Source organism: Pseudopipra pipra, chromosome 5 (assembly GCF_036250125.1).
Source record: "Pseudopipra pipra isolate bDixPip1 chromosome 5, bDixPip1.hap1, whole genome shotgun sequence".
In the NCBI taxonomy this organism is placed as follows: domain Eukaryota; kingdom Metazoa; phylum Chordata; class Aves; order Passeriformes; family Pipridae; genus Pseudopipra; species Pseudopipra pipra.
In genome coordinates, this window is record NC_087553.1 from 7,299,883 (window position 1) to 7,371,971 (window position 72,089).

At 43.9% G+C, this 72,089-nt stretch overlaps 1 protein-coding gene and 2 long non-coding RNA genes across 5 annotated transcripts; 1 reads left to right on the top strand and 2 right to left on the bottom strand.

Moving 5' to 3' along the window:
* Nucleotides 1–25,172: 25,172 nt before the first annotated feature.
* On the bottom strand, nt 25,173–32,226 carry LOC135414049 (uncharacterized). Of its 3 annotated transcripts, none has more exons than XR_010430551.1 (3): nt 32,074–32,226; nt 31,820–31,893; nt 25,173–26,347 (listed from the first exon to the last, which is right to left on the bottom strand). It is a non-coding gene; the product is annotated as an uncharacterized LOC135414049 (long non-coding RNA). The 3 variants fall into 3 exon arrangements; XR_010430550.1 differs by lacking the exon at nt 32,074–32,226 and having other exon boundaries at nt 25,173–25,333; nt 26,272–26,347; nt 31,820–32,004; XR_010430549.1 differs by lacking the exon at nt 32,074–32,226 and having other exon boundaries at nt 31,820–32,004.
* On the top strand, nt 32,149–34,401 carry LOC135414048 (uncharacterized). The gene is made up of 3 exons (XR_010430548.1): nt 32,149–32,502; nt 33,045–33,130; nt 34,182–34,401. It is a non-coding gene; the product is annotated as an uncharacterized LOC135414048 (long non-coding RNA).
* A 12,901-nt stretch (nt 34,402–47,302) lies between these two features.
* On the bottom strand, nt 47,303–55,434 carry KCNA1 (potassium voltage-gated channel subfamily A member 1). The gene has a single exon (XM_064654302.1). The coding sequence runs from the start codon at nt 55,392–55,394 to the stop codon at nt 53,919–53,921; it is 1,476 nt and encodes a 491-aa protein (XP_064510372.1). The 5' UTR covers nt 55,395–55,434; the 3' UTR covers nt 47,303–53,918.
* Between the last annotated feature and the right edge of the window lie 16,655 nt (nt 55,435–72,089).

Sequence of the window (72,089 nt, forward strand, 5' to 3'; positions counted from 1 at the left end):
TGATTTCTTGGTCTGAGGAGGAGACAGAAGACTCCACATAAGCGAGTTGCACACTCCCCACCACTGGCAAAGGAACGAGGAGCTCAGGGGGTCCACAACAGCATTTGACAAAAGAGCTGGAGAAAGCCACCCCTGCTGTGAGTGCAGGCACCGTTCCTGCGGCAGGAAATGGAACACTAGGGCAGACTTTTAGGGGCACAAGGATTAGCTGGGACAGATAGAAACGACAGTAGCAGAAAATTATATACAAGACTTTCATTGCAAATTTGATTCTCCTGTTAGTGATGCATGTCCTTTTCATTTGCGAGGCTGGTGCTGTCACCAAGGTCAACACAGGTGTGCTGTGAGCTGCAGGAGATTGGCAGGAAGCTGAGCATATCTGAACATCCCCCGGGTTTCTCATGGCTTCTGCAAAGGCACACAGGGCTTCACTGGCTTGTCACAAGCCCCACTAAATAAATGTTATCCATTTAGGGTAGGGAAGACATCTCCATTTATCTGATCTGTCTGTGTCCATCCATCCCCCATTCCCAACCAAGAGAAGCTCTGTGTGCTAACACAGAGGGTTTGCTACAATTTTAGAAACGGTAAGAACATCACTCCCCAGGTTCTCCTCTCCTAAGAACACCCCAGTAGCCAAGATTATTTGGCTTTCTTCCTTATAGTCCAGTTTTCACACTAAATGGCAGAGCTGGTCCGGCCAGAGCAGCACCCTGTCTCCATCAGTGCTGTGCCAAAAGCTATGCAGGCAGCTGTGGAAGAAAGAGGTGCCAGAAGAGAATACTGGTAAAATACCACTTCTGAGACGAGCCAGTTCTCTGAAATGTAAGAATATTGCTACTGCACTGTCTGCCAGCAGCACGGCACTGCAGAAATCCTCCTCTCTGTAGGCACTCTCCAGAATGGGTGGGCTTCACCATCTGTCTCCTGTGCACTGCAGAGAGCACAACAACTCACTCTGCACATGCTCTGGCACGCACCAGCTGATAGTAACGTCTCCAGCTCTGGTTCAGAGTGGGCAGATGCAAGCAAATAAGATTTATCAATTCATCATGGTGTTGCTTTTAGATTCGCGTTGGTTATAACTCCACTGAATTTCACAGAGCTAAGCTGGAGTAATACCCTACTGGATCTGCTGTTCCTTCCCCTACCCACACTCCCCACTCCAAGTACAGCTTTCACCCTGTGGACAGGTGGGTTTAGGAAGCAAACTCTTTTTAAGAATGAAGCACTGGCAGAGGAGAAAGCTTGATGAAAGTTCCTTTCTCAGTGACGTCACCTATGAAATGCACTGGGGAACCAGAGCATCAAAGACCAGTGATAACACTTAGCACCTAGATGGTGATTTTTATTCCCAGAACTCATTTCATCTCATAGCAGAGGGCAGGGAAATGTCACCTGTAGTTATCGAGTGGACCAAGGATGGCAAACAACAGGATCCACGTTCCCTATCTCCCAGACAGGCTATTCCATTGCCTTATAGACACTTTCTGAAGTAATTTTTTCTGAAAACCAACATTCAGCCAGGTAAAGGCAGACTGGCCACTAGGTCGTGTTCTCTCCATCAGACCCATCCCAATGTAATGTGAGTGGAGGATGTCAAAGATGTCAGATTTACAGATGCTGCCAACTCCTCTCTTAGCAACCCTGACAGTTGCCAGGAAACATGGACTCGCTGTTACTACGGTGACACCCGGCACCAAAGCCACACACCACACAACACCCACCTGCAAGAGAAGGGGAGAAATGCTCACCCTGACTCTCCCATCATTTCAGAGCTGAGGAAGTTGGTGAGGAAGGTCTCCACTCAAGTCACAGAAATTCCAACAGTGTCAACCAGGACCAGTGTTCCTACCACATCTGGTGTAAAGTTGGCTTTGAACACCAGATCAATAGGCTTGGTATTGCACTGCTTCCTGCCACTACCCACAAGGCGTCGGCCCCAAGGCTGCCAGAGCTCAAAGAGCATTTAGACAACATCCTTAGTCACATGGTGGGATTCCTGGTGTGTCCTGTCCAGGGCCAGGAGTTGGACTCAATGATCCTCGTGAGTACCTTCCAACTCAGGGGATTCTGTGGTTTTAGAACTGAAAGAACAAACACCCTGCATGAGCAGAGGCAGACAGAGGTCCTGCTTCAGGATCATGCAGGGCATTGTCTGCCTACCCCGGCAGCTGCAGTTTTCCTCTGTGCCACCACATCAGCACAGAAAACAGGATTCCAGCCCCTTGCAAAGATGGAAAGGGGGTTTCCTGCAGCTCCTCTGTGTTCACAACCCTCGATACTGCAAACCTGTGGCCTCATGTAGAACAGATGCTGGATTCCAGCTCTGACTTTGCAAATATACTAACTCTGTCTTTTCCTGCCTCAGGAGAAGCCAAGTGTCAGTCCAGATGGAGACTTTTGGAAGAATGAACTACCTGTGCCTGCTAATGGGAGCCTTGACACCAACACAGATTTCTGTCCCCTCTTAATAAAAGCTGAGTTTCCCTTCCTATATAGGAAAGGGAATATGAATAATAAGAAAAAAGCTCTTAGATGTTTATCTTGTGGCCTAAAACTGGTTGACTGCACCTCACACTCCAAAAACAAAGTAGGTGGAATTAAAGATGGATGGGAAGACAAACCCACTGACGTGTTCACTCTTCCCCATCACCAGCCTGTGTGGAGATAAGAGAAGATGAGCACAGTGTTCTGGCTAAATGGATGGTGCACAGTCCTTCCCTCCTGCAGAGGGAACAACATGAGATACTTTGCTGTCACTCCAGACAAAACAGCACAGTTCCCCATCACATCCCACCCACTGGGTGAGGTCAAAAACTGCGAAAGACTTCAGACCTGCCACTTTGCCACACATCATAGCCAAGAGGATTATTTCAGCAAAGGCTGATCATCTTGTTCCAAAAGTACAGATTACTGCAACATGAGCCATGGGGAAAAAAAAAAAAAAGGAGAAAACATGAAAACCAGCTGACAACAAACCAAACCAAAACGTTTTTCTCAGAATGGGTAATGATAGAAAAAACCATACTTTTCTTCTTTTTTTTGACCAGTTCAAAAGCTGATTAGAAATGTTTCACTCAAAACTTTTAACTGAAAATACAGGCTTAATATTTTCTGTAAAATCTAAGCACGAAGGAGCCATTTGATCTCTTTTTCTAATCTCTTCTTGTTCCATGGACTTTAATTTCATCCATTCACTTCTTCACTAAGCACAGTGAGACATATTCAGCTAAAACTTCTACTTCCTGAAAGCCATCCAGTTTTGAAAACACCAAGAGGTGGTGATGCTTCCCTAGATCATTTCCTCCAGGGTATAACCACCAGATTCAAAACAGGCCCTAATTTTCTGTTCTCTTACACACAAAGGACAAATCATTTACAGGGCATCTCCAAACATGCACCTATGGCCATCCAGTACATTATATAAAAATTGTTAGCACATTTCAGAGACAGCCATCACTGGGACCATTTGTTATTTATCCAGCCTTGGAAGGGTACCAGTTCCCAGCTGCAGCTGAGATCACCAGAGACATTCCTATCTGACCAAAGAGCAATGGAAATCCTACCTGGGCTTTTTGACTGTGGGAATTATGCCAGTTGACCTCACTTGGTGCTTCCAACAACCCTATTTCTGTAACCACACAGCCATCCTCTGCCCTGGGGCAGTTGGCCAGAAAGCTGATGAATAGTCTGGAATTACAGTAAATTTGGATATGAGGTATGACTTGTGTTAGGAATTGGGAGTGTGTTCCTATGGCTGAAATAAGCAGACTCATATATAAAGGCCAAACCATCAGGTTTGCAAAGAACAATATTCCAGATGGTTACCAGAGAAATCAAAGTCTTAGATTTTCAAGAGGAACAAGGAACAAAGGTCTAGCTTAAATTCAAAGAGAATGAATTTTCTGCTCCTCCTTGGTAAGTCCCAACCTGACCAGACAAACCCAATATTTAACTTGAAACTTCAAATACCACCCAGGGAGAAGTCGAACTGGCATTTATGTGATGATTTGAGATTTCTCTGATATTTAAGGCAGACTCAGTAAGGAATAAATCTCTTAGTGAGAAAAATTCTTGAACAGATTCCCTGTGATTCACTGTGTTCCTTGCTCCATCTGTTTCCTTTAATATCCAATGTAGCTACACATTAACCTCACATTTTAAGAATGAATTATGAAGGCTGTAGCCAGCTTTATACTCTGCAGTGAAAAGGCTCCATAAGGCTAAGCTAAAACAAGTTAACACTTCTAAGTGGTGTCTTTCAGTGTAAACCTGTCAAACCCTCCCAGCAGTACAACCCTGGAACACTAACCTGTTTTAATATGCAATAAGCTGTGGTGTTTGCTTCTGCTGCGTTGCGATTTCTTTATTTTTCTTTATTTTTCTTTATTTTCCCCAACCCTTATTTTCTATTTGTGAGCTAAAGCCAGCATCTCTCAGACACTGGAAGGGTTTCTGTGAAAGCAGTGGTCACCCTTCCCTGGTTTGGGCTGGCCAGCGCAAGTCGGGTCTGACGAACTGTAGGGAAGAAGAGGGGTCACTGAGGTGTTTTGCAGCACAGCACAACTCTCAGGAGATGTTACATCAGGGGCAGAGACTTGCAGGAGGCATTTTTTCAATGCTCTCCTCTGCTATGCGAGAGGGAATTGCTTCTAGCACAGCCCTGACCATTCAGACCACGCTGTCTCCTCCTGCTTCTTCACCTCACACAAGCCTAGAAACTCCCTGCACTCCCAGCTTGCCTGGGAGGTAATTCTGTGACATTTAGGGATTTTGTACACCAAAAAAATCTTGCTGTTAAGTAGTTAAACCACGAATAATTTAGCAGTTCAATCCTTAATCTTCAGAGGAAATATCCTGTTCATGATACCCTATGGTTCTCTCCAACCCTGTAACACAGCACAATGGAAAATCATATAAGGATCTTTATTTTCAGGAAGATGGATTGGCAGTGAGAGAGGTAACAGATGGCCCACAAGAAAGATGGAGAGAGACTATTTACCAGGGCATGTAGTTACAGGACAAGGGGGAATGGCTTCAAACTGACAGAGAGTAGGGTTAGATTGGATATTGGGAAGAAATTCTTCCCTGGGAGGGTGGGGAGGCCCTGGCAGGGATTGCCCAGAGAAGCTGTGGCTGCCCCATCCCTGGAAGTGTTGAAGGCCAGGTTGGAAGGGGCTTGGAGCAACCTGGGATAGTGGAAGATGTCCCTGCCCTGGCAGGGAGATTGAAACTAGATTATCTTAAAGTCCATTGTATGATTCCATGAGCCTGTGGTCAAATTGTGCTCACCCTTGCCTATGTCCAAATTACATTTGGAATAAATTGAATTTCACTAGGCAAAGCTCCAGTTGTCTATCAGTAAGCAAAACACAACTTGTGCCATTGGGTCTTCCATACAAAAAGACCCCCTCTTTGTCACAGATATTTGTGATGCAGTTAATCACAGTGAGATTCATCTATCTTAACTCCAGGAATTTGATATGGCCACCCAGGCCTCTAGAGTTAATGAACAGAACTAGAAACTTCTAGGATGCACCTCATAATGTCCATCACAATATGGACAGCTCCATTACACCAGACAACTTCTGCTCCTTGTTTCTGGATATCATGGGAGGTAAGATATCTTGCTCAAAATTCTGTTTAGGTCTTTGCTACAGATATCTACAGTTTAATGAAGTAAATCCTGCTCTGGTTGCCTCCGAGATTGTGAAGGAGTAGCTTTGTATCTATGGAGTTATAATTAAATGTTTAATGTAATGTGGGCTGATATCCCTGACTCCTTGGAGATTTAGGAATTTAAGGTTCTAACCAGGGCATTTCATATATTCCCAGTCCAATGCCCATCTCCAGAAAAAATTCGAATTACCAGGATCCGTGGCTTCATAATGATTTGTGTGGGAGAAAGTGTTTCTACGTACTCAGTTTAGATTAATGTCACTATTAGGCTGCTATTGCTTTATCCTAAATCTTGTCATACAATGCAATTATTATTGTTTTGGCAGCATCTTCCCTGAAACTTGAACCAGCAAAGTACCCAGCCTTGAGCAGAGCCTGATATCTGGCTGCCATCTCGTCACAGCTGCTGGATATTGATTATCAGCTCATTAGCCAATTGACATCCCCCCAGTTTCATTGTTTTGTTAAGGAGTTTATCATAAGATCTGTCAGACAATCCCAAAAGACTTCATTAGCATAGCACTAATAATTGAAGACTTCAGATGAGTAATAAAATACAAGACATAAATTTCTTATCACTCATTCTTCCTACTCCCCTCCTGGTGTGACAAAGCACAGTAGAAGATGATGCCTCACAAATCTGTTTCCCTTCTTCACCTCAGAGACTGTATCTGGTTGTATCTAACTCTGATAAAGAAAACATTGCCAGAAAAAGGGCTAGAAATTAGAATTGTTTGCTGGTACTCTGAAAGTCAATCCAAACCAGTCCTTCTGTAGTCTTGGAAGGTATCAATCAGAAAATCTAACATCCTTGCAGAGCTATTGTGCAAGTGCATCTCCTTTGTCTCCAGTGAGCTACTGACTCATCGTTAAGAGGATTTTCCTGATCAGGATGGCACCAATTGGCTTATAAATTGTCTTTGTTCTCTCCTTAAAAAAAACCAAAAAGGCATAGGATTTGAGATGTATCTCATTAGTTTTGAGATATTCAAAACACAACTGGACCAGTGCTGACCACACTGGCCTGGCTTTGAAGTTAGACCTTCTTGAAATACATGGTTGGCCAAGATGACCCCCACAAATTCCTTTTAAAGTAAATTTTACTGTGAGTCATTATGGCTGAGAGTCATTTCATAAGTTTACAAGTAGGCAAATGTGAAATTCTGCATCTGCTGCAGACTAACTCCACAGATTGACAACAGACAGCTTTTAAAGGAAAGTGTCCTGGTGGAAAAAATGCCAGCAGTGCATCCTTGTAGTCATGAAGGTTAACTACATAGCAACCAAGGAAGTAGAGAGCAGGTCAAGGAATTGCCTCTCTCCCTCTGTTCACCACATCAGAACTACTGTGTTCTTTTTAGGGGTTCCCTGGTGATAAAATAGCTGACACTGTTAATGCCTACGGGCAGCTGGTGATTGGTTGCACGTGTGTTGTGACTGGGCCAGTGAACACCAGAAACTGAGTAAACTCAAGCACAACTCTGATGCTTGCTGGCTCAAACCAGTAAGGGATGATCATAAGGGATGTGCCCTGGCAGCCAGGAGGGCAAACCCTGTCCTGGGGGGTATCAGGCCCAGCATCACTGGCCGGGCCAGGGAGGGGATTGTCCCACTCTACGCTGACCTGGGGCAGCCTCACCTGCAATATTGGGGCAGGTTTGGGTGACACAATATAAAACATAAAGCTCTTAGAGAGCATCCAAAAGAGAATACAAAGATGGTGAAGGGCCTTGAGGGGAAGTCGTGTGAGGAGTGGCTTAGGGCACTTGGTGTGTTCAGCTGGAGAAGAGAAGACTGAGCAGAGACCTCACAGCATCTGTAGCTTCTTTAGGAGGGGAAGAGAAGGGGCAGGCACTGATCTCTGCTCTGTGGTGACCAGTGACAGGACCCAAGGGAATGGCTGGAGCTGTGTCAGGGAAGGTTTAGGTTGGATCTCAGGAAAAGGTTCTTCCCCCAGAGGGTGGTTGGGCACTGACCAGGCTCCCCAGGGCAGTGGGCACAGCACCAAGCCTGACAGAGCTCAAGGAGCATTTGGACAATGCTCTCAAGCCCATGATAGTGTTCTTGGGGTGCCCTGTACAGGGCCAGGAGTTGGATTTCATTGATCCTGTGGGTCCCTCTCCACTCAGGATATTCAATGATTCTATAACTTTAGATAGCACATGAACTAAACAAAAGTGGCCTGATCCCAAATTCTCCCATTAATAAAGAGACATGAGACAGAACCTCCAATTAGGAGGCCATTCATGTGTTGTTGTACTGTACATACACTACTTGGATTGGAAAACCCAGGGACCTAACATCCAGAAAGAAGGTGTGCCACCAAAAATAAGGTTTTTCCAAAAAGAAACAGGAATCTCGGAAAGAACAAGATGAAGGCCTTGATTGGACAAAAAATCCTACAAGTGGAGGAAAATTCCAGAGATGCAGATTGCTGAGTGGAGACTAATGCTGGGTGATGTTCAAGACTTTGACCAGCAGCCTCTGAGACTGACATGCACAAGGAGCTGCACAACAGGAATCAACCTTACTGGATCAGCAGTGACATCCTGCTGGAAATCAGAGGTGAGACCTAAGCGTTGTAGCATTGGCTGCAGGGAACAAGGGAGTGACTGAGGGTGTGAAACAATCAAGAAGAGCAAGAGCTCTAATGTCACTGATTATTAAATAAAACCCAGCTGAGGGAGCTTGGTTTGCAGAAGAGAAGGACTGATGGATCTGCAGGGAGGGGGCAGAGAATGGACCAGGCTCTGCTCGGGGGTGCTCAGCAATGGCACAAGAGGCCACGGGCAGGAACTGATGCCCAGGAAGTTCCAGCTGGACATGAGGAAGAACTTCTTTGCTGTGCAGTGACCGAGCACTGAACAGATTGCCCAGAGAAGGTGTGGAGTCTCTCTCATAGGGGATATTCCAGAGCTGCCTGGACACAATCCTGTGCCATGTGCTCTGGGATGACTCTGCTGGAGCAGGGAGGTGGCAGCAGATGACCCACTGTGGTCTCTTCCAACCTGACCCATTCTGGGATTATGTGGTTGCTGCTTGTCACTGGCTGTTGGCAGATGAGAGCTTAGAGGGAGACAGACTCTCCTCAGAAGTGCCCAGCAACAGTCACCAATGCCGAAAAGCCAAATTTTACTTAAATGTAAAGAAAAAAATCTTCCTCTGAGGATGGTTCAGCACTGAATCAGGTTGCCCAGAGAGCGATGGATGAAGTATTCAAAGTTCAACTGGACAAGGCCCTGAGCAACCCAGTCTAGCTCTGAGCTGGATCTCTGAAACTTACCCTACTTTGACAGGTGGTTGCACCAGGTGGCCTCTGAAGGTGCCTTCCAACCCAAGTTACTCTATGATTCCATAGTACCCTAAATGTACAACTGTCACATAATATTACAAAAACTGTAAAATATCAATAACAAAATGAGACACAAACCCTGTGAGACCCGACATGTTATCAACAGGCTTAAAACAGAAACTACACTGTACAGGAATGTCCATTCTTTAGGTCAGTACAACACCCTGGAGCAAAGCATGAGTGTCAGACCTCAGTTCACACAAGATACTTCTCCCCATCTTCTCCCCAGTCCCACCTCAGCAGGGCACACTTGTCATGTGTACTACACAGAGCTGATGTACACTTGGCATGTTTGCAACCTCCTTATCCCTGAGAGGGGATGGTCAAATTAAGTTTGAACCCTTCAGGGTTGGGGACGACCATCTTCCAGATCTACAAAACACAAATTTTACTTGTTTAAGTCAATATTGAATGAAAAAAACCCACTTTTTTTTAGCTTTGTGAAACAACCTCAGCCAGATGTGATTCAGTTTAGTTTATAAATCAACAAACTTGAATCTGCCCACTCAGAACACAAACTTTTGAAATCTTCTTTCCAGGATTTCCCTTTTATTTCTTTTGGCAAAACAGAATAAAATGAGCCATGCACTTTGGAGCAGCCTTGAGCTAGAAGGGTTGAAATAATTTCCAGGACTCTCAGGGTACAAATGAAGTACCAGCAAGCTCTTTTTCTCTGAAGAAAGACAAAATCAGACTACAAGCTTCCCTACACAGTGAAGGACAAAGGCATGAAGACTTAAGATGCAGCATGCAAAGCAAAAAGAAAAATTAAAAAAAAAAGACCAAAACAGCAAAACCCAAAAACCCCTTCTATTGTACATCATTGACAATATTTTAATGCTAACAGAGATGTGCCTGCTCATGCCAAGGGTGAATCCAGCCCTAAATTTCCTTCAATGGATAGTCCTTTCTATCTATCTATCACTAATTGTTATGTGGGTAAATATGGATCAAGTTGTTCTCCCAAATGAGTTTAATCTGGTAGCAGTTGTTCAGACTACAGGTATTATCAGAGGCTCTTAAATGTCTCCTTTCCAACACACGAAAATTTAATTTCAGAAAATGAAGTTTTCTGAAATACAGACAAGTGCAGATTTGATTCTTTCCCTTGGATTAAAACTCTTTTTTTTTTTAATGGCTACATCCAAATGTGCTGGAAGTCATAGGTATTTCCATATTTAAAAGCCCCATCTATAAACATCAAATAATTTAAACAAGATTCAGCATATAAATACACCCCTCACCAGTAAAAGGGGAGGGTTTCAAAAGCAGGGCAGTTCTTTGCCCAACTCCTCTTGAAAGTGAAACATGTTTCTTAGATGAATTGTTGCTTCTTTGGAAAACTTCTGATTAAACAGTAATAGAGAAAAAAAAAAGAATTATTCAAATTTCTGATAACTTTATGTCAATAGATAAATCCTAGAGTCCCCAGAGCACTGCTGGCATAAATTCCCATGATGACTTTGGTCTCAGGAGAACTGTACTCCCCTGCTTAAACTCTGCTTAACTAATTAACCAGGTTGTGTATCAGCAGCACAGATCAAATTACTCCTTGTGGTGCTAAACCTGATGCCTGGACAAGGCTGAGATAAGAACAAGCAAACCTTTTCATACAATCACAGAATCATTTAGGCTGGAAAAGACCTCCAAGATCATCGAGTCCAACCTGTGACTGATCACCACCTTGTCAACTAAACCATGGCAATGAGTGCCACATCCTGTCTTTCCTTAAACACCTCCAGAGATGGGGACTCCACCACCTCCCTAGGCAGCACATTCCAATTCTTAACCACCCTTTCAGCCAAGAAATTCCTCCTGAAATAATTACTTTCTTCCAGAAAGAATTTCTTTCCCAGAAAGAACACAGAAAGGAACTGTATCCTTTCTACAGGAACTAACACCTGTAATTAATGAGCCCAAAATCTTCTCTGGATAAAAGCACATTTTGAATGTCATCATGCTTTCAACTCAATATCAAGAAGGTGAACATCCCCCAAACAGGAAAGGTTTTCCAGAAATGACTTAGCATTGCCAGTGTGTACATCATTCAATTCCAGTTCAGCCCTGGTCGTATCAGTCACTCAGAATCAGTGACTACAGACATGGAAAGTCATGTATGCAGTAATCCCACGCTTTCTCATCATATGAGCCTATTACAAAAAGACTAATTACATGCTTTTGAAAGGGCCTGGTGCTGGAAAGACTCACTGATGTCTTCTGCTCCGCTTCTTAAGAGCTACTTGTAAGAGTTTTTTCCCCACAGTAAATGCAATTGCCTGATTGAGATGACTAGCTCATGCTTGTGCAGTAAATAACATAGGACTGAACTGGTAAAACATTTACTTTTTTTTAATCATTTATAGGAAAATGAACAAGAAATAAACTGTCTTTGCAGACATCCTTACTCCTACTAAAACAAGTGGCACCTTGGTTTATTATTTCTGTTTGAATCCCATCCATTGAAGACCAAAATGCTTTACAGGTAAGTGTCAGCTCAGGATATAGGGCTGGAACCAAGGTCAACGTACTTTGAGATCCTCAAAGGCACCCAGCTCTCAATCAATTAGCTCCAAGCAATCTTTTAGCAATCATCACAGGCTTGAAGCACCTGAGAGACTTTGGAGTCTTCATATAGAATTTGGACAGTTTGAAATCCAAACCATTTCATCTTTAACTGGATTTTAGCCTCTTACATGCTTAAAGTACTTTCGAAGACCAATTTTACTGATGGAACTGACACCTTTAAATTGTGCCCTTCCAATACCTGAAGGAAGCCCACAAGAAAGATGGAGAGAAACTACAAGGGCCCGAGTGACAGGACAAGGAGGGATGGCTTCAAACTGAGAGTAGGTTTAGATAAGATTTTCATAAGTCAAAGTCCTGGCTTCTTGACTCCTGTATGTGTTTATCCTGAGAACAGGATGGTCATGCACATGACATTTATCTCCCTTTATTTCTTCCCATCTAGCTGGCCTGTCATTCAGGGGTGTGATTAGTTTATCAAGAGAACAAAGGGCAGTCCAATCTGTCTGAAGAGAGGTGATGGAAAATGTAATCTTTGCTGACATGAGCAGCAGGACAAGGGTCACATATTGGTAGAAGTGATGAAAGCTCCTGCAGGTCTATTCAGTCGGCTGTTGCTATGAGAGTGAAGAGATTTGCTGGACCAGAAGCAGGGAGAGGACACAAATGCTGTTTTGTTCCATATCACTTACAGATTCTGGTCACTTGTGTAAGCTAATACTGTCCCAACTTCTTTTAGGCTCATTACAGCCCTTCTTCTGTTACAGCTTGGCAGCACAGTTCTGCCTCTCTTTCAACATGGAGAACACACTGCCTTCTGCCCTGACAGGCTTGTGGTTGTAAAGGACAGATTTTAATCTTTGAACCTGCACCGGTCGTACCACCAGCTCCACGGAGGTAACTCAGGTTTCCTGTCTCTGTGGAAGAGAAAACCAACCATCTTTCACACAGGTACAAGCCTCTACTCTCAGGAGTGCTCATCCTTTCCACGCCAGCACAGTCTGAGTCTCCCTTTGTGCTGCTGAGAAAGTATTTTGGCACCACTGTCTCCACAGGGCCTGTGCTGGGTCACCTCCAGCCATGTCCTACAGTGCTGGGTAATGGGTAGATTGGGAAGGGAAGAAGAACTTAATTCTTTCTATCCAGATGAAATAAAAATATTGTAACCGTATAAAACAGTTGAGCTCCTGATACTGGGCCTCTGCCTCATTAAGGTTATCCAGTTAAGGACCCTTTCACTTCAAAGGGAATATTAAATAAAGGAGGAATAATAAAACAAGAACGTGCAGAGGCACCATCCAGGTGCACAGCATAAAAAGGCAGCAGGAAGGACCAGAAGTCCTTAGCCACTAATTGATGGTCCATCAAAGAATTCAGGCACAGCTTTGGAGAGGGACAGTCTGGAATTTGTAACTGCTGAGAAGGAGGAAACAAGAGGAACAGGACAACTCAGGGTGTTTGAAGTGGGCCTGTGGGACTGAATTTAAGGAATATTTAGTGGATCAAGGCAAAACAAAGGTAGAGGAAAAAATGGGCAGGAAAGGGTATAAAGAGGGGCCAGTCACATGTAAACCCTCACTGGTCAGTGTATTTGTCTGATCAAGCCTACACTCAACCACTACAGTCTGTCCTATATTCTTATTAAAACCTTTTTACTGTCTTTCTGTGTAATGTCACACAGTCTGTCCCATGTGTGTGTAAGTTGTCAGGACGAGGTGCCAGCTACTGGGGACACTGGCACAAATCTTTCCACGATTTATCATACCCCACTGCACTCAATGCTCTGAGGGGTCAAGGAAAATAAAACCTTGGAGGAAGAACAGCAAGCTTGTCATTGTGAACTATGTAAAAGCTACTCCAGGTAAATACAGTACTGATTTCACACACCCCTGCTTTGATCCAGAGTCCTTAAAATAAAATAAATCTGTGAATAATATATATAACTAATTGGTGTTTACTTTCTTTTTTATATGCATATACTTAACAATACCACATCAAGAAGCAAAATGAGCCACATTTCTACGTGTAATTTATTCAAAAGGTAAGTAGGGTGAAATATTTGTTTGTTCTCTAACCTCAAACTGATTTTTTCCCCAGATAAAATCTCAAATATTCCATTTTGGCAAATTGCCCCTCAAAAATTTTATTTTCCCTCACATGACAGTTTCTGAGGCACCTCTCAACAAGTTTAGATGCTTAAATACAAAATGTTTCAAGTTGTAAGGACCATATTTAAGGATAAAATAGGTGACCTTTTGGTTTAAACCCTAGGCAGTAAGTAGGTGATGTTTTCTGTAAGAACTCTCCAATCAGATGGATTGTACATATATTTTTATAGAGATATAACTATATACACAGTGTTAAAGAATTAAAAAAAAATTAAAAAAAATCAAAAAAACCTGATGATAATATAAATTCAAGGTAATATCACATTCTAATTTTTTTCTGAGTCCTTTTTCCCAGGCAAAGGACCTCTCCTGAGCGGTACTATGGCACCAGTGAGAAAGGCAACAAGTTTCTCCTGTGAACACATTCCAGCAGAAGTGGTTTAGCTGCAGACACACAGATGGAAGCCATCTATTCCTGAGGCTCTATTCAGAGATTCCTGATTTGAATACCTTTTAGTTGAGAAAGAGAAAAAATATACATGCACGGATATGGCTTTATCCAATACAGTAAAGTCTTGATTTTGTATGGGAAGCAGATGAGGAAGCAATTTCCACAAAGGGTTTAAACACAGAGGCTTTAACAGGTTCCCCAGTTCTCTTTGGTGTTCTGCAATTCTGGCCAGATAAACAGGTGCAAAAGTTCCTGAAAACCAGGGTCAGTAAGATGATCCAAGATCGTACTTTAGTATTTCTCGGTACATCCAGAAGCATCTGGATACTAAAAGCACCAAGACAGCAGGGAAGGGACTTCTGGAAGGATCTGGTGCAATCATCTTCTCCAAATAGGGCCAGCTCAAAAGCTGGATTAGATTGCTCTGCCTGTCCAGTTGAGTTTTGAATGCCTGCAAGGATGTATATTCTATCACCTTGGGGGACCTCTTACACAACACTGAAGACAAAAATACTCATCACAGGGAACAGTCATGCTGATGGATTACTTATATTTCATCCATGTGTTCAGTCTGGATTTTCTCATTGCCATCTAAGTCTACCCCAGCCTTGTTTTGGTGTTGTTTTTTTTTTCATGAAACAAAATAAGGCCAACCCTTTTGCTTATCTAGAAGTTTTTTGCCATGAATTTCTGCTCAGAGATTCCATGGAGATAAGAAAATTCCACAGGCAATCACATAACAATGTCACCATCAATCAGCAAACATATTAGAAGACAAAACCTCTTCCAATATGTCAATACAATAAACAGTGATCAAATTCCACTCGATGCAGGCCACGAAGACTTGCTTGTGCTTCCTCATGATTTTTACATGACAACTGCTTAAATTTACAGGAACTGTCCCACCCTATTCCCAAAGGAAGGAATCAAAGAACTGTAGGTATTCAACTAAATAATCAGGAAAGACAATTCTCTCTCTTCCCAGGGACAAGTGCACAGTCATATAACCTACAAACCAGATAAATGTCATTTTTAGGTTGCTTGAATTTTAAGAGTATGGACTCAAATCCAGCAGCAAGCAGGCTCAGGCAACGAGTGCTGCTTTGTGATGGAACAATGCCTGTGCTTCGCTGCAACCAAAGCTGGATCAAGATCCCTCAGATTCATTTCAGACATGGCTGTTTAGGAGAAAAAGAAGTTGCTTGTAAATAAAAAAGCATATTCCAGAAGCAGCTGCACACCCAACGCTCCCTGCAAGCACAGGAGTGCCACGGCAAGAGTCACTCCACCACAACTCCCGGAGTTACACTGCCCTGCAAAGTGAGTGACATTCCCTTCAGGATCCTCTCTTGTTCTGTCCCTTAGAAATCCACCATCCCCTGAATCCTGGGAAGGGAAAAAGTTGAGCTTCATGATGAAACAGTATCTCATTTTGGCCTCAATTACAACTGTTTAAATACAAAGCTTATATAATATGAAGGCAAGTTTTCCACAGAGAACACGGCTGCGATGAAACAAAAATTATATTACCTGCAATTGTGGTCCAGTTTCTTTTCAGGAATTTTTACCAGTGGCCAAGGTATCCTATTGGAATCTCACCTATATAGGTACCACTAACCTTTTCCCAGCCTATGGGGTTTTTTTTATTTGTTTACCATTATATTCCACGATTCCACTGCCAGTTTCCTCCAGTGAAATGAGGAAGTTTCTCCACCATGCCGTCAGCATTCCCTAGTCTAGGGAGCCTAAGAATTGCACTAGTAGCATATTTCTTTCATTAAAAAAAAAATGAGAGACCAGAAGGCTAAATTCCCTAGAACTATTTCCACAGACTCAGCACAACATTTTTTATTTCAGAAGTAAATACCCTAAAATCCAATTTCATCTTCTACCAAGATTTCTATGCAATATTAATATGCATAACAGATTTTCCTAGTATTGCTTCCACTCCTTATCTTTTCTTCCACTGCACTTTTTCTTTATATAGTTATTATTTAGAGTTGAGAGGCTTCTTCCATATAGAGCCCAAAAAATAATGTTTTGATTCTCAAAGGCCTTCTGGTAATATGGTAATACAGACAATAGAGATAAAATTTCTCTGTGGAGCTTCTCAATACCATATTACCCACTCACCACAAGAATTTACAGCATAACTCTCTTTTTCCTAATCCTGGTATTCAGGAGACAATACAGGAATGACAGAATTCAAAACAAAAAGACAGATGATGCAGACATTTGTCACACATTTCTTCTAGAGGATCGTTACACGTTCTCATCCTACTTTTCTTCTTCCCAGTATAACTCATTTGTTTTGAAATGCTTTCATTCTGCTGGGAACCTGTAGCATGAATTCTTGACTCTTTTTAGAAAAAACCACGCAAAACAGGGGTTTCTATTCCACAAGACCCCAAAACCCATCTCCACTGCCTGCAATCTGTAGTAAAACCTAATCTCTTCACTCCACTATCTCTTCCAGCTGGACACTAGCAGCATTCCCATCCTGTGTTACTGCAGCATTTTTCCTGGGATCTCTCAAAAATTCCCACCCCACCACCACACAGGTACCTCTGCAGTACTTCCACATCCACATTCCTCAAACGTTTTCATTGTATTTCACAGCATCTCCGAGTCTCACCAGCACTCCCCAGCATTCCCTCAGCCCACTTTCTCTGGAGACAACACAACACTCACTAGCAGAGCCTGAGCTCCTTCATCTCCTTGCCAGAGAATGTGGAAAAGAGGACAGAGAGTCTGTGTAAGAACTAAAAGGGAACTGAGCACTAAAAAACCCAATGCTCCCATTTCCACAACTGACTGATGCTCTAAACATAATTTTTGTTGTGACAATATATTTAAAATGTATTAAGTATGTAAAAGAGCTCGATCTTAGTTTCCATCAAGGGGCAAGAGACCCATCCAACAAGGTTATACTGAACTTTCTAGGCTAAACAATTTCCTCTCAGTTCCTTCTCCAAGAGATGATGTCACTGCTATTGGACAGGTTGATCACAAGCAAAGGCTGGAGGCCAAGGGTTGCTCATCCTTTGATTTTGTCAACTGGCTCAGGTCTTGCAGGTGCCACAGGGGGTGGATAGGCTAGTCCAAGTCACCTTAACTCACCTTCACTCACCTACCCTCCTCCCAAAATCCTGAGCATTACGAAGAATTGAAAACAAAATCAAGTCACAAAATCACAGAATGGCTCAAGTTGGAAGGGACCACAGTGGGGTACGTAGTCTCTTCTCCAGTGGGTCATCCCAGAGCACATGGCACAGGATTGTGTCCAGATGGCTCTGGAATATCCCCTGGGATGGAGACCCCACACCCTCTCTGGGCAATCTGTTCAGTGCTCGGTCACTGCACAGCAAAGAAGTTCTTCCTCATGTCCAGCTGGAACTTCCTGGGCATCAGTTCCTGCCCGTGGCCTCTTGTGCCATTGCTGGGCACCCCCGAGCAGAGCCTGGTCCATCCTCTGCCCCCTCCCTGCAGACACTGACACACATGGATGAGGTCCCCTCTCAGTGTCTCCTCTGGAGGCTGAACAGCCCCAGCTCCCTCAGCCTTTCCTCCTCAGGGAGATGCTCCAGTCCCTGAATCATCTCTGCAGCCTCTGCTGGACCCACTCCAGGAGCTCCATGTCCCTCCTGTCCTGAGGACCCCAGGACTGGACACAGCAGGACCTTTGCTGTTCAAGTGAGGATGCTAAAATTCACAATTTTAGATCAGTGAACATGGGAACCACTATAACTCACCCAACCTGTTCACTGTTGCTGCTTCTGCTTGTACTGTTGGCTACACTGTCCTCTCAGGGTCAAAACCAGTTGCTGTGTGTTCAGTTGTTTAACAAGTCAAAAGGGTGGTCAGTGCAGAATCAAACTGTCTCCATCAACACTCAAAGCCATTTCCAACAGTACTGCTTGCTTCCTTTTAGTTTCTCTCGCAGGAAGTTCATATCATTTGTAGCCCAGCGTATACTGATTTTTTTTTGTTGCCATAAGGCGTTGTAAATCTAAACCTAAATTTCCCAGTACTCTTCTGACACATACTTATCTTGAGAGCATTCGTTTAATATTTTTTTTTAAATTCAGGAGAACTCTAAAACATGATAGGAAAACCCTGATAGTTACTAGATACATTTTGTTCACAGCGGTACTGTTGGATGGACTATAGTTGTGCTCCTGTGTATTTCCACTTATACTTTTCGCAGTGCTTTTGGACTTTCTTGTTTAAGAAAGATTCCACTGCTTTGTGTTGGAAATGTAGAAGTCCACAACCTTCAAAGGATACAAGAAGTATAGCAGGACTTCCCAAAGTTCAGTGTCCAAGTGCTGAGGGACTCAAAAATGCGGAGGAAGGGATGTAGGTAGAGTATCTACACACTTTTAAAGGCTCAGAAAGAACACAGTACATTTTCCCTATTACTGGCAAGCACTTATTCATGGTATTTAGAGCATAAACAGAATCCAAAGTGTAGCCAATAAGCTGTTTTTGAACCACTGCTAAAATCAGTTATATTTGTGGTGTAAAACAGACCAGAAGAAGGCCATGAACTGGTCTGTAGGCAAAATTAACATATTAGGATGCCTACATTAAACCCTGCTAGAGTACCTATGTGCAGAGATCTGGCATTTAAGTAGTCAGGACTACTGTGATTTTTAGGCTCAGGATGCACGAGGGGCACCACCAGGGTTCAAGACACTGAGAATTATACAGAGTCCTCTCTCTTGCCAGCTTCCAGCCCCTGCTCTCACTTCAGAGGGAAGCTTTGATCAAACAGGGATCATAGGCAAAAGGCTGGTGAAACCCCAGATGGAAGAAGGCCAGTGCAATTAGACACAATCCTGCTTTGTAACTCATGATGTTTTCCCTAAGTAAATTATTGCTAATTTGATATAGTAGGAAACACAGCTGATGCTTTTGAAAAAATAAAGCAAAAAAAACCCTCTGCTAATAAAGGCACAGGGCTACAGACCACAAAAAGACTAAGCCATGCTTAAGAAGCAGCAATATTGGTGGATTATTTGAGTAGATGAATTTGCCCCATGACCATAGCTTTCTTGAAAGGTGCACAAGACAACAAGAAAAGGTGAATGGATTGAGAGAAAAATCTGTAGGGAAGGAAATCTGTATTTAAAAAATAAGATAAATTAGTGTTGTGACTGTTAATAGTATATTTTCTTAAGGCTACTCATCAAAAAATTATGCAGAAGTAGAATTCGTGTCACCAGCACATACAAATACCACAGAATCACAAGATGGGTCAGGTTGAAAGGGACCCCAAAGGGTAATCTGGTCCCACCTCCCTGCTGAAGCAGGATCAAAATATAAAGCCTAGATGGCAAGAACAAGGGAAGCTTGAGCAAAGACCAAATACAGCGTTTCAAACTTTTCTAAATGTTGGGTTTAAGACTGTGAACTTTTGGGCATGAACCTCATAGCTCTAAAATAAAGAAATGCACGCACACACAGTTCCAGCTGTGGAAACAGCAAACCCAGCATATCACTTAACTGGAGCCTGTAGAAGATCATTTTTGAAGAGGCAGCTTGTGCCCCCTCACTATAGACCAAATGTTCCACTCTTCCCTCATCCAAAAGTGAGATACAGATGAATTCATCTTCCTTACTCCCTGTCGCGTAGAACAGGTTGTTCACTAAGTGGAAAAGCCCTCTGGAGTCTTTATTAAGGGAAAATAAGAGACAGAAGCTCGCAATTAATAACAGTCAACTCCTGGAGTGACAATGACTGTGGCTTGTCCTCTAAGTTACTGCTTTCCCACCCCCCATAGAGATCTAAAAGTCATGCTTTTTTTTGTTAGCATGCTTTCCATCTGCCGCAAAGACGGAAAGAAGGAATATTCCACATGCATTTCTTCCACCATGAATGAGACGTGAGAGAAGCTGATATTCATATATTAGCTGTGCAGCAGCATCTGAAGACTTCCCTTCGGATCAATATCCGCTAGGAAAGGCTCTCTGTCAGCTTCAATACCATGCTGTTTATATCTTTAAGCCCTGATCCTTGAAAAGCAAGTGTAAATGTCTATAAAGAGCACTCTTGGACTTAAAATATAAGCATTAGGATTTTTAAGCACTTATCCTAAGACATCAGAAAGATGCAGAGGTGGGGACACATCACAGTTAAAGACCAAGACTCTCTTTCTCAGACAAAACAGCACAACTTCCAACCAACCATCTATACCTCACCTTCTCAGCCTTCCACACTTGTGTGCTACCTCTGTGCATCAGTGGGGGACAGCAGCTTTTCCTACTATCTAAAAACCCCATTTTATTTATTCTATAAGACGTTTGTTGATTTATTCCCTCCTTTTCCCCAGGATAGAGAGGGAAAAAACCAAGCCACCCAACCAGCTCCACAGCAGTTTCTGATATACCTTGAACAGCGTGAGGTGGGAGGACAAATGTTTATTTTCACAGATGCCATAAGAAGGAAAACCCTGAACAGTCCTCCAGGAAAAAAAGCTCCCACTGAAGCAAGTATGTGGGAAGTATTTCAGTCAGAGATTGGGAATCTGCTGAGACCCCACTGCAGTGCTGCCTCCAGCTCTGGGGGCCCAGCACAGCAAGGACATGGAGCTGTTGGAGTGAATTCAGAAGAGACACCAAGGTGATCAGAGGGATGGAGCAGCTCTGCTGTGAGGAAAGGCTGAGAGAGTTGGGATTGTTCAGCCTGGAGAAGAGAAGGCTTTGGGGTGACCTAACTGTGGCCTTTCAGTACCTGTAGGAAGCCCACAAGGAAGATGAAGAGAGATTATTTCTAAGAACCTGAAGTGACAGGACAAGGAGGAATGGCTTCAAACTGACAGAGAACAGGTTTAGATTGGATATTAGGATATTATTCCCTGTGAGAGTGGTGAGGCCCTGGCACAGGTTGCCCAGAGAAGCTGTGGCTGCCCCATCCCTGGAAGTGTCCAAGGCCAGGTTGGAAGGGGCTTGGAGCAACCTGGGCTAGTGGAAGGTGTCCCTGCCCATGGCAGAGGGTTGGAATAAGATGGTCTTTAAGGTCCCTTCCAAACCAAACCATCCTGTGATTCTCTGAATGTCAAAGAAATGCTGATTTTTCTGTAGGGCATTAAAAAGATTGGGGAAGTGGGTGTCTGCATTCATGTTTTGTATGTGCTTTAGTAATAGGGACTGACAGTACACAAATCTCTTTGCTGGAAACTCATTTCAGATATCCAGAAATTCCAGTAAGTGTTGTTTGTCATGTTAAGGAGTGTCTCCCTGGTTGTCAAATCACATCCAACACTCGTACAACTTGCAGAGCTGCTTGGATTGGATTTTGATCAGCATTAAGAACTTGAGATTAACCTTAGTGGCTATGATGGTGCATATGGAGTACACTTACTCAAATGTTTTTTTAATGATATCCAAATCCTTTGTTATGAGATTAGCAAGCAGTTATCCTAATGTCTTCATCTACAGTGAGCCCACCTCACACACTTGCATAGCTTGGTGATCACCAGGCATCATGCTCCAAATGGCAGGAGAAAAAAAATACACCTAAGAGGGTTAGGAAGCCAACTGGCTCATTCATAGGCACCAGAACAACAACCCCTTCCCACAAACAGGGCTCAAAGATACAAACCCTCCATTACACACATAAGGTACACACGTATCTACATGTATCTATATTCCTTCTCAAGTACAGTGGCACACACACACATTCTGCTCCTGTGGGTGCTTGTTACTACTAAATTGCAAAGCATTAGTGGACTTCCCTCCCACCTCCCTATCTTTGACAAAAATACTCATCTGACTCATTTTTTAAGAAGTGCTCTCTTCCACCTCAATCTGGTGTATTTTTGATAGAGCACATAGCTCAGCCTTCCGATTTTTTAATTTGCTGGGCTCATTTCCATGGGGATCACTGGAAGGTCATTGAAAAGCACAATCTTACCCTTCTCTTCTACTACTCCTATTTGAGTCTACTCTGCTTTCCTCCACATTTTCTTTTCATCCTTTCTCTTGCTGCACTTGTGCTTGACTAGTAGCCCATGTTTACCTCTACAACATTCTCCTGAATCATGCAAAATGTGAGAGCTAATATTAACACAACTTATGATAAGGGAATTAGAGAACAGAGAAAACCATGTTACTCTCTCCATCTCACCACCCACTCCATCTCAGGTCCTTCTGTGGCCTCAGCTAAAGCAGTAACTGAGCACTTCAGCACCTATCACTTAGAAGATTTATCCTTATGAGACTCCATGTAGAAATGCATTCATACATCTGTTTAAGTTAGCAATGAACCATTAAGCATGAGCCAAAAAGAACTCTGATGCTTACAGAGAGACTAAAAAAAAAAAAGCCTAAACCGCAAAAGATGGTTCTGAAATGCCACCACATCAACTGAATGGAAGGCTCTTTTATAGATGTTTCACGTGTGTGCTCTACAGCTTTCCAGGTACTTAACAGGTCATCTGGGCCTGCTCAAAGTCACTGTCATTCTTTATTAGGCTGAAAATTTGAATCAGACCTATATCTAATCTCTAACAGGTTTTAGAAGCTGGGGATAAGATTTACCCTGGTTATCTCTAGCAACCTATGGGCTCACTAGAACATCTCAGCCAGTCATCTGAACTCCCATTACAGTCACTAGAGTCAAACATGTATTTCTGCAATCCACTTTTTGTCAGGGCAACATTTAAGGTTGTCACCCAGCAATTCCTTTTCCTCTCAACTGATTGCAAAGGTCACTTAAAGGAAGCCAAGAGAAGTGCTTATAGATGTCTATAAAGGACATTTTGTTTGCAGCAACCTGGTCTAGTGGAAGGTGTCCCTGCCTATGGCAGGGGGGTTGGAACGAGGTGATCTTTAAGGTCCATTCCAACCCAGGCCATTCTATGATTCTATGATTCTATTATTAGGTAATTATAAGAAATACATAGAGCAACCAGTTTGATGATATTACCATCAAAAGAGTCCTAGGCCAGGTTATATAGGAGGGTACCATAACATAATCAGTTCTGTAAATAGAAAATACCAGAAAGATACTAAGCTATAACCACCACTATCTATATCTTGCATAATTAGACAGGCAGACTATCAAGTGATGAGGAACAAGAACTGTAACCATCTCCAGGAATCTGGCATTCTCATAGGACAGACACAGGATGGAGAATAAAGTGGGAGTCTACAACTAAAACTAATGGATTTAGGTGCAAAAAGAAAATTACACAAGTGTCATCAGAAATGCCCTAATGGCAAGAGCTGGAAAATACTCTCTTGAAAGGGGAAAGGTTAGAAGCAACACCACATCAACTACTAAAAGAGTCTGAAGAATGCCCTGGAAGGAATGATAATTTCATTATGTGGGTGGGAGATAGACTGGGACACACAGAGATCATATTGTCTGGGAGATAAGGTTCTCCAGAGTAACCAGGTCTTTCCTATCCCAAACTAATGAAATGCTGTAATTCTGTATGTTTCCCTAAAGCATATCTATATCAGCTGCTAAAAAGCAGTGGGTATGAAGCCATAAGGCAGGACAGTCAATCCTCAGCCTCAACTGGACCAAGCAGAATTCCCCACACAGCACTTTCCATTTGCTAAAGAGCAGCAGCAAACAGTAATTGAAAAGCCCAAGCCTGAAGTAAAAAGCTACAGGCACGAACTCTGTTGTTCTCCTGGAGGCAGGTACTTGTGTTTATCCAATATAAAAAGCAGTCTACACACTCATCTTTTCTTAAAAGTAAGAAAAGAGATAACTACTACAGGGATATAGGTCATGTTGTTACTTATAAAATGGTGATTCCTGTCAATATTTCCACTATATTCCTGAACTTTCATCAGTGACAATGACAGACTGAGTGGCACAAGAGTAGTTTCAGACTTCTGTTCTGCAGAGCTGTACAGGGCAATTCTGAGGAAATTCAAGACTTAAATACCCAAACAGTCACCCTTAGCAGAAGCTTATTCCAGGTCAGAACCTATCTCAATGCACTGAGAAGGAACCCAGTGGGTTATTTTCACTACCAATCACAGACTGGCTGAAGTTAACAGGGACCTCTGGAGGTCATCTGGTCCAATTCCCCTGCTCAAATAGGACCAGCTACAGCTGGCTGCCCTAGACCATGTCCAAGGATGAAAACTCCAAAACCTCCCTGGGCAACCTGTGGCAGCGCTCAGTCACCCTCACACTAAAAAAAAAAAGCACACCAGTTTTCCTGATGTTCAGGGAAAACTTTGTGTTCCAGTTTGTGCCCACTGTCTCTGGTTCTCTCATGGGGCTGGCTCCATCTACTTTACCCCTCCTACGGCATTGGTAAGAATCCCCAAGACCTCTCAAGAGTTACAACACTCTCGGCTTTTCCTCACAGGAGAGATGCTCCAATCCCTTCATCTGACTGTCTCCAGCACATCCATGTCTTTCTCATACTGGGCTCCCAGAACTGGAGACGATATTACAGGTGTGGCCTCACCAGTGCTAAACAGAGGGAAAGGATCCCCTTCCTTGACTTGCTGACAGTGATCCTCCGAATACAGCTCAGGATACTTTTAGCCTTCTTTGCTGCTGTTGGCTCATGTTCATTCTGGTGTCTGGCAGGTCCTTTTCTGCCAAGCTGCTTTCCAGCCAGTCAGTCCCCAGCAAATACTGGTGCATGGGGTTGTCCCTTCCCAGATCTGCAGGACTTGGCACTTCTCCTTACTGGAGGAACTCCATGAGGTTCCTGTCAGCCCGTTTCTCCAGCCTACCCAGGCCCCCTGGATGGGAGCACAACCCCCAAGTCCATCAGCTGCTACTCACAGTTTTGTGTCTGCGGTGGGAATACTCTGCCCCATCATGCAGATCATTAATGAAGATGTTGGACAGGACTGGACCCAGTTACTGCCAGTTACTGGCCTCCAATTAGACACTTCATGCCACTGACCACCCCCTTCAGCCTGTTCTCAGTCTACTCATCCAACCCACCCTCCATCAGCTTCACTGTGAGGGAAGCAGCTTTAAAAGCCTTACTGAAGCCTAGGCAGACAATGTCCACTGCTTTCCCCTCATGTCCCAGCCCAGTTATTTCACCACAGAAGGCTGTCAGGGTTGGTCAAGCACAGCATCTCTTTCATTAATCCATGCAGCCTACTCTGGATCACCTCCCTGTGCCTGCAAATAGCTACTAGGATGAGTTTTTCCATCACTTCTCCACACATCAAGGTAAGCATGACCAGTCTGCAGCTTCCTGGCTTCCTTCTTCTTGCCTGCTAATGTAAGGGAATGGGAAGAGTGTGATGATGCTCTTTCTAAGAAGAGAAAGCTGACAAGTGTCTGGCATCTCCCTTGTGTTCCAAAGGGGAGAACACAAGATCCAGCCATACAGAGAGCCCCCAACAACATTACACTGGTAATTTGAGAACTTCATTGCCATGTAAATGACATTCTTCAGTTTGAACTTCCCCAAAAGTGACTACTTTTCCCTCCACAGAAATAAAAATGTATGACATAAAGGCATAGAGCAAGAAAACAATAATTTTATTCTCAGGAAAACAAGGAATTCTACATGCTGATAAGGACATAGTGTGGTAGGCCAACGTAGAAACAAAAAAGTATATAGAAAATTAAATCATTAAGAAAAGGTATCTTCCATTCAAGAGCTATTCCTTTTTAGAAAGCAGATGGTCTGGAGTTCGAAATAAAATCAGACTTCTCCCTGACTGCCCCCATCCCCCATTACTTGATTAATTTTCCTCAAAGCATTTGGATGTAACTGAACTCCAATATTTGAATCAGCTACAAAATAAATATGTCTTCTTGTCCTTAGGCTGAGCTACTGCATCTTGTAATAATATTCCAGTTGAAGTCTATTCAGTGTAAGGATTATTAATATTTTCTTTTATTAACATTCCTTTGGCTGAACTGTTTGGGGTCAGCTAAAAATATTTTTTTCAGTAAGAAGATATTCTGGATGAAAAAAAGTGTTCTATCAGTTGAGGAGGCAAACCCAGTGGAAACAAAGAAAATGATGAATAGTTGGATATTTTGATTGCTGTTATTAACAAAGAATTATAGTATCTGGCACTTTTTTGTGTTTGGTTGTTGGGATTTTTCTGGGGGGGTGGTTGGTTTTTGTTTGTTCATTGGTGAGGTTTTTTTACGTACAAGTCCAGACCAAAAATATGTTCTAAATATTTTTCTCAGCTACCTGAATTAGCAGATTCTCTCAGTTTAAACAGATCCATTTCTTCAAGTCCACTTGGAAATGTGCACCCAATCAGTTGCTGCCAGGAAATTATTCATTATTTGCAAGATGAAGCTACAACCAATGGCACAGCTATTTCTGCAGCATTATTGATTACCAACAAAGATGACAGCTTCATGCATCAGAGTATGGAGAGTGAAGTGCTGCCCTGTTTTCTGTTTGCACCAGAAGAACCACTCAGCATTATCTAAGTGGGATTATTACCTGACTGGCAGCAAGAAAGCTTGATGAATCATTTTTCATTCCAAAGCTCATTAAAATGTGAAAGGGTTCTGCATTAGGTCCTCCCAAGCAAATCAGTGGAAAACTTTACTTCTTCGTGGAAGAACCTCCACCAGCATCAAATTTTATCTTCCACACAGCTCACTGCAAATCCAGCCTGCATGCCAGAACAATTTCTACCCTCACTGGTAAGCAGCTAAAGCTTCTGTCAACTCCTTAGGAGAAAAGTTGCTCTCGAAACCACAGCTGGGACTTGTGTAAAAGTTCAATTACCTCTGAGGGGCTAAAACTACTCCTGGGATTCAGGAGGTTCCCACTAACTTAAGCACAGAAAAGCAGTGCTGCCATCAATAGAAAAGAAAGCCCCTTCCCACCGAGATCCCTGCACAGAAAGTATGCAGTAAACCCAAAATTGCTCCTGTGATGCATTCACACTAACTGCAAACCCAGCCTTGCCAAGAAAGCCCTGATTAAGTGCTGGAGACAAGCCAGATAGGAAATGAAGCATTTCTATGAAAATGATAGTCACTGGTTCACTTTTATTGGTTGCAAAGTTGTTTGTTTAAAGATGTTTCATTCCCATCACACATTTAAAGTAAGCAGGTACACAGAAAGCTTTAGGACTTCTTTAGCCTTTCTTCTCCTCCCCACCTCCCTCAGTTCTTAAGCTTCTCTCAGCAACTTGCAAATGGTACATCCTTCTACCACTGTACACATCCACCACCTCCCTTTTTCCAGCAGAACTGTGGACGAGCATGAGCTGTGCATGGAATCACAGAATGGTTTGGTTTAGAAAGGACATTAAAGATCACCATGTTGGGGTGGGCAGGGACACCTTCCACTATCCCAGGTTGCTCAGAGCCCCATCCAACCTGGCCTTCAACACTTCCAGGGATGGGGCAGCCACAGCTTCTCTGGGCAACCTGTGCCGGGGCCTCACCACTCTCACAGGGAAGAATCTCTCCCTAATATCCAATCTAAACCTGCTCTCTGTCAGTTTGAAGCCATTGCCCCACATCCTGTCCCTCCAGGCCCTTGGAAAAAGCCTCTTTCCATCTTCCTTGTGGGCTCTCTTCAGGTACTGGAAGGCCCCAACTGGGTCACCCTGAAGCCTTCTCTTCTCCAGGCTGAACAATCCCAATTCTCTCAGTCTTTCCTCAGAGCACAACTGCTCCATCCCTCTAATCAACTTGGTGGCCTCCTCTGGTTCAGCACTGACAGCAGAGGGAAATAGTGATTTGGACAGCCTGGCCTCAACATTTCAGAAGGGGTCGATTTTACTGCCTCTTGACTACATACTACATCTGCTACATCAATACATTTATCATGGGGATTTTGTTTGCTTGCTTTTGAGCAAAAAAAATGAAAGTACTTTCTTGGGGAAGAAAAACCACCATGTACAGTCTCTAAAAATGGGCCATTTTCAGCCAATTCAACTTAATTCATAATTCATCTTAATTGATGAGACAAGGAGTCTGTATAAGCAAGTGCATATTAGTGAAAAAGTAAAACGACCACAATGAATCACTTAATACATCTTCATGTGAAGTGGGGAAAGCATTCCTTTGACAGTGACTACTTTGTGTTAGAGCAAGGCAAGCTGCCCCACAGAATGGAGCAGAGCACATCCTGCAAGCTCTGGCCCCACACCTCCCAGCAGGGGCTGCAGCTGGAGCCTCCCAGCAGCTATCACAGTGAAGTACTTTCAAGGCAAGGTCTCAGTGACCTTCAGAATCACTGAATGGAATCACAGAATCATTAAGGTTGGAAAAGACCTCCAGAATCATCGAGTCCAACCTTTGACCAAACACCACCTTGTCACCCAGACCAGAGCACTGAGTGCCACGTCCACTCACTTCTTGAGCACCTCCAGGGATGGGGACTCCACTGTCTCCCTGGGCAGCCCCTTCCAATGCCTGACCACTGTTTCAGTAAGAAATTCTTCCTCATGTCCAACCTGAACCTCCTCTGGCACAGCTTGAGGCCATTTCCTCTTGTCCTGTCCCTTGTTCCCCGGGAGCAGAGCCCAACCCCCACCTGGCTACAACCTCCTGTCAGGGAGTTGTAGAGAGTGAGAAGGTCCCCCCTGAGCCTCCTGTTCTTCAGGCTGAACAATACCAGCTCCTTCAGCTGCTCCTCCTATCATTTACTCTGTAGACCCTTCCCCAGCTCCATAGCCCCTCTCTGGACATGCTCCAGCACCTCAGTGTCTTTCCTGCAGTGAGGGGCCCAGAACTGGACACAGGATTTGAGGTGTGGCCTCACCAATGCCCAACATAAGGGGACAATCCCTGCCCTGGTCCTGCTGCCATGTTATTGCTGGTCCAAGCCAGGTTCCATTGGCCTCTTGCCCCCCTGGGCACATGCTGGCTGTTCAGCCACTGGCAACCAGCACCCCCAGGAGAATGCTATGGGAAACCCATGTGAGACTTTGCTGTCACTTAAAGGAACACTCTTCACTTTTTGCCCTGCCTATACGTTTTGGTACCCGTTCCTCTCCCACTCCCCCATTTTCCACCATTGCCACTAATGGTCTGTGTAGCAACTGGATCTAAAGAATGATGAAGCTGGAAACCAGTTTTCAGCCAAGCTCAGGGAGCCAATCTGACTCACAGCACAACTTCAAGAACACCCAAGTAGACATGGGCTTGTTGGGAACATTAACTGAGCGCAGGCAGAAGAACTGCTCCTTTTGGCAGCAGATCATAACTCAGTCAGGGTAAGCTGGCTGTGAAGCCACATTCTCAGCCAAATACTTCTTTTAACTCCTCTCCAACAGCTGGAGCCTCAAAGCAATATATACTTAACCAAGAGGTTGCAGATCTCCCTGGACTAAGGACCATGTCTTCATGTACCTTTATACTACCCCCCCAAAAAAAGGCACCAGAGCTCAAGTGACCTTCTTGAACCATCTCAGTTTTCAAACATTAAATTATTATAACCACTATCCTAGACCCATGCTGATCATGCCGCATCAGAATTCAGCTCTTTCTCTCGTGCAGAAAACTGGCATATGTTTTAGGAGCATGTTTCCCTCCTAAGCATACCCTGTCCCCAATAACCAAGATCTTGGTTGTTTTCCCTCTGAACCCTATTAGGGCTTTCTGCCATCTGCTAGTCTGTGACAGATGCTTGTATAACTGACAGATCAAGCTAAATATAAGATATCAACACCCCCGTATGCTCTAAACATTCCAAGTTTAGTATTCCTATTGTACGTGAGGCCTAAATATAGCAAGATAAAACAAAAACATCTCTTATGTTGAAGTATTCTTAAGATTGATGACACCTCAGCATAAGGCCTCCAAAGCCAAGCAGGGAAGGGTGGGGACAACATCTCCTGAGGGTGTTACTGGGAGATGGAAAGCCTAATTTCCAACGCTGTAGCAAACACTTCCCACAAATGAGAATGTCCTGACCAGCAGCATGGTTGAACTTAGCAATGTTTACCACCATGGCTACAAAGCCAGTGTGCCATGGAAGCTCCGTGTTGGAGAACAGCACTGCAGACAAGACCAGCTCAGCCTGGGAGGGGACTGTCATATTTTCTAGGCCTGTAGGCCAGAAGCAGATGTTCCTCCTCTTGCTCAGCAGAGCAAAGCTGGCCTCTTTTCCAGGGCTCCAGGGACCCACATGGGTAGAAAAACTATCCTGTTGTCCTCCCCCAAAGCCACAAGGCTCCTGTGTCCTCAGGGACAGTGAAATGAAAGAACAGAGACCCTCTGCAGGCTGAAGAACACCCAGCAGACACAGAAACTACTGTCTCTGCAGAGCTTTTCACCTTGAAGTAACTCACAGTGCTTCATGTACTGCAAGTAGCTGCCATTTCACCCGCTCCAGAAACCCAGGGACCCCTCGGGTAAGCTGACAGCTGCTTAGGTAAGCCAGCAGGGGAAAAAGTACTTTAAATATGGAAGTGGAATACACCACTGAAAAAATGGTATCAGGGAGGAGGGAGGGGCACATTTAAATAGATGCCCGCAGTGGACTTAGCTACTCTGACTTGAAGGCTTTGGCTTCTTGTGATTAGCAGTCCTCTTTTATTTTGACCCAAAACTACATTGATGACACAAATCTTACACTGTTTTCTGGTACCACTGCAATGCACAGATGCAGTCACAGTGATCTCTTCCTTCCAAGTCTTCCTCAGGAATCTCCTGCTCAGGCACCGTTTATGTAACAATATGAATTGTTTTGTGAATTGAAGTGCAACCCAAGCTTCTCACACTGTTTGGGCAGTCCTACTTACTGCAAACAAAACCAAGTTGCCTCTTCTGACTGTGCATTTCAGTTCCACTGAAGACAATGACTAAGATTTGGGTGACTTCAGCGAGCTTTAGAGTACAGCCCAAAGGACTGAACACCCATCTCCAACCACAGAGAGCTGGCTAAAAAGCTAGGATGCTATGCAACATTAACCAGAAAATCCTCCCTTGCCTACCAGCTTCTTAAACATAAAGCACAATCACATTGAATGAAGCAATGAGGACACTGTGCCTCTGAACTAAAGAGTTACATCTCATTTTATTACAGGTCTCCCCTTCTGCATCTTGATAGAAGTTAACAAGCATGAAAATATCCACATGAAAATACCCCATTTCTCTGAGCACTCCTGTGCTTAAAACAGACAAAGTTACCTACAGCATACATTAAAATCCTACTCAGGAGAGTCAATCAGTAAACCAGGACAGCAAAAGACAAGCCTAGGTACAAGCATACCTTCAACACAAGTCAGACTGAGCCTAAGTGCCCCCTGCCAGAGCTTCAGGTGAGCTGTCAGTGCATATCTGGTGTGTTGTGGAAGCCTCAAGTGATCAGATTAATTAAGTCCTACTAGCGCCCTCAGGATTATGACACCAAGCACAGCAGGCAGCAACAAATTGTAAACAAAGACACAGAAAACGGGTAGGCAAAATTCCTACACCATGTTCAACACATCAAAACATTCCGAGGGCTGACAGACAAAGAATGCAAAGCCTAGGCTGAAGTAGTTTGTACAACCCAAGCCTCTCTGCACCAGAAGAACATGATGTACAGCACTGAAGTCCTCAGTGTTCACCTGCCCCTCCAACCCTGACAGATCCCACAGTGTAATCTTTCCCCTGCAAATCATCTGCAGAGCTTGCTTTGTTCCTGGCATGCAGAGGATAGGCAAGGTGATTTCTGAGCTGCAAGACGCAGCTCCACGCCTCAGAAGAACTTGTGATGTCTTGTTCTCTCCCATGCCTTTTCACTCACGTAGCACCTATTCCCAACACAAAAATGTTACCTGGAGCTGAATGAGTTTTGGCTGGGTTAATTGTCTTCACAGTAGCTGCTATGGTGCTATGTTTTGAATTTGTGCTGGGAACAGAATTGATGACACGGGGAGGTTTTAGTTTTTCCTGAGCAGGCCTTGCACAGAGCCAAGGCCTCTTCTGCCTCCCACCCACCCCACCAGTGAGGGGCTGGCGGTGCACAGGGAGTTGGGAGGGGACACAGCTGGGACAGCTGACCCCAGCTGATCACAGGGATATCTCATACCATATCACACTGGCTGTCCTGTGCAGGGCCAGGAGTCAAACTTTGATGATCCCGGTGGATCCCGTCCAACTCAGGATATTCTATGGTTCCATGATTCTATGATCTCACCGTGCTCAGCAATAAAAGCCTGGAGGAGGAGGAGGAAGTGGGGATGTTTGGACTGAACATGTTTGTTTTCCAAGTCACTGTAATGCCTGACAGAGCCGTGCTCTCCCAGAGGTGGCTGAACACTTGCCTGCCCATGGGAAGCAGTGAATGAATCCCTTGCTTTGCTTGCAGCCCACGAGTTTTCTCACTTTTACCCTCCAATTCTCTCCCCCACCCACTGTGGGGGTGAGTGGCCCTGTGGCTACTGAGGCTAAACCATGACAGGAGGTCATCTAGACCAACCTTCTGCTTAGAGGAACTTCATTATCAACGCTAGATCAGGTACCTGCAGCTTCATCTAGCCTAATCTTGGGAATTTCAAAGGCTAGAATTTCCAATACCTCTCCAGATGACTCATTCCAGTGCTAGACTACCCACACAGTGACTTCTTTTTTTTTTTCCCTAATGTCCAATCTGAACCTCCGTAATCTCACTGGGGATTTTCTCCATCTCAATGTTATTTCTCTTTCAGGCAGCTCCCATCCTTATCCATCAAACTCCCACACCAACACACACCACCTTGCCCTTACATTTTCAAAGGTTTATATGGGACATACAGCTGGAAAGCTCCTGTTAAATATGACCTAATTTGATTCCAAGTTTAGCACTACCAAGACATTTTCAGGGATGGGAATTTCACGGATTTGTGACTGTGCAGCCGTGTGATTTTATGAAATAGCATCCAAGTGCAGCATTTTCAGCGAGGCACTGCAGAACAGGATGTTTACAGGGGATGACTATTTTCCAGTGTTTCCAGGGTCCCCAAATCTATCAAGGACCATTTGGCTGCCTCACACCAACACAAATTTGTGATTCTATTTCAGGCCTGTCTGCATCACAGAAGGCCCATGGAGCTGTCAGACACCTACAGCATTATTTTGAAAGCATCACAGAGAGACTGTGCAAAAAGGTTAGGAGATCTGAGCATCAAGTGCAATACCAGCCCTTCCAAACATGAAAGAAGCAAGCTGGGCAAGTCCTGCCCCTATGTTCTCAGTGGAAGACAATAATCAAAGGAAACCTGCAAAGTGTGAGGATATAACTGCCCTTGGTCACACTGTGCAGCTCCCTTTGAATCCAGAAGGACCACAAGAGAATCTACCTCTGAGACAATGCAGTGGTACTTGTAGCACTGTTTTACTTCAGAGGAAAAAAAGCCCCAAACCTCGAAATCCATGTTAGAAAGATTTGATTATATATTCTGACATGAAGAACAAAATGAATGGGCATAAGGAGGCAGGAGATGCAGTGTAGGCGATTCTCAGCAAAGCACTTAACAGAAGTAAAAAATTATGCTTGAAATATAATTTGGACATAATAAGTGGATTGAAATCCAAACATAATTGGAAAAAATGAACAGTAGCAATGGGCCACATGGCATCAGAGAGCACTAACACCACCTTGGAGGTGATAAGAGCTTCTTAATTCCATCAGTATAAATACCTGGATTTCAAAGGATTCTTCACTGAGTACATCAAGGCTAAAGGAGACCCATGGATTTCAAAACAATTTGGCATATTTAGGCAATGAAAAACTGGGTAAATTCTGTTGCCTGATATGGCCAAGCTGCCTGTATCCTTTGCAGGGTTTGTCTACACAGGGAAACAGGAGTGGGCAGAGAGATCCACTTAACCAGGGAGCTATGAAAGCAGTTTTACAGCCACATCAGAAATGAAGTGCCCAGAAGTCAATGAACTAATTTAAGACACAGCTCCTCTGCAGACGTACGTCCATGTCTACACAGTGCCTTAAATAGCACACAGTATGGATTCTCCAGCTGGGGCTGTGTAGACATGCTGCACAGATACCTCAAATTATTGCATTGATTTCTGGGATCATCTCCACTGAAAGCAGAGAAGGAACCTGGAACAATTCCATTCAAGTGTGACAAAAAGACCTCGAGGGTTCTATTTACGAAGAAGTTATTTCTGCCCTAATTTTACTCCCCCTTTTGCTTTCAGAGATCTGCCCAGTCTCTCTCAGACAAAATGTTACATCAAGTCCTGGTAAAAAAGCTGAGGGAAGTGACAGACATCTGCCATGCACCTTGAAGAACCAAAGAGCAGAGTGGGGAATTAACTGTCACTACAGGGAAAAGTCACAGTAAAAAGACACTGGGGAAAACACAGGATGTCACACTTTCCAATAATTAAACACTTTCTGAAGATGTTTGAATGGCAAGAGAGATTGCTGGGGATTTTTGCATCTCATATAAAACCAGGACAACTGGGAACTGCAAGGTTCCATGCTCAAAGGACTGGATATGTATCTTTTAGATGTATTAATCAAGAGTTACTTTTAAATGAATGGGCAAGCAGGAGTTCATGGAGCACTGAATTTCTTTAGGCCTAATCACTAAGCTGATGGGATTTCCATCACAAGAAACTTATGGCTTCAAGCCACGTAAACCCTGAAAAAGATCAAAATATTAATCATTTAGTCTGACCAAAAATTATCCATCAAAGTGTTTTTCAGCCAAAAGATGGAACAGAAGTTGAGTTAGCTTGTCCATAAAATGCTGATGTTCAGAGAGTCTCTAAAGCCTTTGGGATTTCTGACCCTCCAGTAAGTTCTATTCTCTCTACATGACAAGATCTGCTCCCTCCCTCATAGCAAGCAGAGCAAGATGTAGCTGAACTGGAACTGTGGGAGGTGGTACCCTCTGGAGAAGCTGTGCCTGTGTTTCAGCAGATCTACCCTATCCCCTTCATAATGAATTCAATAAATCAGGGAGCTCACTATAATGAAGCCTGCTAAATGTGTGAACATTTTTTTCAGCTCCCTTTCACCCTCAAGAAAAAAAAAATGTATTTTTGACTAGAAGTCAAAATAGTTTTTTGTTTGGGGATTTTCTTCTGCCAAGAAGAGAACTCTTGGGTATGTTGCTGAAAATTTCTGGAGAAAAGAGAAAGCCTCTACTTCAAATCATGTTTTTGCTTGTTTCAAAAGATCTTTCCAGCTAGTTTTCTCTAGCTGAGATTTTTATATTGTTGAAAGTAAGTAAACTGAGGAAAGTGAAAGCTCCTCACTCTTCTACTTCAGCAGCTGGTTTGTGAAAACATCCATACTTCCAGAGTGTTGATGGAATATCCTTTAGGCCAAAGTTTCATATCTCTTCTATCTGATAAGCAGGGAAGTTCTGTGACACACCTGCTTTATGTGACTCCTGACCCCTTCTCTTACTCCTACATTCACACCAAAACTTCTGCACCTGGACAAAAACACACACCCCTCCTTCTGGTCCTCTGGAAATTAGATTTCAGGTCAAAAAATTCCCTAAAAAAAGAATCTAAGCATCCTTTTTTTTTCCTGATGCTGCAGACACTGCTGGTCCCAGACTAGGATGAAACTCCCAGCCTATAATTTTGTCCATATTCTCTTTCATAGACAATGATTGATGAAAATGAAGATATGAGTGATTTATGCCTGGATTTTAACAGTGACAGCATCTGTTTCACACTGCCATCAACTCACAGCGATGTTTCCACTATCTCCTCAGGCTATGATGAATATAATTTTCCAGTGTTTGCCTGAATCCCACACAGCAGTAATCAGCAATTATCAAAAGCAGCAAACACAAATAATTAAGATATTTCCATGACATCCAAGCACAGTCTCCTCTGGGATGTATGCCTCACACTGCAGTGGGTAGAAATGTTGTCTGTACCACCCATGAGGGAAAGAGCACCTTTATCTCCGTGTCTGGAACCCAACTCAAGCAACTTGGACAAAACAGTGTAGGTGAGGCATCCAAGTGATTTTACATTTTCAAAGGAAACCAGGGGCTTAAAAGTGACAACCTCTGTCCCATAATCAGCCTTGCAAAAATGGAGCAGCACGACCAGTGAATGCAACATTATCAATAACCTCTAGAACCTCATGTCATTGACATTTACTTTAGTACTTGACACAATTACATATACTGTGGCAGATCAGCTGATTAGTCAGTGTCCTTCATCCCCTCACTATCAGTTTCTCCCAAATACAGTCCAATACCAAGAGATTTCAGTCTTCATTGTACTGACATGTTGTTTATTAGTCACATGCTCCTGTTGTCAGCTCTAGTTTGGGCTCCTTGGTCATTCCTGTAATGCACTGCAGCCAGGAGTTCCTATAAAACTTTGACACAGAGGGTTTATTTTTGTTAATGTGTAATATTTCCCACTGCTACAATTAGAAGGATACTAAATAAGCATGCTTATATATTCGAGTGTACTTATCTCAAAGTTTAATGAATAATCAGTGTATACTGAATGGATGGGAATGCTTACTGACAAACCTACACACACATCATCTCCTCTCTTCTCTCTCCAGCTTATTTTTGCTGCTGGAATCACCAGACCAATTTGCACCTGCTGTAAACTGGCATAGCTTAGTGTAAATCAATGGACCTACAGGAGTTCCCATTACCCAAGACCTTTTACTTTCTCTATAAATCTAGCAGGTATGATTTGACCACTGGTCTACCAGAAGTCCATTCCTTAGAACCTCTCTTCCCAGAATTTGCATCTTTGCTCTTCTCTTATCAACATCTCTGCTTTAATCTTTATGTGTGTAAATCTGCACAGAATCAACTCAGTTCAAGGGAATTGAATCAGCATCAGATCAAACAGGTCTTGCCCATGTTAATAATTCCTTAAGGGACTAGAAACACGAAAAATTTTGCCTCCAGATTTTGCATTTGTTTCTTGCCTTGACCAAGGCCTTGATCCTATATCAAAAGAAAGATATCAAAAAAATGTGTGTATGTTTATATTTATATATAAAAATATAAAAATATACATATGTTTATGTATATCTATATATCAAGGATATTTCTCATAGCTATAATTACCTGTTTAACTTTTGAAAGAGACACTGAACCTCACCTTTTAGGTTTTAAAGCAATCTCTATGTACCAGAAGCCAGGATGAGACTGCACATGGGAATATATAAAAGGTGACTTAGATGGCCCTACATGTGTATTCTCTGGGCTTCCTGTGCACTGAGGACAGACACCTGGACTCCCAGTCATACCAGCCTGGGACTGATTCCATGCTCCTAATCTGCATAGATGTGCTGAGATGGGCCTCCAAAAATGCCTCTGCCTGAATTCAGTTACTTGTGATCACACTGCCCCAGTTGTGATCACACATCCCACAGAGATGATCAAAGGACTAGGAGCATCTGTCATATGCTCTGGGAGAGGCTGAGAGAGCTGGGACTGTTCGGCCTGGTGAGGGAAAGACTCAGGAGGACCTTACCAAGGTGTATAAAACCCCAGTGGGGGAGGATGTAAAGAAGACAGTCAGACACTTCTCAGTGTTACCCAGTGACAGGACAAGAGACAAGGGACACAAAGTGAGCCACAAGAAATTCCACCTGAACAAAAGCAAAACACTGTTTTTTAGTATGGAGGTGATGGATCTGAGGAACACATTTCTCAGAAAGGTTGTGAAGTCTCCATCTTTGGAGGTGTCCAAAACACAACTGGACACAGTCCTTTGCAACTGGCTCTAGGAGACCCTGCGTGTAGCATGGAGGTTGGACTAGATGATCACCAGAGATTTCTTCCAAACTCGGCATTTCTGTGGTTCTGTACTACTGCTGAGCAAAAAATAATGGCTTTCAATGTCTGACCCAACACACATGAAAACAACACTATTCCTCATCCCTGAGAACTACACTTGCTTGTTGTTGAAGGGTGGAAAATATCCCCTTGCGAGTCAGTATATTAATTCCCCCTCTATCCTAAGACTTCAAATAACAGATGACCATGTCCTTGGATAGCCAAAGTGAGGAAGCAGAAACAAGTAAACCAGCTTTGTCTTCCCTACATTAAACTTCCCTTCCCTGCTTCCTGCCATGCTACTGAGCTGCATCACTCCAGAGCAATGATCCCTCTCCTCTAACTTAGACATGGCCATGACCCAAACCAGCTGCAAGTCACTTAAATCACAGAGGACACAGGTGAACAGGATCAGCTTGCAGCTGGAAAAAAGCGTATTTTGCCCTCTGAGAAAGGGTAACTACCACAGGCTATGGAAATATTTGTAGAAAACATCAATTCTGAAACTGGAGACACAAAGAATGAGGAGGGAAACAGTGAGGAGGCAACAGGAATGGAGGGCAAGGACTAAGTAAGATGTCCTACACAATTGCTCTTTATAGTGTAGCATTTCTTCACCTTCCTGAGAGGACAAAACTGTTGACCCCATGAGCCACACAGCAAAATATCCACATGGCCCAGAGCTGTAAGACAAGGACCTTAGTCCTAGGAGAACTGCAAAGAAGGGGAGCTCTAGGAGTAGTTTCCATCCATCTCTCCTCTCCACTACAGAATGAGGATGGGGCACAGCATTCAGTTTTCCTGGCTCACTTGTTTTGCCATGGGAAGGAGAGACAGATTCCACAGCCCTGCTGCCTGCCACGTGATGCCGTCCCATGACAAGATGCAGGCCCACACTCCCTGTCAGCTGCATGTGATTAAAGGGCCAACCAGTGGCCAGACTCTGCCTCAGCAGCGAGGGCAGCCTGATCACTTACCCCTCGTTGTGATTCTGCTCCATGGGCTGAAGTTCAGGCGACCACACGGACGACAAGAAAACTCCCATGTGCCCTAGAGACCAACACATCAGGAATTTTCTGTATCTCTATGGGCAAGGACTCTGAAGAGTCAGGTCATAAATTGTGAGTACCCAAGTTTTCTCAGAGCAAATTGTCATGGGTGTTGTACAGTGTATTTACAGACACGGCTTTTTTATGTAGCTATTTATGCTACAGACTGGGAAGGCTTGAACAATTACTTGGTAGGCTGTAACTTGGTCACATTATCAATGGATTACAGTGTCTCTGCACAATATTTATGAATAGAGAGACATTTACCAAATCCATCTCCTAGCAGACCCATAAAACAACTAGAATCTTAACTGCTTCTACTGAGCTTTACTTCCTGTTACTCTACATAAACACCGAAAGAAAGAGTGTAGCAAAGAATAAACCACTCTTCTATTCACCCAATAAAAAGTATTACCTGGAAAAGTTCAAATAAATGAGAAATAGCATGACCTTTTTTATCTCAGTTTCCCCATCAGTCACACAGAGATGCTGCTCACACAGGTTGTAAATCAAATGAGTCAGAGAGCTTTTCTCCCATTTATCCATAAAACACCTGCCTCACTCCAGATGTTACTGAATAGTAATAATCAGAGAGGGCTTTATTTGAAACACTAATCACCAAGATTATATTAAAAAAACAAAAATCCTTGTTTTAACCCATGTTTTTAGTGTAGTCACACTCTGGGATCCAGGGCTCCATTTTACCTGGTGCTTCACACTAACAGTTCCTGTCTTAAACAGGTAGCAAAGCACACAAATTTCATCTGGACTAACTACAAAACACCACTCAAACAAGAACATCCACTGCTTTTCTGCATGTCATTGTTAATGTAATTCCTGCCCAGTAACATATTAAGAGGTGCTGAACTCAACAGGAATTTAGGGCACTTGGAAAGATCAGCTTGGAAACGCACAGGCATTCACAGACAAATGCCCTCAGCTGCTCCCTGCTGCCATAAGCTGCTTTGTACTACGATTTCATGGCTGATTCGTGCTCATTCACTTCAAACTGGTAATCACACAGGGCCACTGGTTTCCCTGGAACTCAACCCATTTAAACCACTTGAGCATCTAAGTGGTTCTTAGCCTGCCTCCCTGCTACAGAGCTGGTGGCTTCATTCCCTTCCTTGACACCTCCTATAAGGGCCTGAAGCGACAGAACAAGGGGCCATGGCTTCAAACTGACAGAGAACAGGTTTAGGTTGGTTTTTAGGAAAAAATTTTTCCCTGTCAGGGTGGTGAGGCCCTGGTACAGGTTGCCCAGAGAAGCTGTGGCTGCCCCATCCCTGGAAGTGTCCAAGGCCAGGTTGGATGGGGCTCTGAGCAACCTGGGATAGTGGAAGGTGTCCCTGCCCATGGCAGGGGATTGGAATGAGACGATCTTTAAAAGTCCCATCAAACACAGGCCATTCTATGATTCTATGGTTCTGTGCTCCTCCCCCACCCTGAAACAAATCAAAAAATTCCTTGAGATGTATCTAAGAACTTTCTGTGAGATGTAGAGGAATCAAGTCACACCCTACCAGCCATGACGCTCTGAAAAGATACAGCTGGTTTAATTCCTTCATCATCATCACTTCTCAGCAGTGTTTCACCATGGACTGTAAGAAGTCCTGAAGCTGGGTGTAAGTTTTAGTACAATTTAGACTGCATTTGAGAAGATTCACCTCCAAAGTGCACGTAGGTTATGTTTGTAGAAAAAAAAAGCTGGTATACGTTTTTAACAATGTCCTGCGCAAAGATACACAAGCAGATTTAAAGTATCACAGCAGATATCTGCTGTGAGAGAAACAATTACTTTCTTCTATTACACTTCCAGATAATATTAATCAATAGGATGTTTTAGGTTCTTTTCTAAAAGCAAATAAGGCCTGGAGCACACTAACTTCCACTACAGTAAACCATATTTTTTGATACTGCTACACTAGCTTTATCAGGGGAGTGTTAAAAAATTCTGGAGAAGAGTAGGAATTAACAAGTTATCTTTCTCTGTAGATGTCCTCACGAAAGCTGACATTTTCTATGTGTCTTAGATAATATCAAATTAATTCTCCAGCTATCACTCATGTTTTTCATAAACTGTTCCAAGTTAAATTCAAATCTATGCAGAGTGAAAGAGAAGAATTTAAGTTGTCACTAAAACAGCACTGTGATTTTGAGACCTATGGGCAAAATAAAGGATGTTCATGTATATATTTCATTGCCTCCAATTTTTAATTTTATTATCTTAAGCATCTGTGATCACAGAACACTGTCCAGAGTCACAAAACACCAACAGAGAAAAATACATTTGGTGTTACTTTAACACATTTCTCCTTTAAAAGAAGGGGATTTTTTCCCTACTTATTGTATTACAGTGGAACTTGATGGGCAGAATTCTTCCCTATTGGCCAAATAAAAGCCCTTATTTATGTAAAACTTTGCCAGATGTGAATAGGAAAGAAAGACCCTCAGCTAGTTATTCAGAAGAAATGAGTTATGTTGACTTGCACCAGGGCATTTTTCATTTTATACAGGAGCAATGAGCTGCATAAGATGCTGGCAGTGAGGTCTCAATTCCCATGTTCTTCACATTCCTTTTGGAACCCAAGTCATAGGAGTAAGAACTTGATGAGTATTTCCAAAGAGAAACACAGAAATCAAAAGACCAACACTCCTCCACTCTGCTACCTGTCTCCCCATCACTAATGTTCCAGCCAAGATGTGGGATTGTGTGGACATATTAATCTGTTCTGAAGCAGGACTGAGTTGCTCTCTGTGTTGGTGGATTTTAGCAGCCTTTTTAAAGTGTCATAAATGGATGAGATCACAGACATTTGAAGACCAGGAAAAGTAAATCACAGTCCTGTCAGGCAGAATGAATGCTTTGAATATGCATTAGCAATAGTGGCTCCACACTATGCAGTGATACCCAGCTTCCATTTGCTACCTTTAATTAATAATTGAAGGTATTGACTACCATAGTTCCCAGCTGCTGTTTAGCATCCTCTGATACGTAGATTGATACCCTATATTAACACAGCACATCCTGAACAGTCCCTGAACCCTTTACTTATTTAAGGAACTGACACACAAAGCTCTCTTCCCATTTTTGAGACGCAGCTACTCCCGAGACAAAACACGCTGCTCTTCAACAGCACGCTGGAATGCTACCAAGGGATGAGAACAGCACATGCAATATTCACAGGGCAAACAGACACAGAGCCAAAGCAGACCAGAGCAGAACTCCAGTTCTGCCCAGACACCAGGAAGGCCTCACAGTTTATAATGACACCACGACCTTACTGCATTCCTTATCCCAAGTATTGACAAGATGCCCCTTACTGCCACGCTGGAGAGCAATTCAACAGTATCTCAGGAGGACTGAATCAGTGGCTTCACAATCTCCACACCAAACACAGAGACTTGCTGGAGCATTCAGCAAAAAATTTCACACAACAGTGTTTCTGACAGAGTAGCCCCAACACATAAAACATGGCAGTGCTCTGGTTCATGACACTTCTTTGTCTCAAACACAGGAGGATACACAAAAGCATAAAGGAAAAAGGTGCCATACGTTAAAGAGTCCAAAGGCCAAAAGCCAATGTGGTTGGAAGTCCATGGGAAGAGGTTAGTCCATCATGATTTACTGCACAAATTTGTTCAGGACGAGCAAGTGTATATCAGATCAGTGTTTTCCTCACAGGCATAAAGATTTCTCATTTGCTATTTGGAGCCTTAAAGTTAATCCATTCTCTTGTTGAGCCATTCCTCACTGAAGCAATGACCCAGGGTGACTTTGGGGTCTCATCTCCATGGGCAACACTCAGTTCCAGCTGCATCCCTACACTCCAATGACCACTTGTGGCTATTCCTGCAGAACTGCAGAGTCACCACGCTGCAGAGACACTGCCCTTTAACACCACGTGGTCGCTGTTCACACCCAGCAGCAGCTCCTGCAATACTCATGTCTCACTCTCCTCAGGGTTTAAATATTAAGTATCACAAAAGTTTACATTAAAGCCCCATTAGCAGTGAACGCTCTTCCCTTGGAACGCCAGCCATTTTTATCATCTAAATAATCATAACAAAGGTATGTATCCCAAGTAACAGAGATCTTTTTTAATGGTGGGGGTTTTTTTATTCTTTCCCAAATAATTAATGCCAAGATACCTCAATTTAAGCAAAAAAAAAAAAAATAAAATAAAATTCCCTCTCTTTGGGAGGAAACCACCCAAAGTACATTTTTGGAAACATTCATTTACGCTTTTATCTTTTCTGATTCCTACAGAAAAAAGTTTGCAACTGAAAAAAACAAACTTAGTGACACTAATTGAAGCTGCCTGTATCAGGCTTGAGGGAAATAAGTGTATCCATGAGTATTTCAGGAACATTTGCAAGTGATTTATTTGCATCAAAAGCCATGGCAACAGTCAAAGTTCAGCAATCCAAGTTCATCACAATGTTTGGATAGCTAGAAAAGGAACCAAAGGAAAGGTACCTCCCCTGTAAATTGAGATTGGCTTTTTTTTTCAGCTGAAGAGGAATAGTGCACACTGAAAAAAGAGTGGAAGCCTCAAAGAAGAAAGGAAAGCACATCTAAACACCTACCATGAGTGAGTGATTCCGCTTGAAGGCAGGACCCTGTTGGCAGTGTCAGTTCTCACCATCAATGCAGAATGTGTAAAGAACAAAATACCATGAGAATCTAGAAGATCCTTCATTCAGAATTTAGTGCAGAACTTTGCATGTAGATATCTGTTCGGAATGGCTAGGCAGCAATGATTCAATAAATTCAATAAATTAAAAACTTTTTTTTTCCCAACCTGAAAAAATATTTCGAATCTATATTGTGTTCTCAGTATTCATGGAAAAGTACTCGGACAATCTTTCCATGGTTTGTCTGGAAAGCTAGGCTTTTGGATGGCTGGTTTTTTCTTTTTCTTTCTTGCTCACCACTGAATTATTCATAACAAAGTTCAGCCTTATACTGAGCTATGGGCTTGATGTATTCCTTGCCAAACAGAAACAGCTTTACTGTAAAAGTAGGATGTGACTCCTTGGATGTGGATGTGTGCACCACCCTGGAGTGTAACTGTGGGCTCAGCCACTTCTTTCCCCATTGAATGTGACTGCACCCACCAAGATGAGAAACATGAGATATTTCTTACATCAGGGACTGAAATGCCAAAGGAAACTCCCCACAGATGCAAGTACCTTGGAATTGTCAAGCCCTCTTATCATTTGTACCCACCAAAGATGTTTAAATCTTCTGCAGTGACTGTGGGCTGTATGGATGGGGGACTGTGGGACTCTAAAGCCACTTCCCACTGCACCTGGATTTCCCACAGCAAGGAAACTAACCACGAGTGAGCCTGCAGCATGGGAATGGTGACCCATAAAACATGTTTGCCCTTGACCTGTCCTCCTTCTAAGGATCAACCAGCCTTTTTTATGCAGCTCTCTCTCTCACAGTCAGTGCTCCCATGCTCAAAAGCCAAATGTGCTACTGTTCCTACCTAGCAAGAGGAGGTCACCAAATATACCATCTACAATTACATTTTCATCTTCTAGCTGTAAAAGGTTTCTATTCAAGAGTCATAATTGTCTTCTCGTTGGAATAAAATGTGAGGTATTTTAGGAAGCTCTTAGAGAAGCCGAGTGGATTGAAGTATTGTTGTGCTAATTAAAGCTTCTTTGATTTTCCAAGGCTGAATCTCAACACTCTGTGAAGTGAGCATTTTTTATAGCAAGACCAACCGTGGGATACAGTGCAACTCTAAAAGTACCTGTTAGAAGCCTCAAGTACAGAATGTTTCTCTTCTTCTTTTCTTAGCAGACTGAAAAGGAGCATGAAATCATGGTCTCTCTACAACCTTCTGAAGGGAAAAGATACAATCCTATTCACTTCTGTGGGCTCTGGCTTACTCCAGGAGCACGTATTTGCAGAGTTTGGCTGTGGCAGTTCATAGCAGCTGCTCTCAGGGACAGCACTGAATCAGATGGTCTGATTTTCTTTGGCAGTCAGACCATCTGACTTAAACTGTGAGCCCTGAAGGCACCTGCTCCAGATGCTTTAGAGGATGGATAAAACTTTAACAGTGGCTAAGAGTGTACCTTTGCAAAAGTTTATTTTTGCTAGCAGAGGTTAAGATTCATTTTGTGCTTTGGAGTATCAGGATTCTCATTCACTGAGGTAGAAATACCCTGTGTCTGCATGGCAAGGGAGTACATATTCACACCTGAGATTCCTAGGTTTCCATAAAGCAGTTATTTCGTATCCATTAATCCAACAGTACATGCAAGCTGAGTGACCTCCAAGACTAACTTTTAGGTAAATGAAATTTATTTTGAAATCATCTATAACCTATCAAGAAGGTAACATATAAAAATAGCACCTTGTTACTGACTGGACTGTATCTCTCTGTGTTGACAGTCTGCTGAATTATTGCTCCCCTTATAACCCAAGTGTCAGAGCAGTTGAAGAAGAAAGAGGAGCCTTTTCCAAGGATCATCATGTCTGTTATCTAAGCTACACCTGCAGAGCCACAATTTTTGCCTCAGTGTAGGATGCTTCAGAGAAAACCTACAAGATAAGGAGGTGGCCTGGTGTAACCAAAGGAAGGACTCAATGTGCAACATTTTTGTAATTGATGAAATATAAAAGATAGCATGGGAGGATTTGCATTTTGGGGGGAAAAACCCACACATTTGCTTCTGAGATTAAGTAAGGAATAACTTAGAGACTCAACTAACCCAATACACAATGCTGATTTATTTATTTTTTTTTTTGGAATCATTTTAGAGGGCAAACCCCATGTCCTGGAACCTGGGCCTGAATGCACAAAGTTTTGCCTGAAAACCTCCACCTAACAAAACTGACCACATCCCAGAAAGTGATGACTGCACAGACTGTGGGAAAGATGAGGAATGACACAGGATGAGGTACCATCTTGGCAGCATCATGGCCAAAAGAACCTAGTGGGAGCACTTTCCACACTGAGGAGGCAGCACAGATAAAAACAGGCAAGGTCTTTCTTCCAAAAAAACCTGATTGTGATACAAGAATTTTATTTCCAGTCCTAAGGAAAAGGAGCTTTTAATCTAGATCCATGTATGGTGAGACAGACCATGCAGGAACCTAGCGGTGAAGGCTCTGGGGTCAGTCTTTCACAAGATGAAGTGTGGCCACAGTGGGAGAAAAATAGTAGAGAGATACAGGAATAGGTTATACAGCAAGTGAATTGGAGGCTCGGGGAAACAGGTTTTGCAGCAACATTACAATCTGACCTAAACAATACAACAGGAGCTTGAACAAATGGGAGAAGATTCCTACATAGAGATGATTAACAAGCTTTTCTTCTACACGAGAAAGAGAAAAGGATGAAGCAATGAGACTTTAGACACACCTAGAGCCAACCAAACTCAATGACAGTGATCACATCCTTGAAGTGAGACATGGACACGAGTACCCCATTGAATTAAGACCACCACCACCACAGAGCAGCTAACAGACAAATGTCTTGGACTAGACCCATTTAAAACTGACAACTACAAATCCCCACTGACAGCTCAACAAAACAATTTTTGACAATCTGTAAGTGATATTCAATCAGACCAACTAAATGCTTGAAGCTACTGATGAATGAGGATTTCATTGATGGAAGGTTTTCTTGACCAAGAAAGCAAAACAAGTAAGTAAATTAAATCACATTACAGGCCACATAAAATGTTCTGCCTCATGTAGAGGTCAGGGTATTTTCACTTCATTTCACCCATATGTGAATCAGCATTCATCCCACTGTTACAAACTGCACCCACCTACAGAAAGACCTGCCAGCCCCTGTAGATGAACTCCCAACACACAACAGCTTTGGCAGAAAATAATTAGCATTCATCTCATTGCCCTCTTTGCACATGACACAACACTGAGACACGGCACATGTGGCTGTATCAGACCAGTTTGCACAAAACACACCTTGAAAAACCAACTTTCAAAAGAAAACAAGACAAAGTCCATTTGACTTGCTGACATTCAACCCAACCCAAACCAAAAGCCATGATCAGTCTCACAGTTGTTTGAAAACTGATTTCATCTGCACTTAGATGATAATGCTACAGGCAGTGATTGATACCCACAAGCCTTTGGAGAACACAGTGTTCACAGTCAGGAGGTTTAATCTTATTTCTGCTTTTTTTGGTGGAACTGAGTGATGTCTCAGCAGTGAAGGCAGCACAGTTTGGCCCCAGAACATTACTCGCTCAAGGCTAGATCCAAAGCCTATGGAAGCCAAACCTTTGGATTAATTGCACTGTAAAGCTTGAGTTCACATTTACAAGACTCTCAAAGCCCACAGCCCCATTTCCCACTCACTACTTTGCCACTTCTTATACCATTCAATAAGAAAACCATTAATAAACCAACCATTCATTTCAGATGGAACTGGCCAATAGTGACAGCAGAGAAACCAGACTCCAGAAAATAACCAGACAGAATAAACCTGGGTAAGATCCTTAAAAATTATCTTTAATTGATGCCAAGTATGAACAGATGAACGAGTACAGAAGCAGGTAAAACTGCATAGATGAAAACTATGCATTTCAAATAGTTCGAGAACTCATAACATCAGATGTTCTAAAAATGGTAAGTCAAACAATTTCACTACTGGAAGTAAAATGAGCTGTAATGTGACAATGAAGTACATACTTGACCAAAGTATAAGCGATTTGTAAATGGTGGAAATAAGTACAGCTGTGTCAGCTTAAATGGTTTGTTGCCCTGATGGTGCACTTTCATATGGAGACTATTCAGTTTATATATATCACATCGGCAATATTTGATCTTTAAAGTCAGAGGTATGTCTGAGAGGCCATTTACAGTTCTATTGACAGCTGTTATTTATTCATTTCAAACCGACATACTGCAAAAACAATGTTTTACATGGAAAGGAAAGGGAAAAAAAAAAAAAGATTTCATCTTAGCGGGTTATAGGTAAGGGTTTGCTGAATTTAGTCATAAAAATATCGTTTTTACTTTTGTACAAAAGTAAAATATACATTTGATCCCAATTACATTTATAGAAATGTCACTGAAACAATAACATGGATCAAAGACTGATGCACCTAAAGGAACTGAATGCAGCGTCTTCATTTTATTATAGAAACTAGAAATGGAAGATGATTTTTTTTTTTGTAACTTATAGTGACATTTGCTAGAGCCTGTGAACAGGTGAAATATACAGAATTATACAAATATTAACAGAAACTTTGAGACAAATTTCAGTTAAGACCTCAGTTTCATTTTATTTCCTTTGAAAATATCAAAGCACGCTATGCCTTGACAGCATAAATTGTTGACCTCACCGGTGGCAAGTTCACCTGTACTGAGTGAAACAGTAGAACACCCTGAAGTTTCATTTTTTGCAGATACAAATACTGACACCTTTAAGAATATTTGATAAGCATTTCAAGAAAAATAAATTCCCTACACCTGATTAAGTAAAGCCAGAACAACGGAAAACAGAAAAAAAAAAAAAAGAAAGCCTGAAATAAGTCCAATAAAAATTGAAGTGCAGGTCCCTGGTCAAAGCATCTCAGGAAAGGAGCCTGTTTCAGACTTGCAATGGGCAAGTCTGGAACAAACTTGCCATGTTGTGCAATTGCAAGCACAGCTTTCCAGTTCTGTCCAGCTCTGTGGCCACGGAGGGTAAATCACACCTTGGAGCTGGTTCCACATCCATGTGGAAATTACTGTGAATATCATTGGCATCAGGCTGCTGGAAGCCTACAGGATCAGATAATTCCTGGAAAAGCTGCAGTACCTCCCTCTTCTTCATGTTAGGGGAAAAGATTAATCCAGAATGGCACCCCTCCAGTAAGAGTTATCCAGCTAATATTTGGGAAGGAATATATTCTCTCCATAGATTGCACACGTATGCAGAAGGTTTTGTTCTAAAATACAATTTTCCACCTTTTTCTAATTAATTTCAGATGTTCCTGTCCTACTGTTCATTGTGTTTTGTTTAATATTTGAGCATACAAGAAACTGCACCATTCCAGTGGGAACTGTGGAAAAGTGAAACACCCTCAGTTCCTCATGCTTAGAAATAAAGAGGTTACTCTTGGGCTTCAGCTCTCTCCTAAACAGAAACTAACTTTCTGTACTTCTGCCTATTTAAAACAATTGTCCTTTAATTTAAAAAAAAAAAACAAACAAACAAAAAAACAAACAACAAAACCTGTCAATAAAAGTTGCCACTGCTCAATCAGTTGTTGATTTGGACCAATGCAGCCTCCAACGAGTGATTTGCTGAGAAGGGCAAAAATCACTGCTGCAAACGAGAGGACATTTGCTGAATTTTGCCCTGTCTCTAGTGCTTCGCACTGTCTTTCAAGTGTTTGTCCACAGGATCAGCAGTAAATCAGGTTTAGCACGAGTGCAGTGAAGAGATTTTGTAAGTGGAAATTAATTTCCTTGGGCCGTGATCACTGTCAGCATTGACCCTCCTCACACCTACAGATGAGTGAACCAGGAACAAAGGAAGGAAATCACCAGAACCCTTGCCAGGATCAACATGTTATCCCCTCAGTAAGCCAGGATGTGAATTTCCAGCACTCATGTACTTAAGAGTTTTGTTGCACGTGGGCACACTCTGCCCAGCCACCCCCTGCCAAGCAGGGTCAATTCCAGTACATCTAATGATTACTAAAGGCTTATCTGTCTGAATGAACTTGTGAGGCAGATGAGGTAAACTGCATTAAGCCCCATTGTGTTCGGAATTAAAGCAGCCTTAATTCAATTCAGGTTACTTTCCTTCAAAAAGAATGACTCCAAATCAGATTAAGGTTGCTTTAATACTGCAACAGAATGTCCATGCTGGGCTTTAAAGCGGTTTAACAAATCTACTTTGAATGCACACCTTTCATTGATTCGGATTAGCTTTCCTGAAGTCCCCAGTGGAGATAAGGCTTAGGAGACTCCATGCAGGGAATCTGCACGGTTTTGCTGGGATGCTGGGAACTCACACCCTGGCTTACTGCACGCTAACTTCCTCATAAGGGCAAATAAATCCAGTTCATTGTCTGTGCTGGAGCTGCCACACAGAGGGTTTGAGCTCTTGGCAGTCTGGCAGCAACCCCTCGGTTCTGTGAAGGAACGGGGTACAGAGTCTTTCATTTTCACTCTCCTCTGCCTGTTCCTTAGTGCTCTGGAGCTAAGTACGGTAGGACCAGATGGGGAATTCTGGCAGTGATTCCAGCCTACTGGATTCCTGCCTCTGCACTGCAGTGCACTGGAGCCTTGCTCCTGCCAGGTAAGTTCCCTCATCCCCTTCACCAAGTGGATGAAGGAAAAGCTCTTTGGAGGTAGCAGAGAAGCACAGAGAGGCAGGGAGCAGTGGCTGGGGAAGGAGGCTTGTGTAGTGATTCCTTATGATGGAATAGCTGCTTTCCCTCACCAAACTACAGCCCAGCTAAGACTGCCATATCTACTGGTTTCTCTGTCCAGCTTAACACGGGCATCGCTTCTGGGAGGTCCCCACCAAAAGAATTCTCCCTACCAAGTGAATTCTCTTGACTCTTTCAGAGAAGCACTAATAAACTGGCCCTCAGCTCATTTCCAGTCCTCTTCCAACTACATAAACAACCCCATAGAGTCCATGTGTGGCAAAAAAGAAATATAAGGGCCAAAAGAGGAAGAAAAAAGAGAGGAAAAAGGGGGGAAAAAGAAAGAAAGAAAGAAAGAAAGAAAAATGCTTAGTGGTAAGAACAGGCAGTTTTTTAAGTGCACCTTCAGGCCCACAAAGACATTTCAGCACTCCTGTGTATAGGGAGTAAGAGCCTTTTTTGTTGTTGGTGGTATTTTTTTTGTGTCAAACTTGTTGAAAATGCATGCCTATGCTACATGAGGTTAATTCCTGTACTCTGTATGTATTGAGATCCTTTGCAGTGAGCTATAAATGGACAAAGCAACATTTGGGCTCCCCAAACCACCCTGGGCCCTGAAGACCCGTCCTGGTCTCCTGACAAAGAAGAATTGCTGCATGCAGCACTTTTCTCTGCACATATGCAGAATGATTATCACTCTGCACATTAAACTATGGTGTGCAATACCCAGATGGGGGTAGAAGTTACCAAAGTGAGGCCTCACGTCCCAAATGCATTTTTCTGATCATCGGTCCCGTAGCACTGAAATGATTATTGCTGTTTAGTTTAGTTGGTGGTTTTATAAGCTGAGTGCAGCATTCAAGTCCATTTTGACATCAGAAGTCATACCCTAGAATTCAAGAGTTTGGGAAGATCAGGACCACTAAAATTTAATGGGGAGAGAGGTGTACAATGGGCAGGGGTGTGAGTGGGGGACAGGAAAGAAGCTTTACAACATCTGCCTAGAGGATGTAATGCCCTGTTGTATCTGATGCTCTGCATTTCTTGCAGGAGTTAGAGCTCCCTCAGTTCTTAATTGCTTTCTCATCTCTAAGATTGACAGAAGTCACACAGTGAGAAATAAAGCCAAGTCTTTCTGGAAACCTGGCAGGTCAAGCTTGTGCGTAACTGCAGAGTTAGGGTTGTTTTTTAACTCTAAGTGCCTTGATTTTATATATACATGTGTCTGCATATGTATGTGACACACACAAGAGCAGACATACATATATATATATATATTTATACACATATGTACATATATCAGAAAGACAGGAGAAGAAAGGATCTGTACAATGTGGAAGGAGAAGTGTTCAACAGCAGTTGGCCACATGCTAAGTGCAGAACGAAGATCCTCAACTTTGTCCATTTAAAAAATAAAGATTAGTGCCTACATTAGTTCAGATCAAAGGTTATTATCTTCCAGGGCCTAGCAGTCAAGGCTGGCATATTGCAGAAGATACTTTCTCCTAGCATTGCTTCCTTCACCAGATGATGGTGGGAGTAAGAATAGGGACCAGAAAGAAGAATATGGCTCAAATGATCAGTGATGGGATTTAAGATCTGACAGTCTGCCAAAAGGGGATAGAGGAGGAGAGGAGACAGGGATGGGAGGGCACTGGAAAGCCTTTCCCACCCACCCACCTGGGAAATGTACGGGAAAGAAAAGCACAGTCCTCCAGTCTGGTTGCCTGACTGGGTGACGCCGTAGCTCATGCTGGTCCCTAATTCCTCCTGGGTCCTGCCATGAAGGGACAGGCTGCCAAAAAGCCATCTCAGGGAAAGGAAGGGCAGATACAATGATAGCTATAAACAACCAAGGGAAACCTGAAGCCTTGCACAAACACAACTATGAGTTACTTGGCAAAAGCAGATGCTGAGCCCTGCAGCATGAGATTGGCTGGGGAAGGAAGGTATCCCACGGGCACTGGTGGTCCCTGCCCACCTCTTCTGCATCCCTCTCACTCACACTTGGTCCTTCTCTCTCTACCCCCTCCTGTACTGTGCCAGGGGACAGTACAGAACACCTCTGACAGTGTGCCTACACCTTGCCCTTTCCTTCAACATCTCTGATCAGCTCAGTTCCTGGAGGCACTTTCAGCAATTTAGGGGATGTAAGATAAAGGCACTGCGCAACTATCTAAATCAATCTGTTGAGTCTCTTCAGCGAGTTTTAGGGGAATACAAAAAAGTCTCAACTGATGACTGCAAAAGAAACCAGCTGCTGCAATTTGGATGCATATAATAGATAAGTTTCATTTACATTCTGAGAATGCACCAAAAAGCATGCATCTGCACCTTTCAGCTATAAAGGATACTAGGTTTTAGGTGTTGCTATATATAACTGGACTTCTTAATTTTCCATATAGCTTTCCCTTTAAGGGATGGGATATGTCCCTTTCTGACAACGCCTGGACAAAAGCCAACACATTTCCCTGAGCAATGCAGGAAAACAATCAGGTTTCTCTAATCAGTTCATTCAGGCCCTCAGTCTATCAAGCACATTTTTTTTTATTTTTATTCTTATCATTACTGTTGTTATTATTATTATTATCATTATCATTGAATTCATGCATTAATTAGTTCAAGTTACATTTTAATCAAATAGGCCATAATGCTGAATATTCGAACATGCTTTGATCTCCAAAAGTTATTGTTCCCATTTGACTAACATACGCACTTAAATACAGTACTTTAAATTACTAGTCAACGATTTAATAAATTAAGGAGTGCACTTCTGGTGAATGCAAATCAAAAAGAAAAAAGAAAAAAAAAGAAAAGAAAAAAGAGAGATAAAGGACCTATTTTTAGAAGATTCAGTTCAAACGAAAGCTTATCCGCTATTGTCTGAGGTAACGTTTCAAGCATGCGATTATAAAATAAATAGTATCAAATTCAAACATGCTTATATTAAACTCCATTGTGCTATCTTGCAACAGAGGGGCTTAAAGTTTTGTATCCAGTTCCAAACAGGGTGGGGGGGAAAAAGAAAAGTGTGGTTTTACCATCTGCATGTAAGAGAACTTAGCAGCATTGCAGATGTTTTGTCTTCAGTTTCGCTTGTTATTTTCCTTTTAGAATAGTTCTCCTACGGACAGCAAAAGAGACCAAGCTAAAGTACGTTTTTAATAAGGTGCTGTGTGGATCTGTAGGTTGGAAGTGTGGAATCCTTCACAGAGGGGGTGGAAGGAAAAATTCGCGCTCCTTCATAAAAGCCACGGCAAATGTTTGCCAAAGGGTTTTGGCTAATCTTTTTTTACTATTATTATCTGATGCACTTTCTTGCAACTGTGCAGTGTTTTGCAGAATATTTTTACTGGAATCCATGCATATGCTGTATAGCTCTGAAAACTGTCTTGCTTAGTTTTAAGTTAACTTTATCCAAAAAAAAAAAAAAGGGCGATGGGAGAGGAAAAGTTTAGGTCTAACGTCATACGGCTTAAAACTAAACTAGTTCAAATGGTTATCAATAGCCAGGTGGAAAATGCTTTCTTTGAAAATAAACAAAAATTTTATCTTTCATGAATCCTGGAAGTTTCTTTATCGCAGAGCAAAAATTCGCAATGCAACAATGCATTTACGAGGTAAATAAAGCATTCAAAGACTATCAGTAAAGCATCTACAAACTGTGACTGTGTCACTAAAGTCTTCAAGCTGTGAGTGGGGATTTTGGTTTTTGGTGGGTTTTTTTGTTTGTTTGTTTACACATCAGTCAGCAGCTTGCTTTTATTAACGCAGTTTTGGTTGGCTACAGTGCAGTTGCCAGTTCTGAGATTAGCCTCTCTAAAATTGTCTATGCTATTATTCATATCCTCTTCGATTTCCATGTACTCAGATTTGCTGATTGTGGAGGAGCTGCGGCGACTGAGATCACTGTCAGATGCTAAATTAGGGGAGCTAACGTGAAGTAACTGAGCCTGTTCTTCCCCTTCTGTTTCTCGGTGGTAGAAGTAGTTGAAGTTGGACACGATGACAGGTACAGGCAGGGCAATTGTCAGCACACCAGCGATGGCACACAAGGAGCCTACGATTTTGCCTCCAATTGTCACAGGGTACATGTCACCATAGCCCACAGTGGTCATGGATACCACCGCCCACCAGAAAGCATCAGGGATACTTGTGAAATGAGACTCAGGTTCTTCAGCCTCAGCAAAATATACAGCACTAGAGAACAAAATCACCCCAATGAAGAGGAAGAAGATTAGTAAACCTAGCTCTCTCATACTTGCTTTGAGGGTCTGTCCCAAAATCTGGAGGCCCTTAGAGTGCCGGGAGAGTTTGAAGATTCGAAAGACTCTTACCAGTCTGATGACTCTCAGGATGGCCAAGGAGGTGGCCTGCTCTCCTTTCTGAGTCCCCTCCCGCTCGGCCATCTCGGTGCCCAGGGTGATGAAGTAAGGGATGATGGCCACAATGTCAATGAAGTTCATTATGTTCTTGAAGAAATCAGTCTTGCTGGGGCAAGCAAAGAAGCGCACCACCAGCTCAAAGGAGAACCAGATGATGCACAGGGTCTCCACAACAAAGAAGGGGTCTGTGAAGATGTTGGATTTGTAGAGCTGGGTGGTGTTGTCAGTGCGATGCACTGTGTACTCCTTGTCCTCCTTAAGCTCAGGTAATGTCTCTAGGCAGAAGATCACGATGGAGATGAGGATCACCATGACAGACACTATTGCAATAACCCTTGCCGGCCCAGAGCTCTCTGGGTACTCAAAGAGGAGCCACACTTGGCGCTGGTACTCCCCCTCCGGCAAGGGTCTCTCCTCATCTTTGATGAACCCTTCGTCCTCCCGGAACTTCTCCATGGCCTCCTCACCCAGCTCATAGAATTTGATCTCCTCAGAGAACATGTCCAGGGGGACATTGACCGGCCGGCGCAGCCGCCCCCCGGACTGGTAGTAGTAGAGGATGGCGTCGAAGCTGGGCCGGTTGCGGTCGAAGAAGTACTCGTTGCGCAAGGGGTCAAAGTACCGCATGCGCTTCTTGGGGTTGCCCAGCAGCGTGTTGGGGAACTGGGCTAAAGTCTTGAGCTGCGTCTCAAAGCGCAGTCCAGCAATGTTTATCACCACCCGCTCGCAGCACTCGTGGTCGTCGTGGGCAGCGGGCTGGTAGCTATCCTGGGGGTGGCCAGGGAGCGCCGAAGTCTCGTCCATGTTTTCTCCAGCCATCACGGTCATGGTGGCACACAGGGAAGGGGGCCACGGGGCAGGGGAGGAGTGAGGGAGAGGGAGGAGGAGGAGGAGGATGGAGGAGAGCAGAGAGACCCAGGGCAGTTCAGGGATGAGGGGGCTCGGAGACTGCAGGGAGGGAGGATGAGGTGGGATGGGGTGCTTGAGGAAGGGATGGGTGAGGAGCCTAAAGCATGGAAATACTCAAAAGGGGACAGGAGGGGCGGGATGAAGGGAGGGGCATTAGGGATGATGGGAGGGTGAAGAAAGAGGGAAGAAGTACCTTTGGAGGGGAAGAGGGCAGGTAAGGTGAGGGATCCTGTCCCGTCCCCCAGGCCGGGAGGCTGAAGGTCTATGGAGCGCACCCCAGGCCGGGGTCCCCTCCCCAGCCGTCTCCTTTAGCCTTTAACTCGTTCCGTCCACTTTTCTCGCCGGCTCGACCATCACCGCAGCTGCTGTCACGAAGCTGCCGCACACACACACTACACACACACACACACACATACATACACATAAAATAAATAAATATATAAATAAATAAATATATAAAGAAAGAAAGAAATCATGGGCCGGCTGGGAGGCAAGTCCTTGCAATGCCAACTCAGCAAATTTCCATCACCTGTCCCCTCCCCCTTCCTTTCTCCTCCCCCCTCCACTGCCCTGGTCCTCTCCTCTTGCCGGGAAGGGAGGGAGGGATGGAAATACTCTGCTTTTTGAGGGCATAAAGCTCACTTGCAGGATGGAGGCTGCCAGGGAGGAGAGAAATAGAATAAGCCAGCCCCCGAGCCCCACCACACACACACACGCTCAGGCGCAATGGATTGGCTTCCACACGAGCAAGAACATCCCGCTCTGCCCACTACGGCAGCACACGCGGAGCCCTACGCGTTCCTACACATCCCCGGACATGCACCAGGGCCTCCGAGGCAGGAATGTGCCCTGAGCTCTTCGGGAGGGCTTCCCAAGCAACTTCAGCGGGGTCAGCTCCTGCAAGGAGTCTCCTGAGTACCGCGCTCCCCCTCTTCGCAGGCTGTGGAGACTTAGCTGAGCTCTGACAACTTCATCACACCAATTAGGGGGATTAGGACAAGGAGAGCAAAGCATCTCCTGTCTTGCTTTGCAGGAGGTAAACACAACTCAACTCCGAGAGAGACAAGGGGAGGGAGATCGACATCCCAGACCCAAACCGTCCAAAATAGAGTGTAACAGCGCGGGGCGGGGGGCGAGAAGGGGCTTTTCCTTACCTGCTCCGAGTGAGATGCGCTGGTCAGGAGTAGGAGCCAGTGCCGGAATGCGTCAAGTCGCCTTGCAGCAGCATCCAAAAAAACCAAACCAAAACAAAAACCGCAGCGGCAAACTTAACCCTCCTCCTCCTCCTCTTGCGCCCCTCTTTATAACACAGCGATCGCTTTACAGGGCTGCCTGCGAGACACTGAAATATTCATACACTGTCTTAGGCTGCACCAAGGGCGAGTGGGTTTAATTAGTTTCTGCTGAGAACCGCAGTGGGGGGTGAGGGGTAGTGTGTGGAAAAGAGTGCAAAGTACCTTTTCCAAAAGGCTTGAGTTAGTAAATAAAATCAAGGAGTCCTAGATAGCCACCGGCTCTCCCGCTCTCTCCCCTTAGGACAGCTGGAAAAGGAGCCGGGCGCTGGGCAGCGGCGGCTGGCGAGATGTCAAAGCGCCGCAGCCCTGCAGCCGCATCCCCGGAGTCGGTCTTGGCTCGTCCCAGCAGCAGAGGCAGCAGGAGGAGGCAGGAGCTGGGCGCGTGTGGCAGGAGCGAGAGGGCTGCTGAATGCATAAGAGGAGCGAGGAGCAAACTCGAGCCATTTCTTGACGCTGCAGTATCAGCAGAAACCTGAGAGCTGTTTGGTGCAGCTCGGGGAGCGGGAGGGCGGGGGAGCCGGGGGGCCGGGACAGGCGGGAGGAGGGAAGGAAGGAGGGAGGGATGCACGCTGCCCCCGGGCTGGCCACCCCCGCACGCTGCGCGCCGCGCCCTCGACGCAATGCGGGCGGCCCCGGCCGCTGCCCCTGCCCGCTGCGGGATGGGCTGCGGGGAGATGGCGGGATCCCGGGAAACGCGGAGGGGATGCACAAGCGGCCCGCACAGGTGCGCGGAGCAGCCGCTCCCCGGCGCGCAGAGGGGCCCTGCAACCCTCCCGCAGCCCGTCCGGGGCTGCCCGCGGGTTCCACCGCAGCACCTGCGGCGGTGCGGGGCTGAGCATCCCGCATGGAGAGGTGCTGTGGGGCTGAGCATCCCGCATGGAGAGGTGCTGTGGGGCTCAGCATCCCGCATGGAGAGGTGCTGTGGGACTGAGCATCCCGCATGGAGAGGTGCTGTGGGGCTGAGCATCCCGCATGGAGAGGTGCTGTGGGGCCGAGCATTCTGTACGGAGCGGTGCTGCGGGGCTGTACATCCCGCACGGAGCGGTGCCGCGGGGCTGTACATCCCGCACGGAGCGGTGCTGCAGCCGTGGAGGGTGGCGACAGCGCCCGCAGTGCCCAGAGCTCTCCTGGTCCCGGACCCCGGTCCCGTAGCCGGGCCCGCCTCAGGAGTGAAGGGGCTGCACATCCCGAGCCTCCTGGACACACTGGCGAAGGGTAAATTCCGAGCGGAGCGGCTGGAATTGGGAGGGAAGAGTTAATCATCAGACAGAGTATTATGGGGAAATTGCCCTTTCATGCTGCTTTATCCCACTGAATTCATTTAATTGATGAATCACATAACTTCGAGATGTAGAAGACCCATTATGTCATCGGCTTCCCTCTGCTGCCACTGCAGGATCGTTCCCCACCGTGTAGGATCGCTTACATTATATAAAAGCCTGCTGCTCACTTTGTCAGGGCAGGAGCTGTGATCAAATACAACCTGGGCCTGTGTAATTTGAAGCACTCCAGAGCTAAGTAACACCAAGTCCATGTTTAACAGACCTGGTCTCATTAGCTTTCCACTGCATAATACATTATCTTCACTTAAGATCACCACCTTGGCAGTCCAAAAATACTTAATCACCTGACCTCACGGATGCTTTCTGTCTCTTCTTCCCTTCCCCTTACTTATCCCCATGTTTTGTTGTTTTGGGATGAGAGTTTTTTTGATGATGTTTTGGTTTTGTGGTTGTTTTGGTTTTTTATCTCCAGGGTAAAAACCATTCTAAAGTCCTCTAGACATAACAGTACTGCAATCTCAGCTACTTTGCATGCTGCATTCACCAGCCCTGTGGAAACATAAGTGCAAAGAAACAAACAGATTTCCTGTCTGGCCTGACAGGTTTTTGTTCGGGTTTTTTTGTTGGTTGGTTGTTTTTTTTGTTTTTTTGAGGGGTGTGTGTGTTTGTTTGTTTGTTTGTTTAGGTTTTTTTGTTTTGTTTTTGTTGTTGTTTTTTTGGGTTTTTTTTAGTGAGTGTCACATATGCTGAAAGTTTTGTGAGAAACTTCTGGTGAAGTTCTGAGCAAGAGAAAAGTCTCTTTCTGCCACTCCTGGGCAAAACAAATAAAACACTAAATAAAAAAGAGAGAGACTTCTTTCAGTGAAAAAAAAAAAAACAACACAAACAAACAAACAAAAAAAACCAAACCCACAATCACTAATTTTCTATCTGGCAGTTCAGCAGCTCCACATCAGCACTCAGTCTTGGACTCAGCAGACCTAAACCCTGTACAAAATGAACCCCTGCCCCCAAAAAAAAGAAAAAAGGCAGCCCCGTTTCCTAAACTAACCAGGCTGTTTTTCAATCCTTCAAGAAACTCAGTTACAGCCTTTGACTCAACATCCTCTTATGGCAGTGAATTCCATGCCTGGATGACATGCTGCACAGAGCTGACTGTGAAGTATTCAGAGAGCTCTGCATTAGGAGCTGCTTTGCAGAAGGAGCACTGTGAGCAGTGTTATATCGCCCTGGACGAGTTCAAAGACAAACAGGGATGCTCAGGAGTGTGATGAAAATGCAGATCTGACAATCAGAGGCCTGAGTTCATGGTGCTGCTCTGCCCTTGGTTTCCTGCTTGATTGCAGGCAAGTCTGTATGTTCTGCTTTTATATCTGGAAAACAGGACTAAAAGTGCTTCCTTTGCCTGTCACAACTCCTTAGGCTGCTTGTTTCTGAGAGCTGCCTTTGCACAGCAGAACCTAAATCCTCACTGGAAGCAACGGGTACAGCAGTAGCAGAAGGGGAAAAAAAAAGTAGTAGTAGCACCCTTTGTTTTTACATTACAGGGTAGCAGAAGGACAAATTGGGATATTGCTCTCCCTTTCCTCTTTTTGAGTAGCTTTGAACTTGGTGATTTCTCTTTGCAATCCAACTAACATTACTGACAAGCAGTTGTGCTGGAAGGTAAGGATCTTTCTAAGAATAGTGGGCTATTAGCCATGGGGTCACTGAAAATCTTGTTAAACTGCACAGTCTAATGAGCAATATAACTAGGGCATGCAAAGAGGTCACATGTTACACTTTACAGTGCTAAGTAGGTGAATTAAATGTTCAGGAATGGAAGGAGAATCCAACTTGCTGCCAAATTTGAAATCAGGCTGCTATTTCCTACCTTCTATATGACAGAAAACGACCAACAGCAGTTGAATAGGTGACCTCCCCAAAGAGTCAAACTGAGAAGTCCTTTTCAGGAATGAGATTTTTCATAGGGAAACTTCAAATTTCACCAAAAAAAAAAAAAAAAAAGGAAAAAATAAAGCCCATCTTTGTGTGGTGACACGACATAAATGGCGTTATCCCTCGCCAGTAACAGCTCACTGTGAGATACTCTTCCACTTGAGCTCCCCCATGGAAAGTGCAGTCAGCCTGGAGGGGTAGTGTGGATGAGAACAAGCAGATGGGGAGGCAGCAGGCGTTCTGAGTTGCACAGGTTGAGGAGCTTCACTGCCATCTTTGATGGCTGCTGAGGTAACTTTTCACAGGCAACCAGAAGTGATAGACTCCTTGTGTCAGAGGTAGGTCAGCAGAGCAAAAGTAGAGCTGTTTCTGTGAGTTCAGAGTCTTGCCTCACAGAGAAAGCTGCAGTTTCCCATGTTTCAGTCTGGCAAATGAATGATTTCCCTCGATGAAAAAGAACCGAATTTTTTTTTTTTTTGGAGAGAAAGAATCGAGTTGATTGAAAGTCCTTGTGTATTGTAAGGATTACAGGAAAAAAAAATTGTATTGAATGACTGTAAATCTCAAACTGGATTAAAAAATAACCACTGGCTTTACACAGTGAAATAGGCTTTAAACACTGTCACCAGGGAACCTGGAAACTCCTGGTTGAAATCAAAAGAGGGAGAAGCAGAGAGGATTTCCCAGCATGACATCATTCATGTAGGTGTCAGGAGTGACCCTCTCAGTGTGCTAAGTTTCCTCACCATGAAGAGATAGTTCATGTGACAGAAACCATTGCAAAATCAAAAGTGGCAAAGGATGTTCTGATTGTTTGAACACTGTGGAACTTCATAGGAGTTGTAATCCCAACTCACCTAAGCCTGGAAAACAACCTAGTAACATTATTGCTCCGTTTAGAGCTGCCTAAACCCATAAATGAGTTGTGCAGGTGTCACCACAGACATAATTTAATGGCCTTGGAGGCAAAGGATGAAGTGAGATGTTTTGGCCTAAATTTGCCTTGCAGAATCTCTGTCAGTTGTTATGGTTGATGACACGGAAAGAGTCAACAGATAGAACCGAAGGTGAGCTTGTGCTGTTGACAGTTGGCTTTTATTCCTTGGGGGTGCAAAGGATCTTTTAAAAAGGTTTTAATCTTTCAACACTGATTTATGAGCCTTGCTACTATCTTTCAGTATTATTAGGCATTGTTATGACTGGGATAATCAAATCTCATGCTTCAAAGCATACTGATAGCTCATGGGAGATGACAATGACTTTTGTTCCCTCTTGTCATATCATTTCATTGTTTATCCTGCTCCTTTTAAGAGCCTTAAATATGGGCCCTCTGTGATGGAAAGAGGCAAGGAGTGGACCCAGTCCTGTTGCTACCCAGAGGGAAGAGGAGAGCTTGGGAGTCATCCCTGTGAAGAAGGAAGCAGAAACTGCCATCACTCATAGGACTGTTTTGCTACAGGACCAGCCTGGAGAGAAAAGATGCCACCGCCTTACTGCTTCATATCCCACATCAGTGGGGCAGTGGAAGGATGGCTGGGTAGGGGAGTACAGAAATTGTGCTGCGTAGGACAGGGTTGAGCCTTCTCATGTCTTCCTCATCTGTAGTCAGATTAAATGGAATGCAAACTGCTAATCCACCCCGTAGTGCCCAAGATACACTACAGAAAACACCAAACTCTTGCGGACCTGTACCCATAGGAGGAACACAACTGTACATGAAATGTAATTAGAAATGCTTAGCAAGAGTATTTTCATGGGTTTAATATCACTTCCTTCTTCTCTGACCTCTATTCCTGGTCCTAGATTGCCTTTCCCAGAGGTGTGTCCAGCTGGCTGCTTGCTATTGAGAACCCCCTGCTCAAGCAGGCTGGTCTGGCCTCTGCAAGGAAGAGTTCAGTTTTCTAAGAAAACAAAGAGTGATTTAGGAAATCAAGGAATTTCAGGATACTCACAATGCTCAAATAACATACCATAGCCATAACCACAGCTACCCCACCGAACCAGAGCCAGTTTTAGTCCTGGCTGGGTTGCAAGGTCACCTGCAATAGAGCTCCAGGAACATTCATTAACAGCAATGTTAGACTGCAGTAATGGGACTTACAATTTACAGCAGTGACTTAGAGTTGAGGCTATTTTGAGCCCAGTGGACAGTTGCAAGCTCTTGGTAGATTGCCATGAAATATGGCACATTATCACTTGGTCTTATGACAAAAGATACTAAGAAAGACCATCCATTGCTAAGCAAGCCATGTGGTAAGTGTAGTACACCACCAGGACATCTTCAGTCTGAGGGAGCAGAGGAAGAAGTCCCCACGGCCTCTGTTTAGCCTTCCAGTAAAAAGTGTTGCCTCATAGTTTAGGGAGGCTGAAGCCTACTTCAAAAGGCTGACTACAAACCTGAAATTCGGGCTGCCAAAACATGAAAGTCTGTTGGCACTCTCAATGTTACTGAGAGAAAACTTTATAAAGGAGAGATGTCAAGAGACCTATTGAGAAAGGAGCAGAGAACACATCAGTGACAGTGGAAAAAGAAAAACTACAAGTATCTGCATAAAATGAGAACCGACACTGATGCCAAATTGGTGTTTACAGGATTGAAGTCACCAGTCTTTAGCAGCAACAGAAGTCAGGCTCAGTTTGATGTATCAAATTCATCCAGTGTTTCTTATGAGTCAGGACAGGATCTTAAACTGGATTCACGATCATCTTTATTGTACCTGACAGAATGTGAGGGCTGGGATCATGATCACAATCACAGTGTTCCTGGCAGAAACTAAGACACGCAGTGGAGGGACTCCCAAGGCACCAAGGTGGTAGCTGATGACAGTTTCTACTGTAACTGGAAGTGCTGAAGAAGAAGGATTCCCAGCCATGATTCCAGACTCTGAGCTGCCCCAAGGAGATGCTGAGAATAGCATATCAGCCTGAATGCAGATAAGACAAAAACTTGCAGAGAACAGTGGCCTGAATGTCTATGAACTTCCAATTATACCTGAAAACCCATAGAGCCACTAAGAAAATCAGAGAATCACAAAATCATTAAGGTTGCAAAAGATTTCCAAGATATAAAGTCCAACCTGTGACCAATCACCACCTTGTCAACCAGCCCAGAGCACTGAGTGCTGTGTCCAGTCCTTTCTTGAACACCTCCAGGGATGGGGACTCCACCACCTCCCTGGACAGCCCTTTCCAATGCCCGACAACCCTTTCAGGGAAGAAATTCTTCCTGATGTCCAATCTGAACCTCTCCTGACACAGTTTGAGGCCAGTTACTCTTGTCCTGTCCCTTCTTACCTGGGGGCAGAGTCCGCCTCCCACCTGGCTACAACCTCCTGTCAGGGAGTTTTAGAAAGCAACAAGGTCTCCCCTGAGCCTTCTTTTCTCCAGGCCAAACACTCTCAACTGCCTCTCAGGACTTGGGCTCCAGACCCTTCCCTAGCTCCATTGCGCTTCTCTGGGCTTACTCCAGCATCACAAGAAATGCTCCAGCACCTGAAACAATCAGAGCAAAAGTGGTGAAGGATTTCTGGTGGCTCATGGAGAAGATAAAAAGATAAACCTCTAGATTCTTCTTGTTTGTCTTCCCACCTCTCAAGACACAAGAATCATCAATGCAGCTATCACCCAGAGACAAAATTTGGCAGCAGTCAGGGCCCCCAGCGATAGGGTGAAGGCAATCCAAAGCAGGGAACCAGTCCCAAATTGATATAAACCCCTGGAACAGGCAGAGCCACAGTGAGCTTGGACCCACACTGCTGCAAAGTCAGCACCTGGAGCACTTACTGGAGGAGCCCTGGCACATCCAGGATGGAGTCAGATAAACAAGGAGCCACTGCCCCTCCGAGGGCTGGGACAATCCCATTGTATCGCTTTGGGCCACGGCATAAAGATGCAGCGTGAGCTGCAGCACAAATAAAGCAGCTGAGGAAGTGCTGAATGCTCCTGAAAGCTGTCTGGGTGGGACAATAAAGGCATTAAAACAGTCTGTGTGCAGTGTGTGGCTGTGCTGGGAGGACGAGGGACCACAGGCATCTCCCCTCTTGTTACTAAGCAAAGGATTGAATGTTTGTGAGTGCACATGTGCAAGATGGGATTTTATTTAAAGCAGGACAAGCACTAATCCCTGTGGATATGAGAGGAAATGAATAACTTCCTACCTACGGATAGAGGGTGCTTTATTTGAGACAGACTGTTCAGCTGGCCAGGCACCAATATATGACCCAGCATGACATTTGTGCAGGGCAAACTGATCAGTTGTGAGCTTTCTGCCATTCCAAGATGCCTTTGCAATTGGTCATTTTTAAGGACAGGAGATGGATGTTCTGCTCTCTGAGGGGTGTCTCAGGAGGAAGCTCTGGCAAGGGCTGATCAGGAGCAAAGCAGTGCCTTCCCACAGCATGACATGCCTAACATGCTCTGCTCTGACATGGCTCGGAGCATCCTGCAGCAAAATTTACACAATTCAGCACTTAACGGGCCAGATTTGAGCACCAGATGTCTTGCCCTGGGTATCGAAAATGGAGAAGAGCAAGAGTAAACAAAGTTGGTAGCACAAACAGTGGAGGGACTGATAGCAAAAACCAAGGCTTTCAGGAAAGGGATCCTTACCTGCCAAAGCTGGGCCACAGCAATGCTTCTTCCCTAAGATTAAACAGGGAGCAAGGAGTGCATCGACTGAAGAGAAGGTGTAGAGGGGAGTGGGTTGCAGTCCAGCAGCCAGGCTTTAGTAGCAGTTACACTAAACAAGTCAGTCACACTAAAAAAGGAAGAGACAGTCCTTTGTGGCTGCTGCTCAGGGTGGAGCAGATATGAAAACAGAGAGTAGCAGCATGGGTAAGGCCAAAGGAAAGCAGCTGCAGCCTGGCAGGATCATGAGTGACAGCTACAGTGACAGGACAATGCTAAAGGAAAGCCAAAGGGAGCTGCAGAGCCGGGAGAATTGTCCTGACACAACCTGGGTGAAATCCAAGCAAGTGCAGGACATCACAGAAGACATCAGCACCAAGCTGCTTGTGCAGCAGAGCCACATCAACGGGGAATTGGGGATTATTTGAAAGGCCTGAGGGAAATCAAAAGCCATCCCTCTTGGGGGGGGGGCTCCATCCCTCTTGGAGGGATTCGGGATCTGCAGCATCAGCTCTAAGTCTACGAAAAGCTTGAAAGAACCACACAAGGTTAGAAAATGCTGAGCAGGTAGTTCGAGTGTCTGTGTCTCTGGCACAGGATTGGAAATGCTCCCTCCTACTGATGTCCTTCCATGGTGAAAACTCCCAGTGCACGTTGCTTTGTGGAGCTACTTTGGCTGCAGGGCTTCCACTTGCATTATTATCAGCGTGCAGGATAGACAGAAATGCTTAACAGGGTGTGTTTCAAATGTATACTTACCTTACAACCCCAATTTAGAGTCACAGTTGTATGTCCTGTGTCAGGAATAGGGTGCTTGCTGACCTGCCTGGCCAGAGTGCTTGTTGTCTGCTGGAGAGGCAGCTGAAGTGAAGCAGAAGCAATTATTTATATAAAAAGAAGGAACTTGAATAAACAAAAATACTGGCGGCTACTGTGTATTGAAGAGAAAGACTCAGATGCTTTGAAGCCTTGTCCTCAGGTGATTTAAGTGCTTCAAAATAATTCTAAGTCTTACCAAAATGAAGGCAGCTAGGCACCCCTCAGACACTATCAGGCCATCAGTGTCCAATCTTTCCTGTGCCTTGGGCACTGCTGTTGTTCTGGCTACTCAGTCTTGCTATCTTGTGTCTTGTCCTACTTTTATATCTGGGCCAGGGTCTGTTCTGGACTTGAGAAGTTGTGACCTCTTCCCTTTCTGGAGGACTGGAGCTTCCCCTCTTCTGTGCTGTCTATGGCAGAAGGGAAGGGTCTGCTTTCTGCTGGTTGTATTTCTTAAGTGTTCTCTTAGATCTTCGCTCTTGAGTTCTGAGCACCACTTTTTGTGATTTATTTTCACTTGAAGTCTCAAAATCAAGTCTCATGACGTTTAAAATGCCACTGAGTGCTTGGTGAGCACATTGCAGTAGGGCCATTACTCTTCAGACAAATCTTTCCTCCCTACGTGGAAACTTGCTGATTTATTTACAAATTGCTTGCCTTTTGAATTTCTAAAGCTTTTGCCCCCTTATATCCCACATTTCAAATCCTTTTGCATTACATAGGGACAGCGAAAGGATGTTCAGCTGCATTACCTCCTGTCTGTGTCCCGTTGCCTCAGAGCAGTAATTGGTGACTTAGTATTCAACACTTTACAGCAGTATTTTCTGACTTTAATAGTGTCTAAGGACTGATTCCAGGATAATGATCCCATTGTACTGTGTAGCAGAGAGACATATTGCTAATGCAAGACATGCCAGGAAGAGCCTTTCAACAAGGTACAGAGAGCAGTGAGTGTGGCAAGATGGATGTTGTGGGGCAAACATAACAGCACAGTGCAAAATGACTTGCCAGCAGCTACTTCAAAATGTTCTGCTAATAACAGTGTGTTATAAAAGGCCAAGACACACACTGGGGTGCTCCAAATCTGAGTCAGAATATCGAACCACTGCTCTCACTCAGTCTCACTGAGTACCTTCTTCTCCTGCACTCCGAGATGTGCTTGGGAACCAATAATCTGCTGGTCAAAGCCAGTTCCCCAATGTGGCACAGGCCTCGTGTGTCTTGGCATGTTTTACACATGGCAAATCCATCTCTTTCCCCCACTACGAGTGAATATGCATTTATTTTACCCTTTCATTTACAATTTTACAGAGTTCACAAACTACTACTTACACCTCTATGGATATATTGCAGGTTTCCTCATGAAAATTTTACCTAGGCCTGTAGTAGGTCACTGTGTGGAATTCAGTGAGGCCACTTTCCTACAACAACAAAGTAGTAGAAAATTAATTATGATATTTTGTTTGATTAATAAAAATGAAATAGAAATACAATCATTAAGATGCAATGTTAGATGATGTCTTTATCTGTAACACCTGTGTCTAGAGTATCATGTGTTGTGAGGAAAAAGCAGGGAGTGAAAATTAATATAACAACTGAAGATGGTGAATCATATAGAAAAAAAAGAAAATGTGTAAAAATAAAGTATTTCAGCATAAACCAAATCCTTATTTAACTGGTCACTGAAATTTATTAAATTTATCACAAATCAGATTATCCACAGCTGTAAATATTCAGAGTTAACTTTATTTTAAAAGTCACCCTTTAACACAGGGGGACTTGTGACTGCACATATCTCATTGGATTGCTACCAGCTGGAGAATCAGCAAGTGGAGCAGAACTCTGACCTCTGTGCTGCAAAATCAGAGGAAACAATCAGCTGAGGGAGATAAAGGAGAATCCTCATTAAGGAGGAAGTGGTACAGAAATCAAATTCACTTGTGCAAAGATACGCTTTGCCAAGTGATCCACCAAGACAAAGAAGACAAAGAACTCCACTTATCCAGCCAGCAACATGAAAGATCTGTGAATTATAACTTGGATCATTCAATTAATCAGAATACTCTTAGATGTTAGTACAGCAGGGGTTGGAGGGCCCATTTGGGTGTGGAATCCTGCTTTGGAAAAGAGCTGTACGAGCAGACCAGGCTACTCTTTCATTCCAGCCAGGGGAACAACAAAGACACCCAGTGACATTAACACCAAATAAATACAGAACAATCAAAGGAGCTACTTCTTCACATACTATGAAAGTCACCACTGTATTGAGGACGAGCACCAGTCATATGTTCCTCTTAAGTCCTACTTAATCCCTGCTTTGAGGATTTAAAGGACATTCAAGTGATTCATAAACCCCGTGCGTGTTCTCTGCATAAGAATGATTTTTACCCACCATAGAGACAGCTGAGCCATGGAAAATTCTGCAGTGGGTCACATCAGTGGAATAATGCTGCTGTGCTCAGGAAGGCCTGGCTGATGCTCTGTCTGACTGCTGCAGCTGTAGCTTTAACATCTGACATACTGATAATCAAAACTCATGGTTTATGGCATGCACTGATTCCCCACAGGATTCTGGAAGTAATGTATGTCTCTTACTGGCATCATTACATATCTGGCTGGGAAAGTAAGCCAAGGAGGAGCTTTGCATCAGGCACAAGCCAGGAATACAGGCAGGAGGTCTCTTCTGACAGTTCATCGATCTGATAAAGCATGACAAACACTCTGGTTTCTGGAAGAAATAAAAAAAAAAAAAAAAAAAAGAAAAGGAGAAAAAAGGATAGAAAAATGTCTGTTTGTTTTTATTGGTTTTCAGAGAATATGTCCAATTGGAATACAGGCTGAAATCAGTAAGATAGTGCCTAAATGCTGCTGCTTTTGAAGGTAACAACCAAACTGCGAAAGATGGCTTCAGATACCTTTTGCACTCTGTGTGTGCATTTATTTTGCTTGGGTTTCTGGCTTACACATCGTTGTGGTGATCTGCTGTTGTTCATCTTGCACATTTTTTTTTCAGGTCCTTTGGCAGTGACTCTTGCATCTATCACAGCTCAGTTCTGCAGAATGCAGGGGAAAGGAGATTATTCGGATCTATAATTCTGTCAAATGACACTCCTTAAGATATTGTATAAGCTTATAAAGGTGAATTTGAGTTTATGGGTTTTATTTCTCTTTGTGCCTGAGCCACTTTGACGTATAAGAATGTTTCAATAAAAGGAAATAAACATGCACACCCACCACTTGCTGGGGCCATGAGCTCTGAGAATTTCTTCATAGGGAGACTGATACCTTCAATTCTCCTTTCTTAAAAGAAAAAAGCAAATACCTGAAAAATGTACATCTGACTTGAATACTGCATCCTGATTTTGGTAACAGCTTAACCACCAGGGGAACAGAAATCAGGTCTTGAGGTTTAACAAGACCAAGCGCAAGGTGTTGCACCTGGGTTGGGGCAATGCCTGCAACCAATCCAGGCAACCTACCAGGAGCTTGCAACTGTCCACTGGGCTCAAAATAGCCTCAACTCTAAGTCACTGCTGTAAATTGTAAGTCCCATTACTGCAGTCTAACATTGCTGTTAATGAGCGTTCCTGGAGCTCTATTGCAGGTGACCTTGCAACCCAGCCAGGACTAAAACTGGCTCTGGTTCAGTGGGATAGCTGTGATTATGGCTATGGTATGTTATTTGAGCATTGTGAGTATCCTGAAATTCCTTGATTTCCTAAATCACTCTTTGTTTTCTTAGAAAAATCAACTAAATGTTGATGCTTGTGTTCAGCCTGGAGAGGCTTTGGGGGGACCTAATTGTGGCCTTCCAGTACCTGAAGGAAGCTCACAAGAAAGATGGAGAGAGACTGTTTCCAAGGGCCTGGAGTGACAGGACAAGGGGGAATGGCTTCAAACTGACAGGTAGTAGGTTTACATCTTATATTAGGGAGAAATTCCTCCCTGTGAGAGTGGTGAGGCCCTGGCCCAAGTTGCCCAGAAAAGCTGTGGCTGCCCCATCCGTGGAAGTATCCAAGGCCAGGTTGGATGGGGCTTGGAGCAACCTGGGCTAGTGGAAGGTGTCCCTGCCCATGGCAGGGGGTTGGAACTGGATGATCTTTAATGTCCCTTCCAACCCAGTCTGTTCTATGGTTCTATGAAATCCAAACACATTGAGAGTTGCAGAGAAAAACTGGTAATGAAAAAGTATCAGAAACAAACTGTGAACAGGGCAATCTTTTTTTCATCCACAGAATAAATCCAAAAGTGAGTGTAGTGCAAGCTCAGAGTCACTGTTCTTTCTTCTCTGTAAGAGACACAATGTGGTCTTTGAGAATTTGAAGGGATGGTGATGTGTCTGACAGCATAAAGCGCTAGACCCTGAAGCCCAGATAAAGTTCTCTATGTTTGATACTAGTGCTAAAATCCTGCTTCCCATTTCTGACCCTCAGCAGCAATGTCCAGACACTTTCCTTTCTCTTCCCATCTTTCCCCTTATCTTCTCTGTGCAGACTGCAGTCTCCCTGGAGCAAGAGTTTGCATGTCCATGCAATATCTAACTCGGGTGACCCTGATCCTGTGCAGGTAGAAGAATACAAATATCTCCATCTTGACACCCTGGAAAGCTGGAGGGCTGAAGAAGGACTAATATTACCATTTGTTCCTGATGGAGTGTGATCTCTGACTCTGTCCAGCTTTGATCACTTAAGAAAAGAAATCTTTCCTAGATCCTATTGTACTATCCTTCCCCTACTGTGCTGTTCTCTTTTGCTACTGGATAGTTCCCCAGCTGTGGCACAACCTCCCAGCTCTCTGTCCCTGCTGAGAGGAAATGGAGCTCCCCACCAGCAGAGGTGTTCTGGATGCAATTATAAACCAGACGGATCTCCTGTGACATAAGGCTTCTTACATTCGGTTATTTAGCAAGAAGTGGTGATCCAAAGCTTGACAGTCCCACTGCAGCCCTCCTTTCCTTCAACACCTACCATAAGTCCTCTCCTAGAATTTCATCTCCCATGCTGGAGCACCTTTGGCTTTGCAGCAGATGGCAATGCAGTGCTGCCCGCTGCCAAGATGAGCCAGTTCATTTTTCCATCATCTGCATCCTACTATGAAACAGCAGAAAAAGAGCGGAAAAAAAAAAAAAGAAACCCACTTGGCAGCTGATCTGTGGCAAGTTATCTGCTGTTGTGGGGCTCTCAGCAATATGAGCTCATCAATTCAAACAACTAAGGAATGAGCAAATGAAGAAGTCTTGAGACAGGGTGCAGCTGGCCCTGAAAGGATTGACATAGTCCAAAAGATAATCTAGAGTTAGCTAAACTTCCAACCCCTGATTCTCAAACAGCTTCTATTTTCCCATGCTCTTGATGGGGAGGGGCAGAGAACGCGCCCTCAATGCGGTATTTAAATGAAACATTTTCTTGGCATTGTACCTTTTATATCTCCTCTCCCCACACACTTTCATTGCACTGTGTGTCAGCATTAGCCTGACTATTGCTGAGGGACTGCACATGGTCCTGTAGAATTAAAAACTTTAGGTTTTAGCAAATGAGATTAATCCAACTTTTTAGTCATGGCAAAACCAAAAACAAACTCAAATGGGGAACTAGATATCACAGCAAGAAGGGCAGGAGATATCTATAGGTAGAGGTCATTCCATTAAAAGTATCAACTAGGATTTTATTTCTCATTCCCCCTAAGTGTTTTTAATCCCTTAAATAATGCTCAGGCCCACACTGAGTTAAAACACATATTTTCTGAAGATAGAATTTTCCGATTTCCTCATTTGGAACTAAGTAACATTTTCTGTGGGCCACCGAGTGTCTTAAAAATGACGGACCAAACTTCAGAAATACAAGTACAGCCTTCCTTTCCCTGTGAAACTCTGAATCTGTCTTAGAAATGTGTACTCTAGGGTTCCTTGAAAATAAATAGGGATGGACACTCCTAGATGATGGTTCCCATTTCAAGACCTGAAGGATTTCAGAGGGGTCCTAGTTTCTGCTCTTCTACCTTTGGCCTTTGGCTGGAGGGAGCTGAAAAGCTGGATTCAGCTCTTAGTGTGGTGCAGAGCTGTGAATTCTGGTGGGTTTGCTCCTCATTGAGGTTGCCAGAAGGGTTTAAAAAAGGGTCAGGAAGTTAGGATACAGCCTCAAGGGGCAGCCTCTAGCAGCAGGCAAGTTAGAAGGACTAAAAGAAAAAGTGCAAAATAAGGATGTACCCTAAGTCGCGCAACCTGGATTTGCTCGGTGCTGGTTTTGTTCTGTAATTTGAGTTTCTAATGTGTCTTTGGTCTGAGTGGGAACTCCCCAAGTCCCACAGTGCTCCAGCCATGCTCACTTGGTAGCAGTTTCTGGAGGAGAGGCTGCATGTCCATTCCCTGTGGCACTACCCCGCCAAAAGCAGCTCTTCAGTGGCAGAATTAAACCAATTTTCAACCTGTGGAACAGGTCCCATTACAAAAGCCATTTGGGGATTTTGCCAATCTCCTTTATAGTTTTAAAGTAAATATTTGTGTTGATATTTTCCAAGCTTGATGACTCCCTTTGAAGGTGTTGCAAATTTCTTCTTCCCTTTTTCTTAATGCGATCGAACCAGGAGGTCTGTTGCACAAAGCAGTACATATCAACTTCTTTAGAATCATCATTTTCCAGGGAGTTCAACAAAGT

Bases quoted from the DNA above. Each gene is read 5' to 3' on its own strand.
- KCNA1 (XM_064654302.1), bottom strand. From the start codon at position 55,394: ATGACCGTGATGGCTGGAGAAAACATGGACGAGACTTCGGCGCTCCCT.